This window comes from Dasypus novemcinctus, chromosome 10 (genome assembly GCF_030445035.2).
Source record: "Dasypus novemcinctus isolate mDasNov1 chromosome 10, mDasNov1.1.hap2, whole genome shotgun sequence".
In the NCBI taxonomy this organism is placed as follows: domain Eukaryota; kingdom Metazoa; phylum Chordata; class Mammalia; order Cingulata; family Dasypodidae; genus Dasypus; species Dasypus novemcinctus.
In genome coordinates, this window is record NC_080682.1 from 22,715,286 (window position 1) to 22,787,374 (window position 72,089).

The window sequence follows — 72,089 nt, forward strand, 5'->3', positions numbered from 1 at the left end:
TCCCTCAATAAAGTTGGACTTGCGTGTTTACCTCGTCTCCGTGGTAGTTCTTCTGCCATGCGCCCTCCAGTCCTGAGAGCCCCTGACAAGGGCCTGGCCTCCCTTGTCCCCAGTTCATCGCCGGCTTCGCCGGGCGACCCCCTCGTTGCCGGCTTCGCCGGGGGACCCCGTCAGACGAACCGCGCAACCCCTGTGAGACCGACCCCTCATCTGCTGCTGGACCAACCCCTCGTCCCAAGCGGGACCGACCCCTCGTCCCAAGCGGGACCGACCCCTCGTCCCAAGTGGGACTGACCCCTCATCCGCAGCCAGACCCCACCTCTACCGACCAAGCAAGCCGCCGCAATTTTCAGTTTCGGTTTCTGCTAGGTTGGTATTTCTTATATTTATCCTTTTCTATTTTCAGTGCTATTGGCCTATCTCTCTGAATAAGTCTGTTCTTCATGTAATATGTTCTCCATCATGTTTAATTTGTATGTCTTTTGAAGTTATAACTCTAATATTATTGTGTGAATATATCATAGCTGTGCCTTCTTTGAGACTTTCAGCTCCATGAAGTCAAGGTCCATGTTTCAGCCAGCATTTTAAAGCCAGCAATTATCACAAAATTTAGAATGTAGGTGGTTCTAAAGAAGTATTTAAGATAATAAAGTATCATTATACACTTTGCTATATGGTTGAGTGCAAACTCTATGATTCATCACTTTTCAACAACACCTTCACAACCTCACAATCTAAAACTGAATTGTGAGACTTAAAATATCCTTGGATCATACCTCCCAAAGAGACACCAATTCTTTAAGGGTTTCAATCATCTTTTCACTACCTCTTTTTTTTCATGTATCTTTTATTTATTTTTAAAAGATACATAGATCACATAAAATGTTACAGTAAAAAAATATAGGACATTTCCATATGCCCCACTCCCCACAACCCCCACTTTTCCCATAACAACAAGTTTTTCATTAGTGTGGTACATTTATTGCATTTGATGAATAATTTGGAGCACTGCTACACAGCATGGATTATAGTTTGCACTGTACTTTACACTCTTTCCCAGTCCATTCAGTGTGTTTTATGGCAGGATATATAATGTCCTGCATCTGTGCCTGCAATACCATTCAGTGCGGCGGCTTGCTCGGTCGGTAGAGGTGGGGTCTGGCTGCGGACGAGGGGTCGGTCCAGCTCTGGACGAGGGGTCGGTCCCGCTTGGGACGAGGGGTCGGTCCCATTTGGGACGAGGGGTCGGTCCGGCAGCAGACGAGGGATCGGTCTCACAAGGGGTTGCGCGGTTCGGCTGACGGGGTCGCCCGGCGAAGCCGGCGACGAAGGGGTCGCCCGGACAAGCAAGCGACGAACTGGGGACAAGGGAGGCCAGGCCCTTGTCGGGGGCTCTCAGGACTGGAGGGCGCACGGCAGAAGAACTACCGCGGAGACAAGGTAAACACGCAAGTCCACTTTATTGAGGGAGAGGCAACAGTTTTATAGGGGCTGGGGAAGGCTGATTGGTCGAAGCCACGCCCTGTTCTGATTGGTTGCCGGCGAAAGGTCAGTGGGCGGTACTGGACGGGGGAGGGGTGGTGGTTAGGGATTGGCTGTCACTGTTGCTGGGGAAGGGGCAGGGTTTAGGGATTGGTGGCTGCTGTTGCTGGGGTGGAGGGCAGACTTGAGTTTCCCGCCCACGCCTGGCTGTTGCTGCTGTTGGGGGAGGGGAAAAGGGCGGGCTGGATTTTTCCGCCCAGGCCTGGCTGTTGCTGCTGTCGGGGGAGGGGAAAAGGGCGGGCTGGATTTTTCCGCCCACACCTGGCTGTTGCTGCTGTTGGGGGAGGGGAAAAGGGCGGGCTGGATTTTTCCGCCCACACCTGGCTGTTGCTGCTGTCGGGGGAGGGGAAAAGGGCAGACTGGAATTTTCCGCCCTGCGCCTGCGCAGGGAGAAAGAAGAAGAAGGGTGCTGCCCCACAGGCATCGGGTGGCGCCATCCGGGAGGAGGGGCGGCCGTGGAAGCATGGCTGCCGAGAAGGGGAGACCCGAGGGCACTCTGCGCCCATGCCGAGCTCCCTTCAGGGGTGGCAGTGAGTCCGACCAGCCACCCTATTATGGGGGCAGCGGCTTGGCCTACCGCAGCTGCTCCCCCGCCAGGCCAGCAAACCACACTTCAGCCCGACTGGTGACCGCAATTCAGGACAACTCAAGTCCAAAAAATGCCCCCATATCACACCTCCTTTTCCTTCTTCCTGGCTTCAGCAAACTCCCATGACCTCTGTCTCCACATAAAGATATAATTTCTTCCATTGCTAGAGTCACAATAATTCTATAGTAGAATACCAGTAAATCCACTCTAATCCATATTTTATTCCTCCATCCTCAGGACCCAGGGATGGCGATACCCATTTCACCTCTCAATTGAGAGGGGACTTTGATCCCACATAAATGATGGATGGGACTCTCCTACCCACACCTATAGACTCTCTCAGTTCCTTACTGTGGTGATAGTCCATCCTCACCTCCCTGCAAGCTGATCTGGGTAAGTCCAAAGAATACATCCTCTTATGTTCACTACATGACAGCAGAGTGATATAAAGAAGGTGTTTCTTGAACATTTGTTAAATATGCAAATATAAGAATATGAATATAAATGGGTAGATGAATGACTCTATACTCAGAGAATATTAAATGTGTGAATTGTCACATTTCTTTGCTAAACTATCAACAACTTGATATCAAGATCTATTCTCGGCAAAATATCTCAGCCTACATATAATATCAGGTGTTAAAAACTGCTTTTTGACTTTGGATAAAAAGGGGGAAATGGAAAGGACAAGTGAGTTTATATGGCTAAGAGTCTCCAAAAAAGAGATGGGAGGTCATCAGGGGATGATGCTTATGCATGCCTCAGCAGGGTACCAGAGACAGCCAAGGTAGATGGAAACCCAGGTGCTGGTTCTCCTGAGGGCTGCAGAGACCCACAGGTTCTATGGTCAAGGCAGATGGCTCTGGAATTCAGGGTCATGTCAGTTGGCCCTACTTTGGAGTTTGTGTTCCTGAGTGTGATGGAGTTGGACTCAGATATAACCTTTCTACACATGCCTCTTCTGTTACTTTTACCGGACCTGTGGTTGGCACTGGGGTTGTTGTATACTCAGGAGACCTGAATCTCTGGACTGTCCATGTGACAGCCAGGCACTGGGCCTCAGCGCACTTGCAGCTCCTACCCTCTGGTTTCTTGGACTTACACTGGCCAGCTGACAGGGAGGTGAAGAGGGCCAACCACCACACCAGGGAGCCAAGAGTGCCTACAGCTGCAATCAGGAGAATTGCATCCATTATCCATGTGGAATCTAAACCCCTCTTGATGTAGAGGGGGACTGGACATAGCCATCCCAGGTCCACAAGATGGAGGAATAGAGTATGGATTAGAGTGGACTTACTGGTGTTCTGCTGGGGAACTGTTGTGATTAGTAAGGGAAAAAATTGTAGTAGTGATGTGGAGAGGGTGGCCATTGTGGCTGATGGTAGGGAGAGGGAAGAAGAGATATGGTGTGGGGGCATTTTCAGGATTTGGAGTTGTCCTAGGTGGTGCTGCAGGGATGGATGCTGGACGTTGTGTGTCCTGTCATGGCCCACTGGCTGGGCTGGGGGAGAGTGTGGACTACAATGTGGACCACTGTCCACGTGCTGCAGTGGTTCTCCAGAACGTATTCGCCGGGTGCAGTGGATGTGCCACAATGATGGAAGAGTTTGTTGATGTGGGATGGGTGGTGTGGGTGGGGTGAGGGTTACATGGGGACCTCATATTTTTTTAATGTAACATTTAAAAGAAAATAAAGAAGAAAAAAAATTTATGTTTCGGGCAGTTTGAATCCCAGCCTGACAGCTCACTAGCTATATATGCCAAGACAAGTTATTTAACCTCTTTTTACCTAAATATCTCACCTGTAAAATGGAAATAATGATATTATCCCCCTCATGTAGATCTTTGAGGATTAATTGAATTGATGCTTGTAAAGTATTAAGGCCAAAATCTGGCTCATAGTAAGAATTGAATGCCTGTAACCTATAGTTAATTACTATAATTCTGTTCTCTCCTGTGGTTTGTTAAGCACATTAATCATTCCATATCATCTTCTTAATAAATTTCATTTTCTGGAGGTAAGGAACTGGGATCAATACAATGCAGAGATACCTGAGAGAGAAAATCAGGATGTGTTATATATTTCTGAATTAAATGAACAGTATACAGGCCTTGATTTATTTTCAATTGCTTGTTAGTCAACTATTATGTAGGAGTATCTGTGCTAGACACAGAGACCAAAGGCCTTGCCCATATGGAATTTGTAGTCTAACAGTGGGAAAAGACATATATACTTATAATTACCACAGTGTGCTCCCTACTGCTACAGTGGTAAGGGCAGAGAGCTATGGAAGACAGGTATAAGAATGTAGGTTAAATTGACTTCCTTGGAGGCAGAGAAGTATTTGTTTTATATGACTTCAACCTGAAACTTTATTGCTATTGAGAGCATCATAGTTCTTGTGAGAATAGAACAAGGACCAAATGGAGGGAAGCTGAGGAAGGAAATATTAAAAGAAAGGTGGAAAGAAGGAAAAATGCACTCTAATTGTGACACAGGATGAAGACTGCTAGCTGCCTACAATTAAGAAAACATTTAACTCAATATATGAAAACAGAGATTCAAATACAACCCTGCTACTTACTAGGTATGTGACTCTGGGTATATCAGTTGGTCTCTATTCTTTTGATTAAACATCTGTTTCAATAGCTGAAAATGAGGATGAAGTACCTACTTCACAGGATTATTTTGAAGAATCAACTAACCTACCTATGTAAAGTGCTTGACATATGGGAATTTCACTCCAAAGGTTTCCCTGAATTACTCTGTTCCACAATCCTACTAATGGCTGATCCAGCTGAAAGCACCTATTTCAAAGAGGACCTTGCTAAGTGCTCTGAATTTTATAAGAATAGATAGTTTTAGTGTAAGAGAAAAAGAAAGCACAAAAAGCAGACCACGGTAAAAATTACAGGATGATACTTCTTTGTGTGCTTTCCATAGAACTTTAGAATAAACACTGGTAAATTTGAAATTACAGTAACACACTGAGGCATATAATTAATTTCCTGATACCAGAGTGTTCCAATGAAACCAAAGAGGGTTGATTCACAATGTGACACTCCTCTCTTCTCCTCCTCAGTCTTTTTGAGATTTGCTTTAAGGAGTGAGTCTCCATCTTCTTGTCCTACTATAAATTCAACTACATTTTAGGGCTTATAGAGGCAACAGAATTCATTCCTTAAACAATGTTGAAAAAATAGTTGCAATCAGATTGGAAGTGAGTCTTTTTGTTCTCACCATTTTTATTGTTAATGAAGAGGACATTCTATTAAAGTCTTACACTGAGGTTTACAGACCATATGGATTTTCCATCTTTGTAAATGGGTTTTTTCTAACTTCGAAAACCAATGGAAAACAGGTATGTTGAGTTTTGACTCTGATTCATAACTCCTTTTCTGATAAAGGCTGTGGGCAAAGAAGAAGAGATCAGAGGTCAACTATGAAAAGTATTACCTTTTTTTGAAAATGCTCATTATGTTCATATGTAATCCAAATAGGTTAAATACCTTGCCACTGTAAGAAGTTTGTTACTGGTGATACCACAATCAGTATCACTAACTGACATTGGTTTCAAGAAATTCTGACTTTTTAAATATTGAATTATTGACTCATCAGACTTTCAAGAAATTAGACCAGTTCCAGCATAATCTAACCTGTTTTATTTATTAGTTAAGATTTGCAACTAAGCTCAATGTTACCTTATTTTACTCAGAGATTTAGTTGGTGACAGATGTGAGTGTAGACTCCTCCTGCCATTCAGAATAGTTGTTTGCTTGAGGAAATTCTTTGATCACAGAGAGAAAGCCTGGGGCAAGATGGCACTCCATGACAAGCAAAAACATCTGCAGGCATTTTTGCTTCAGGAAGCTACTGGCCATGTGCAACTGAACATAATGGTTGTCTACAATGCTGTGCTGAGCATTACATAGTTCACAGCTCTAATGAGGGTTGACATATCACAGGGCCACACATGTGAAAATTCACTCAAGGCTTCTGCTGACTCTGAGAATCATCTCTCAGCTTGAAACTCTCTGTGTATTTTCTTTCCTTCTGGAGAATCTGGGGAATTTATATTATAGCCTTTGCTATTTGCCTCTAAGCACCTTATCTCTTGAGTTTAATCATTTCTTCTCCATCATCTATATGAACATTTCTAAATTTCCATTAGAAGAAGAAGAAAGAGAGGTCAATGAGAAGAATAATATCACCTCCTCTCTTCTCTTTCACCTAAGAGAAAATCATTTTAATTACAGATTAGAAGAGGAATCAACTTTTGGTTATCTGTAAGTTGCTATGGCATAGAGCTTTATGTATTCTGAGGCTTATATCTATTTTATTCTATTTCTTCTTGACTGCTCCTCCACATTTCTAGGAAATGAGATAGCTCTATTTACAGAATTTTAAGTGATCTTAAGTTTGTTTCTTATAAAGTGGTAGATTATTATGACTTCACCGTTCATTTCATATATGCTTATATCCACCTATGCAAGTATAAATTGACAAAGTGATGTTGTCCCCCTGCAGGACTCTTGGACAAATATACTTTGAATGTCCCATACTTCCCCATCAAATGTACATGCAGCCCTTTCTATTTTAAATAGCAGAGTTGAGCCTCAACTAATTTCCCTGAAAACAGGCTTTTCAAATTTGTTTTCATCCTTCTGGACAGTATTCTACAAAGCTGTCAATTGGTGCAGACACCAAGGAAAGGAAACACTTCTCTCACCACATGCATAAGTGCATTTTCACAAGTGGGTGGAGAAGGAGTTGTTCTAGTTGGTTCAGGCAATCTGGAGTCACTTACATTCTTGTGCACTTGTGTGTGTATGCATGTGCATTTATCTTGATTGAGAATCCATAGTGTGTTGGAGTTTTCAAAGAGTTCATGGAGAAAACAAAACAAAAGAAGCTTAAGAACCATTCTTAGAATGAGTTGCTGTTAAAATGTTTTCTTAATTCTGTATTTTCCAAAAATAGTATTTTCTCATTAGCATGTAATTGAATGTAATTGAAGGGCCTATAAAATTTATCTAGACTGCTACTCCTTTGTGATGGCATCTTTATTTGGCTGAAACACTTCCTTTTTGTTTTTTTTCTCCTCTTCTTTGTGTGTGTGTGTGTGGGGGGGGGAAGTGCTCTACTTCTATTTCTGCTTTTCAGTGTCTAAGCCCAAACAAAGCCTTCTTGACGGGCATGAGACCTTTGCAGTTGGAGAGGGCCCTCTGCTTAGAAAGTGGGTCTTCTTAAGAAATTATTAAATAAAGAAAGTATTAAATAATTTATTATCAAATTCATATTATGTTTTGGGCAAGGGTCCCCATATTTTTGTTTTTCCCTGTGCCATATGGATTATGTAGCTGGTGTCAGTTCCAGATTACTCACGGCCTTCTCTTGCACATCTGGTTCTTCCTCAGTCTGCTCCATTGGGTAGAGACTCCCTGTGATAGTGACAGTAAAACTGGAAGTTTCTTATTCAGAAGCCATTCACCTTTTAATCGTAAGGCACCCCACCTTATCTTTCTCAGTAAACATATCCTACTTGTAGCAACTGCTTTACCCCTTTCCAATTTTCAGTGCTTCTGCTTTACTTAAATTGAATATATGGCATGCAGCTTGTGAGTCAAAACCAATACTGAACCTAAAGGCAGTCTTTACATGACATGCAATGATTGAGTCCTCTGTTAATGAATCCTTAAAATCCCATATTTTATCATGTCTTTTTCCATCTGAATATTCCATGTCTTGAGTTTTTGCCTCTCATTTGTCTCTATTTTGGCAACTATCTGTTTTTTTATCTGGAGTCTTCTGAGTGCAGAGGAGTAAGAAAATATCTCTTAACAGCATCTTGCTGCTGTCACAGAAATAAATGTGCTGTTTTCTGGTATTTGTGGCTAGAAAATTCTTCAAGAGAAGGTGCTACTTACTTCTTACCTCTGTTTCCCAGTGAAGACCATTGAAATTCTTGATAAGAAAGTCATAAGAAAACCTGCATCTGTCTTCCAATGAAGTAAAACATTTTTTCTTAGGGAAATTCTCAGAATTTTCTGCATTTCTCAGCATGAATTTTGCATGTACATATAAACACTCATCCCACTAACAGTTTAAAAGAATATTTCACTTGTGAAAACTTATCTTCTGTTTATTCTTCCTAGAAGACCTATTCCAAGATATTCTTTCTCCTTCATTCCGTTGCTTAGAAAATGTCACCTTTTTCACCAAGGTATACTTGATCTTCCTATTTAAAATTTCATCAGCACCCTTTCCCAAAAACTCCATTACTTTTGGTTTTCTCCAAAACACTTAATGCCATTTGAAACATCATTTATTTATGTTCTTACTTGCAACACTGTCTCTGCACACTAGAATGTGAGCTCTAGAGGGGAGGCATTTTTGAAGGTTTTCTTCATTTATATATCAACACTGCCTAAGGCACAAAATCTTGAATATTAATAAGTTTTTGCTTTATGAATATTTAATTTGATGTCCACAACAACTTGAAAGGAATGCAGGACAACTTATTATTGCCACTTACGAAAGGAAAAATGGAGTGACATGCACATCATTACTAATTAGTTAAACTGCAGAAACAGTATTGTAATCCATGGCTTTCTACTGACTCATAATGCAAATTTTGCTATTGCTTCTAAGTATGGTATTGTATTTCCTAATGTTAGAGTACAATTGATCACGTATTATGGGCCAGCCTACAAAGTAGGCGTCTGTTAGCATATCGATAAGCAGCATGGTTAGGGAAAGATAAGTGACTCAACATTTTGTGTGTGTGTGTGTGTGTGTGTGTTGCACACAAGGATTCCATTGTCCCCTTGTCCTAGCTCTTCCTTATCATTTTTTCCCCAATGCCTTCTGTGTCTATATAGGTATTTCCTGGCAAGTTGAAGATTAGGGGGACAATATATTGTAGCCCCACCTAAAAAAGGAGATTCTGAAATAAGATGAGTTTGACCTGGTATGGCCAATCTTATATCCACTAACAGTATGACTTATGCTCAATTACTTCATCTTTCTGTACTTGATTTTATTCATCCGTAAAATGGGTGTAATAATATTATATACCATGTGGTATTTTTGTAACTTTAATCTGTCATGCAATGCACATAGAAACTACAACCTGTTACATAATTAATTCTCAATATGTGTTAAAAATAACCATTATGTATTTTTTCAATAAATAATTGATACTTACTGTCCTGGGTACAGCAGGTTTAGATGTGAATAGTGAATTCTATACTGGGCTTCTAAAACTTATAGTAAAGTAAATTTTTGTAATTCATGTTTAAGGAGATAAGAATTAAGAAGGCTGAAACTCATGTTTAAATATGAGGTAAAGGGAAAAAGTAAAAGAACCTTGTAGGAAAGAAAGGTTTTAGCATTAGTTTGTGATGTGAAGACAGCTAAAATACAGAGGAAATAGTAATATCTTTTGAAAGATACAGGCATTGGTTAACAGCTAAAATACTCAATATGCAAAAATTAATTTATTTTCTTTATTACCACATCAAGCCATTTATATTGATCATCATCAAAACTCTATGTGAGAATTCATTTCATTTGAAAGTGCTTTGTTCTTTTATTTGATATTTGTAATTTAAGCAAGATGATTATGTGTCTGCCTGGAACACACCTACATTAGAATTCTCTGGATTTTTAGTTTAACATGAAGGTCTCAGAATCCTAGATAAGACTTTATGAAACAAACTGTCTGTGAATTTCCTTAATTAACAAGCTTCCCAAGGAACTGCTTTGTACACAACATTTCACAAAACTCTTTATTCTCCTAAATTTACAAACTCACACAAGGTTCAACAGGAGTAGAGAGATGAGTAAAACAATGTAAGTCAGTCATTGTTTCAGTCACACACTACTTTCTCTTTTTTTATTTTTTATCCAGTACATAAACATTTACTGAGCTGTCATGGTACAACAATGGCATTGTTCTTGGCTTTGAAGAATTGATATATAGAGAGGAGAAAGAAGGAACTTTAGGTAGATAGATGATAGATAGATAGATAGATAGATAGATAGATAGATAGATAGATAGATAGATAGATAGAAAGAAAGAAAGATAGATATCAGATAAAGCGAACTAAAAACATGGAGCAAAAAAAAATGTATTATCTCATGTATGAGGGAAGAAATGAGAAATGCTTCACAAAGGAGGGGACTGTGAATTGGGTCTTTTCCAATAATAGACTTTGAGAGCAAGGACAATTCCTAAGACACAGTGGACACACAGGTCTCTTGCATACATAGATTGCATAGATGTAGACAGAGGTATAAGCATAGGTATAAGTATGATTATCAGTACATCTAACCTGTAGGTATAGGAAGACACAAAGAAATTTACAAGGAATTTAATACAAAGGAAAATGAAATAATGACTTAATAGAGTTATGAATGTTTCAGTATTATCCTTAAGAGAAAATTTTAGAAGACAGGTACAGGCTTACAGAAAATGATTTCAATTATCTTGAACATGAATTGTACTTCTTTGTTTCCATCTGTTTCAAGATCAAGCCGAATCTCTCAGGAAACATGCATCAAAAATGGTAGAACAATAATTGAATTCATTCTCTTGGGGTTAGCAAATCACCCAGAACTCCAGCCTCTCCTCTTTGTGTTGTTTCTAGTTGCTTACCTTGTCACTTTCTTAGGAAACCTGGGCATGATGGTGTTAATCAGATTGGACTCATGCCTTCACACCGCCATGTATTTCTTCCTCACTAACTTAGCCTTTGTGAATTTGTGATACACCTCAAATGCAACTCCATATATGCTGTCTACTTTGTTATCGGAGAGGAAGACCATTTCATATATTGGATGCTTTACAGAGTATCATATTTTCATTGCACTCTTCCTTACTGGGTACTACATGCTGGCAGTAATGGCCCATGACCACTATGTGTCCACATGCAATCCACTGCATTACAGTATGAAAATGTCCAGCAGAGTCTGCATCTGCTTGGCCACATTTCCTTACATCTATGGTTTCTCAGATGGTCTATTCCAGGGCATCCTAACCTTCCACTTGACCTTCTGCAGATCCAATGTCATCAATCACTTCTATTGTGCTGTGCTGACCCACCAGTCATTAAACTTTCTTGCTCTGATACTTATGTCAACGAACATGCCAATGCTTTAACCTCTACAATTCCTTCTGCACCATCCTAGTGTCATATGCCTTTGTTATAGCTGCCATCCTCCAGATCAAATCAACTGAAAGATGGCACAAGGCATTCCCCACATATGGTTCTCACATGATTCGTGTCACCCTATTTTATGGGACACTCTTCTTCATGTATGTAAGACTTCCAACAGATAACACTGTTGAGCAATCTAAAATAATAGCTGACTTCTACATGGTTGTAAGGCCAGCGCTTAATTCTTTGATCTACAGTCTGGCAAACAAAGATGTAAAGTGTGCCTTGAAAAATATTCTCAGATGAAACATGGTCACTAAGATGGCAATGCACCCATTTTTTGAATAAATCATAATACTAAACCTTTAGCTCAAGTGCCTTTGCATTTTGGTGATGGGATTTGATGGTTCTATGAATATCTCTTGTGACTCATATAAAGGCTAAGATCATGGGAATAAGGAGCTGCTTTTTTAAAAATCTAGGCTGCTCCCATGTGGTCCATCTACTCAAACACTGGCATTTCCTTGGAGTTTGTTAGAAATGCACAATCACTGACTGCAGAACTTTTTTTATACAAATCTGGATTTTAACCAAATCCCTAAGTTTGTGTGTTATTTATAGGGCAGTATGGAGAATGTGTGCCAAATGTACTTTATGGATATGGTAACAATCAGATGATATTATTTCATCTGTAACTAGTGTGTTGATAGATTGATGTTTTTTGGGAATTCTGCACATGTGCATGATTGTTTCATAAGTTTACAATTTCTGTCATAAAAATATATTTAAAAAATAATAATAGGTTGGGTTGGTGAAAAATATACAAAATGTAAGATAAAGACTATAATTAGTAGCAAGATTTTGATAATATTCTTCCATGATCTATAACAAATGAGTCATGACAATGTAAGGTGTTGGTGGAGGGTTGATGTATGGGATCCCTGTATAATTTTATGTATGTTTGGTTTGTAAGTCCACAAATTTTACTGTACATTTACTGTTTATGTATGTTCATATATAAATGATATAAAGATAATAATAATAGGATGGATGGGGGAAATACTTTGGTTGTTAGTAATATTTTGACAATGCTTTTTAATCATTAGTTAAAATGTTAAACAATGGAGGTGGGGCAAGATGGTGTCCAAGTGAGTACACCCTTTTCATCTCTTCTGCAAAAAACAGCTGACATTAGACCTCTTGCTTTCTATCAGGTCTCATATTTTCTTTCCTGTTGTTCTTGCCCACCTTGATTATGCTCTCAGGATATTTTATGTCCTACGGTCATTTTTAATTCTGTGCATTCTTCACTAGTTTGTTAGTTTTGTGGGGAAAGAAGAAATCAAGAACTTATCCTGGGATTAGATAAGCTCCTCATTATTTTTAAAAGGGAAATTGAATGTTTTAACAAGTTAAAATATGGGAGGGTTTGTTCTAGTGGATTAATATGTCGCACTTTCAGTGAGTGTGATTTTAGCTATTATAATTAGCCAAAGTTTTCTACTAGCTTAAAGTTCTTTTAACTCTGCATGTCTATTGGTATGTTAATTAAGGCTGGTCTGGCTGGAACTGTTAAAAACAGTATTTTCCTTTCCAAGATTTGTGATAAGACCTAAGATAGAGCCAGAAGGAGAAATGGAAATTTTTGCAGCCTACTTAGGGAAGGAACTATTCTTCTCCAGTGTGAGTTATGAAAAAGAGGACGGGGTATGCTCCACCAGCCATCGCTTCCTCCTTCAGTCCTACTCATACCACATTGATCTCCTCGCTGTTTCTTGAACATGCTCTATACATTCTGTCTCAAGGCAATTATACTATATTCTGTCTGCCTAGTCTGGGCTTTCCCCAAAGCATTGCATAACATCCTTCATAAATTGGTTTACATCTTTTTTCCAATACTACCTCCTCTGAAAATTATTACCTGACCACCTGTGTAAATTAGCTCCATTTCAAATTTTTCACTAATCATGAACCATGATTTATTTTATCTCATCTAGCTTATCACACCCTGCAATTATTATCTAGTTATGTGTTGTCTATCCTCTCCCATTGCAACTTTAGCTACATGAGTGCAGGGAATTTATTTGTGCCTTATCACCAGAACTTGGATGAGTACCTGAGTAACATTAGATACTAAACAAGTATCAGCTCAAAGGATGGATAAATCATGAGGTAATTTTGACAAATCACTCTATTTGCTTTTTCATGGTATGTAGATTTTACAGCTTTCTCTTATCACCAGTGCCTTCACGGTCACCTAGTGTTCCAACCCAACTCCTGAAGGGTGCAAGTTGGTGCTGCCAGGGGACGAAGCAACACACTTGAGGCTGAGCCAGCATAAACTTCTTTGGGAATTATGGGGAGGTGAGGCTCTCTTTTGGCAGGGGTTTAGAAAATGAAGATAGTCCTCTGCAAAGAGATGGAAAAATGAGGGATGATAAATAGGCTTTCAGAACAAGGATATTCCATGGGGTTTGATAACAGAGTTTGTGCTAGGGTCCCATGAAACCTACACATGGGTGTGGGTGATCTTTTCACCCATAGGAAGGACATTTACTGCTTGTTTATGATAACCTCTCTATATTCTCTCCTCTCTGAGGAGGGCTGTTAAGCTTTTACCTATATCTTTCAATTTAGGGAGGAGCCTGGGTGCCCACACACACTTACTTGTGAAAGTGTAGTACTTTCTTAGCCTTCCTAAAATTCTCAAACATGGGAAGATTTATACCCAAATGGCTAAGCTTGAGACCCTCATCCTTTAAGCATTCAAGAAATCAGCCATGAGTCATCGTTGTCCTCCCTTTGGTGGCATTTACAATTTCCCATTCAAATGGGTAAAATTCTAGTTTATGAGACAATCATTAGATGTGCATTGTATCACTTGGAAAATGCAAAACCACACAATGGCAGTTTTTATTCTGGGATCAATTCAGGGCGGTTATGAAGGTATTCCTATCCTCATAATCACAAAGTATTTTCCATAACAGTGGTTATCATGCCCTCAGCTGGAATAGTTCTCCCTCCACATGATAGTTTTCTTTGCCTCCCTATAGCCTTTGCCTCCTTCAAATTATTTTCTATTTCTTCTATTATACTACACATTTCTGAAGACAGAATTATCTGGTTTCATTTGATATTTCCTGTAGAGATCTGCACAAAATTTTAGGTGCTGAATCAATGTTTAATGAAGATAATGAATTAATAATTAAACAATGATTGTAAGGAGAGGGTTGTAAATTTAATGTCCTTTCGCATAAACATCTTGTTGTCTCATAATAATCTAAGGTCATTTCTTCTTATCTCTTAAATGCAAGATACAGGAAATCCATTTTTAGACTCTGGGATCTACTCTCAAAATTGTGTAAATTAAATCAGTTCAAAAGCTTGGATCTAGGGAGGTTCAAGGCATATTAGAAAGGATAGTAGAAAAGGTTTAAATGACATCAGAGGTAAAAGTTTTCCAGAACATTTCAAATTCTTCCCCTTACAACACCCCCCCCCCCCCCCCGCCATCCCCATCATTGTGTTGGGTGAATGGAGATTGGTGAGATCGTGAAAAGGGTCATTGTGATTGCACACATAAAACCAAAATGCCCCTTCTCCTCTATATGACTTGAGAATGGGTACTTGGGAAGAACAGAGCAGGAGTTTATCCAGTTGTTCTGCTCTCAGTGATTTCAAGTCAAAAGAAAGGAGAACAAGAGACTAGTCTAAGACAAAGTCTCAAATACAAGTTTATGTGCAATCCTCTTAGAAATTTTAATATCTGAATCCTATGTTCATTCTGCAATTAATTCAGGATCCCATAGGATGGTCATTCCATGGATCCTTTAAATTCCTACAATGGTGAGTTCAGAAATATCCTAAACCTTTGTATTTCTGATATAACTTTTATGCAATCTAAACCTTCTTTAAAAATAAAAATTCAAACATACTAAAACAATATTTGTCATCACAGTAATATTATTATTGCTACTAATAATGCACATTTCTTGATGATCTACCATGTGCCACTTCATCCTATGCAGAGACATGGTTACAAACAAAATTCTGCTCAGATGGTTTAGCTGAAAACAGTTTAATAAATAGACAGAGAATAGGACAAAGTTAAGGAAATCAGGCAATGAACTTGTAGCACCTGGAGGTTAATTGCAAAAAGCAATTTATACCTCTTGGTCTGAAGTGGCAAAGGCAATGGATACTACACTAGAGTCCAGTGAGAGCTGGGATGGGAAATGGTTCCTTGCCACCCGTTCATTCCCAATATTCAACTTGGCACGAGTTATCCTTGGAGAGATGCAGTTATTCTAGTACCTTCACAATTAAGCAGGAATAAAATGTGAAAAAAATTGAGCAACTCCTTTCTCCTTCCCACCCCTGAAATCCTGTTGGCATCTCCCATTGCTAAATTCATCTGAAAACTAGGCACCCAAAAGAGCCCTTTTGGTATGGCCCAGGGATTAAACTCCAGGTACAGCAGCAAGGAGAAGAATAGTCACTATATCTGTAATGGAATTAGGAGGGACAAGGGGAGAATCACTAAATCACCTGTATTATCAAAAAATACACCTGTGGATAATTATTCCTATTAAAAAGTTAAGGAACAAAGCACAGAATCACTAAATAGCTACTGACAAGCTAGTCCAGGTTCACCAAAAATTAATTGATCTATCGATTGTTTTTCAGAGTCCAAAATTTTCTCCTTATACTATACATTATCTGTTATAACAAATGATAAACCAAAGTACTTAATATTTCCCAAGTCAATAAATATCAAGACATTTAAGTCTAAATTCAAATAAATAATGAGTCCCTTTACCACACCATTCTTAGGAGATTTAATTCCCTGGTGATATTGGATTGTGGGTAAAAAACATGCCCTCTGTGAATTTAGTATTATCAGAAGAGTAAAAGATAGAGGTGTTTATAGGAGAAAAACTTCCTTGTAGAAATAATTGAACCATAGTGATTTAGTCCTTATTTGATAACTTAGTTATGAAAACTTCAGGTTCACAATTTCCATGATGAGTTTGGGGAAGTCACTCTCTTCTCAGGGAGGATTAGACATATTTTAGATTTTGGAACCTAGAAATAAATCTTTAACCAATAAAAATGAAACAGAAGATTGAAATTCATATTTTGATGAATTATTGTTACTATTAAAATGAGTAGCTTATCATACTTTATTCTCAGAATATAGTTTTTATAAATGTAGAATGGAGTGATATTTACTTAATGGAAAGGGATTTAGACCTAAGAGAAAACCCATTCAAACTACAATTATTTACACCCTTCAACTGGGAAAGCACTGTTCTAGGTGATGCTGAGGCTACAACTATTGACTGAACAGAATTCTTAACTCCAAGCACTTCATACTTTTGTTGTTGAATGTTGTTGTGGGCTAGATCTCCCTCTGTCACCCTATACTAATAATAACTTCAACTTATTGAGTGCTTACAACAAGGTGCATATATTTATCAAATTTTGCTACATTAAAGAAAGTTTAGTCCATTTTTATTCTTACAACATTTGTGAGACATTAGGAGTAAGCTGAAGAGCATTAAAAAATATCAAGGCATTTTGAAACATTTTTATCTCCAGTAATCCCACAACTACTTCCAGGAACTCACAGAAAATTAAAACTCATGTCAAGAATTTCTGAATTAGAGGGTTCACTGCAAACTCTGTAGAAAAAGATTTATTGCAAAGAGGCTGGGATTGTCTTTGCCGGAAGAGAAGGGGATGAAAACCTGTAATTGATAGCACCAGATTCAATAATAACACTGTGGAGGCAATGTGAGTTCTAGAAAAGACAATTTTCAGCAACAGTGATTATGTTTTCACTTTAGGAGATATAAAACTGTATTTTCTGAGACATAATATTTTCTAGAGTATCACTGGAGCTCTGAGAATTAGAATGTCAAGTGCTCTGTGTATTAATTCTCTCATATTTTAATAGAGGGTGTCATTCAAAATGATCTCAAATGTTAAGAGAATATGAATTTATGAGTACAAATTCAGATTAACATTGGGACTTTGGGAAAGTTGTTTTAACTTTTTATTTTAGTAACATTATGCAACTTAGAATTTCCCTAAATAATGTAAAATTCAGTAGTATTAATTGCATTCACAATACTTTGCAACTTTTCCATGACTTCAAATAGAAGTTATAACTTCCCAGCTTCTGATAGTCTGTAATATACTTTCTGTCTCTACAAATTTACTTATTCAAGGTATTTCATATAGCAAGCTAAGTTTTGTACTTCACATTTCCTCTCAGCCTAAAAAGGATAATAACACTGCCTATCTCATGGGATTTAAATAAATAATGCAAGCAAAATAATCATCAGAGTGCCTGGGGAACAAAAGAAATACTCCACACATTTTAGTGTTTTTCAGTGTTTCTTGTTACTCATTGCTACCTTTCCTTTTATGTCTAGCTCATGTCTGAGGGATTCTGTTCTTTTTACTATTTCTTATTGTATAATACTCTCAGGAAAACTTTCTCGCTGGGGATGAGAGAAAAAGTACTATTACTTCTTTTTCATTTCTTCTGGCAATGCTATTCTTTGAAGTTTGAGCATCAAACTAAAGTAAAGGAGGTAGACTGTATATCTGGGCCAATGAACTACAAGAAGTGTGTTTTAGGTTCCTATGTGGCCCCAGCAAATAACATGAAATGGGTTGGCTTTAAAAAAGGGAATTTATTAGCTTGCAATTTTGACACTGGGAAAATGTCTAAATCAAGACACCATCAAGATCATGGTTTCTTCCTGAAGCCTGGCTGCCTGAAATTCCCTGGCAAGGAACATGGAGACATCTGTTGCTCTTTCCTTTAACCTCCTTTTTCCCTTGACTTTAGCTTCTTACTTCCTGTGGCCTTCTCTCTATGTTTCTGAATTTCATTCACTTATGAAATACTCCAATAACAGGATTTAGACCTATCCTGATTGAGGTGAAACACAAGTTATCTGATCAAAAGTTCCTAATTACAAAGAGTCCACACCCACAGGAATGGATTAAATTTAAGAACATGGTTTCCTTGCAGACATATAGCCTCAAATCATCACAGAGACATTGTGGTGTTGAAGAAGGGCAAATAATTTGGCATCATCACACTTGTGTTTGGTAATGTAAAATGGTGCAGCCACTGTGGAAAGCAGATGGTGATCCTTGAATAGTAAATATACAATTACCATATGTTCCATCAATTTTGCTCCTAGGTATATACCAAAAGACATTGAAAGCAGGGACTCAAGCATGTACATCAATGTGTATTGCATGAGAAGGATTGACATTTTGATGCATGCTATAACACGGATGAACAGTGAAAACATGATGCTAAGTCTGAGCAAGTCACAGGAGGACAACACTCTAAGATTCCACATATATAAAATATTTAAAAATAGCAATTTCATAGAGACACAACATAGATTTGAGGTTACCAGCGATGAGTAAGAGGAAAAAGGTAATTGTAGCTTGATGAAGCAAGGTGTTAATAAATTTTGGAAATCCACATGATTTCACTTTTTCACATTTTTTTCCTATAGATTTTGATTATGGGAAGGTGGGATGGGCTTAAAATCATGGTTCCACCTTCCTTGGCCTTCAGTTTTTACAGAATTTTTTTATCACCTAGGCTTTCAGTTCTTTCCATTGTTTGACACTATTCATTTTGCTAAATTTTAATTTTTTATTAATTCTCTAAGTACTGCAGAGAAATATTCAGTGACCTGAATTCACTCCAGCATTTTTCTCCAGAACTTGCATTTATGATTAATTAACACTAAGTCACTTGCTCAAGAAAATTAGTTAATATGCAGATATAGGGTTTGCCACTTAACATAAAATTTTAACTTTATGCTGTAGGATATTTATGACTATGTATCAGTGTAAATTGGCTTATAGAACTATCATGTATTTGCTGACCAAATGCCATGTTCTATCTTTCCTCTTACCCTAGCTCAAATGATCAGATATATGAAAGAGACTCAAGGCAAGAAACAAACCGAAGTGGAAAAATTTATCCTTTTAACTCTCAGAGAACCCAGGTTTAGAAGTTATCCTCTTTGGATTGTGTCTGTCAATCTATATGGCAACCATGGTGGGTAATTTGGAAATGATCATTTTGATTATGATCGATTCCTGTCTCCAAACCCCCATGTACAACTTTCTCAGCAGCCTTTCCTTTGTTGATCCTTCTTACTCCTATTCTGTGACTCCTAAGATGCTGGTGAATCTAGTGGCTGAAGATAAGCCCATTTCTTTCAGTGGATATCCTGGCTATTTCTACTTTTTCACTTCTTTCTGGGCACTGAATGCTTCCTGTTGGCCATGATGGTATATGATCACTATGCAGTCATTTGGAACCTGCTGCTCTACCCAGTTCTCATGTCTGGGAGAATTTATTTCTTGCTAGTGGCTACCTCCTTCCTGGCAGACCTTGGAAATACAGCCATCCACACAGGGATGACTTTCAGTTTGTCCTTTTGTGGCTCTAATAGGATCAACCATTTCTACTGTGACACTCCACCCTCTGCTCAAACTTTCTTACTCTGATACCCACATCAGTGGCATTGTCATCATGGTTTTCTCCAGTTTTAATGTCATCAGCTGTGTTACAATTGTCCTCACTTCCTTCTTATGAATCTTCATTGCCATCTTGAGGATGCCCACATTAGAGGGGAGGCACACAGTCCTCTCCACCTATGCCTCTACCATCTAGCTCTCGCTATAGTCTTTGAGACAATCTTTTTCATGTACTTATGCCCTACATCTAGCTACTCAATGGAGCAGGACAAGTTTGTCTCTGTCTTTTATACAGTGGTCATTCCTATGTTAAATCCTCTCATCTATATAGTTTGAAAAATGAGGATGTGAAAGAAGCCCTCAAGAAAATCTTACAGAAACACATACCTTAAGGCCATGCTACTTGTCATCCTCTTATGTAGAAGAAATGACAATTTCTTATTAATTTTATCCTTACTGCTTAGTCTCCAGGTATCTTAAACATGTATACATGGGCCTATCTTATGAATCAACACAGTAGGTGGAATAGGGTCTGATAAGTTATTAAAACATTTGGAATTTGACTGAACTGGGTTTAAAACATAACTTCAATATTTAGCTCTATCAGAGTCAGTTTTATTATATATAAATTGGTGTCTTTTATTGGCCTCCAGGCAAACAGACTCTGAGACAGATATTTGAATGCAGGAAGTTTAGTGGAGAGCACACAGAGGAACAATACCTGTAAAAGAGTGAGGGAAGCAGCAATGGGGAAAGAAGTTCAATTGTGATGAATTTGCAACAGAGGATTCAGGTCAGCCCATATGGGGCTGTGGAGCTGATGCAGTACTTCAAGAGTCTCAAATTGTGAATAAAGGATCAGTTATTTGTACCTCCACAATGACCAAGTTTGAATGTGTGCTCTTGCCTTTGAGGGGGGCATGATTTTTGGCAAGGCAATTCCTGTCAGCAGCAATTCCCAAAGAGAAATTTAGCTGTGGACCAGTAGCTATCTATCAATATACCTGGCAGCTATGGAAATAACTAATTCAATACTGCAATCTTGAAAGCAAATCTGGTCAGTGTCCACAATATTTAATACCAACAAAAATTCTTACCCCCATATGGATGCATCAAAAATGAATAAAAAAAGATACATGAAAGCATCTTGTCAAACAGTATAATATAATCATATGAAAACTATGGCAATATTGGAGGGATAACTCACTGGCTTTGTGAATTGCACTTAAAGTTTTAATCTTTCCTCCTCACATGGTTGAAAAAAGTTTTCAATAACCTTTTGTCAAATTAAATGTATTATCTATTATTCATTGTAGTGGGTTGGTGGGTTGTCAATATTGGAGCAAATAGATAACAGCTTTCTTGGATGAGCTGGCATGGAGGAGGAGACCTAAGCGATGATTTGACATCAAGTAAATGTGTATTTGCTATTTCTTCCATTCCACATGCATGAGGAAAAACAGCAGTGCTTTGCATGCTCCAAGTGAGACTACTACCACTCTGATCCTTTGCCCTGGAAAAACTGTGTGAAAGACCACAGAGGAGTTAGCTCATCCTATTCTTCCTGTTTTACTGTAAGCAGTAAGAGCTGACTTCCTGTCTCTCCCTAATTCCCACATTTTCCTATTCACCAAGGTTTTTCTCAAAGATCTGAAACTGTCCCATGTCTCACATCTGCGTTCATTACCCTTTCTTTTCTAACGCCTCTACAATAATATCCATCCTTTAAATGCTTTTTATCATGAAACTATGGAAAGTGGTACTTTATTGTTATTAATTATTATTCTAATGTCCACAATTTATTCATAGCACAGCTGAGATTCTTGTATTAGCTATCTCTCCACAACTCCAGACTGCAAGCTAAGAATGAATGGACAAGATTGATTTCGTTGGCTACTCTACTACGAAGAACATGTCTCCTCCATTAAAAAAAATCAATCAATATTTGTTGAATGAATGAACTGAGACATAAATTGTATTTGAGATGACAAGGATCATATTTTAAGGGAACTCTGAACTTTGGAGGCAGAATTTGGTCAATTCTGAACCATTTGGTTAACTTCTATGCTCAGTAGTTGCAGGGCAATGAAATACTTTTGTACTTCTCTGGATACCTGTTATCCTTCAAAGAATAAATGTCTCACTGGGGAAAGTATAGTTCAATGACCTCACTGGAAATCAAAGACACATTTTGATTGTGGATTCTCAGCATATTTCAGAAACTACATTTTTTAGTGTTTCGCAGACACTAAATATCAAGAGAAAGAATGCAGCCTAATAAAATTGACTACATCTCTTAGATTCAGAAGCTATACTTTCCACTCTTTGTGAAATTAATTTACTGTGTCTTAATTTTGCTGATTTCCCAATAATACTTCCATGATCAATAAATCTATAAATCTCACTGTTGAAAAGCAGAAAACTTTTATTCCTCTAGAAACTATTAAATAAAAGACAACTAAACTAATAAAGAAATATTTCTATTTCCAAAGAATATTTCTTAAGGAATAAAGACAGGATGTTTTCATTTATCTTAAAGTGTTCAGACATATATAGAGTTTCTGAGAGGATTCAAAAAACATTTAAGCAATTGATACTGCACATCTTAAATTGAGTATGTCTGAAACACTGCTTTTAATGTTACTGAATAAATTGTTAACACAGATTTTTTAAAAATGGAAGGTGTGGCAGTTTCAGATTATTTATGAATCCCAAAAACAGAGAGATTATGCCTGAAAACTAATCTATTCCTCTGGGTGTGATACCCTTTGAAAACATTATTTTCCCCTGAAGTGTCTTGACTAAATTACCTGTCAAGTTTAGGGCTTTGATTCGACTACATCAGCAGGGCATAAGTCAGGTTGAGTCCCCACTTCCTTTGTGGGCTGATTTGAACTAATACCCACTCAAGAAGAGAGGGAGATTTCTGTCATATTTGATCCTGGGGTTCTGGGGAGAGAGGAGCCATTTGCCTGATAGTTTGCAGTGCAAGAGAACAGAGCAGCTAAGCAGCTGAGAAGGCCCAGATAGAAATGAGCCCTATACCAGAGACTAATAAAAGAAGCCCTGAGAAACCAGGTAGAGACTGCCTGCCATCTTGCTTCAAAACAGAGCAGCTGACTTTGGTGAGAAAGTACCTTTTATGTTATGTTGAGCTGGACTCTCCATGGCCTTTGGGTCTGTAAACCCTTACCCTTTATAAAAGCCAACAGATTTCTGGTAATCTGTATCAGTATTCCTTTGCCAGACTAAAACAAAAGGGATTTAAATTCATAAGAAACAGAAAAAGAATTTTATAGAATATATAACATATGCATGTTTATACATATGTGATTATATGAATATATATTTATTTGTGAATATATGTATATGCATATGAATAGGTGATTGTGAAAAACAAGTACTTTGAATTAATATTGTATATTGTGTCAAAACACCTGGGGAAATTTAATGTCTAATGAAAGTATTAGACAAACTAATTATAAGATAAAACATGCATAAATTTACAAAATGATCTACATTTTCAGTCTTCATCTTGTGCTTTAGTTGTGGCAGTTTTTTGACATTGGAATAGTTATTTAACATTTCCGAGGACAAATTTTCATTTATGCAACATGGGGGATTCTATCCATTCTGGTATGTTGAATAATTCATAAAGGATGATAAATAAAATGTCTACTTGCAATGCCAGGCATTTGAGGCTACTCTAAATATTCTCTGAATCTGAATCTAAATTATAGACACTTGGTGAGAAATAAGTGCTAAAAAACAAAATGAAGCGGCCCTCCTTAAAACACACACAGACATGTGCATAAACACTTATATCATATATAGGATCGTTTATATCATGTAAATAGTATTCAAATTATGCAAAATTATATTGATATGCATATAAAATAGTAATATATTTGAGCATATATATATATGCATAAAGTGGAGCATTGAAAGAATGCCTATAAAATTTTAAATATGGTTATTTTAGAGGGTGGAATTTTAGGAATTTTAGTTGATTTTCAAGGTAGAAAGATGAGTTAAATAACTATTTATTATTAGTAATAGTACTGGAATTTTGAAAATGCTCTAAATATGATTAAATAATAAATGCAAAACTTTGTGATTATACCAAATACTATTGTTTATATAGTGTGGATGGATTTTTACTTTATTATATGTATCCATAAAATTTATTTGTTAAAAAAGATTATTACTTGCTGATGGCTCAGGTTATAGTTAGTAATTTTTAGCAATAAAATATTTTTAACTAAAAATATTTATATTGGGGAAAATATACCTAATGTAAATAATGGACAATAGATATAACTATTTCAATAATCACCAATTTTAACAAAAGTAAATACAAGTAAAAATAGTACAATATTTTTTTAAATGCTATCATCAGTAGTAGCAAATATTACACGTCAATGCAAATGTTGGTACAGTGGTGTACAGAAATCCTATATTTTATGTGTGACCAGTTTGTTAAGTCATAGTTTCTCTGAAAAAGCAGGGGAGGAACTTTAGGTCGTATGCATTACTAGACTAAAAAGTAAAAGATAAAATATAAGACTGTATAACACAGTATCCCTACTGTAGATGATGGACTAATTAATAACACAAATATAAGAATGCTGGTTCATGAATGATAACCAATGTTTTGCACTAACACAAGGTGTTAAAAATAGAGTGGTATATGGAAAAAAATGCACCTAATGTGAACTATGGATGATAATTAATTGTATTATTGTAATAATCTTTCATCAATTGTAACAAAAGGTAATTTCTGCTAAAAAAAAAGTACAATTATAAAAAAGTGTGGTCAACTGTTTTCACCAATGCAAGGTGTTGTTGGTGGGGTGGGGTATGGGAATCCTGTACGTTTATGAATGGGTGTTCTGTAAACCCACAGCTTCTCCAATTAAAAAATAAAAACACTATTACATTAATCTAAGTGAAAGATGTTGGCATGAGTCTCAGTGGAGGGTATAAGGAATTATCTAATGGGCTGGATATGGAATATGTGAGAAGGTGAAGACATAAAAGTTTCTCCATTATCTGTTTGTTTTGTTGTTTGTTTTCATCTCTGCAAAAGGAAATGTGAATTTGTCAATGACTTGAAGTGGGCCATGTTATAGGTATAGCAAAAGTTGGGGATCATGAGGAGATAGTTTTTATCATGCTGAATTTCTATTTGATATCCATGTAGAGTTGTGAGTAACCAAGAAGTATATGAGTCTGGAGTTTGGCAAAGCAGTCATTACTGGAGATATAAATTCAGGAGTTTTAAATAAATAGGTGGTATTTAAAGCCAGAGACTAGTAAGATCATCAACGGAAAGACTGGGAATGGGAAAAAGAACAGGATGAAAGAATGTGCTTTGAGCTACTCCAACATAAAAAGTGATACAGAAAATAAAGAATAAACATACAAGACTTGTAGAGAAAAGCTCAAAGAGTACAATGTCCTGGGAGAAAAGAGAAAAATGCCTTTTAAGGAGAAGTAAACAATCAAGCTGTCAAATACCATTGATAGGTCAAGAAAGATGAGAACAGACTGCTGGATTAAACTGTAGAAATCATTGGTAACTTTGACAAGTGCAACTTGAATGGTGTGATTGGGTTAAAAACCTTACTGGCATGGGATTAAGAGATATTAAGGAAAGCAGAATTGGATAAAGCAAATATGTTCAACTGTTTATACTTTGTGCCAAAAGGAGAACAAAGAATGGAATGCTAGGAGGCAAGGGCAACAGGATCAAGGTATTTTTTTTTCCTAAAATGGGTAAAAACAGCATGTTGGTATGCCAATTGGAATGATCCAATGATCCAATCAGAGTAATATAAAGTTGTTCAGAATAGTTGGAGAGAAAGAGAGAAGGGGAGGGGGAGAGAAGGGGAAGGGTGAGGAGGGGAGGGGAAGAGGAGAGAAAAGTTGAGAAGTAGGGTAATATATGGATAAATTAGAGTCAGATCATCAAAGGCCTTTTAAGGAGTTTGGCTACTTTTTATTGGCAATGAAGAATTTTAAACAGCACGATGAAAGGATCAGAGTTACAATTTATAAAGCAAATTAAATTATTTAAACTCAGATGATGAGGGAAAGGCAGCATGCCCCTGATGTATGAAAACACACACAGCAAATGTGCATTCAAATTCCTTTTTTAAGTAAAATAGGTTACTGAGTTTATTTAAGGAAACTTTTCTTCTTACTTCAGAAAAAAGAGGTTCAATACACATGTACTCATTTAAAGCAAGGAATGAATTATTTGATATTCCTGGTGTTTTGGGTATAGTTTTTCCTTGGTTTCTTTGCTATTCTAGCAAATGCATCCTCCGTTCTGAAGCAAAGGTGTGAGCAACCATGCAACAATGACTGAATTTATTTTCTTGGGATCAGGGATCATCCATAGCTACAGTGTCCCCTTTTAATGGTGTTTCTAGCCATCTATATGATCAGTGTGCTTGGAAATCTCAGCCTGATCCCATTAATCCAAACTGATTCATGTCTCCAAATTCCCATCTGCCTTTTCTGGGCAACCTGGCCCTAGTTGACTTCTGTTTCTCTCCTATAAATGTCCCTAATTTGCTGGCAAATTTCTGGGTCATTTCACTTAATGAATGGGCCACTAATGCTGCTTGTTTGTTTCCTTTGCTGGCATTGTGGGCTTCCTTTTGACTGTGGTGGCCTGTGAACTTTTCATGGCCATCGACAACGTGCTCTTTTACACAATCGTGATGTCTCTTGATGTCAGTGTGCTCCTTGTGTTGGTTACATATCTTGCAGATTTTATGAATGCTAACATTCACACTGGCTTCACCTTCCTGCTGTCTTTCTTCTGCTCTAAAGTCATCAGCCACTTTTTTTTTTCTGTGATACTTTGCCCCTCCTGAAACTCTCTTGTTCTGACACACATGATAATGAGGTTGTCATTATTAAGAGTTTTAAAAAACTTAACTGCCTCCTGACTATTCTCATTTTTTAATCTCTACATTCTTATTGTCATTTTGAGGATCCATTCTTCTAAGGGAAGTCACAAAGCTTTCTCCATCTGTTTGCCATTTCATGGCAGTCATCATTTTTTTAGTGACAATCGTATTCATGTATCTGCACCCCAACTCCACCGGCTTGAAAGACCAAGACAAAGTGGCATTTATATTTTATACTGTGATAATCCCCAAGTTACATCCTTTCAGCTATACTTTGCACACCAAGGAGGGTATACTTCCAAATGTAAAATTCTTAAAACGACCTGTTTTTATTCTTGTACTTAGAGTCATCAAAATATGAAATTTTAGGACTCAGATTAAGATGAGGGCAAACTTTCTTCAATTTAACCCATCTCCAACCTTCATTCTTTCACATTTTTTTTTTTTCTGGTAGTGGAGGTCTAGCAAATGTCCTTGAAATATAGGGGAATATAGTTGCTTTGTATAAATCCTTTTATCCCACAGAACCTAAATGCCAGAAAATGATCAAAAGTCACATTTCAACACTTTGTTCATAGGGGTATAAAGCCCTGTATAAGATTAGCTGGGAGAGAGGAAAACAAAGAAACCAGTGGACTCTCTCCAGTAAAGAGCTTAGAGATCGTTCCTTGCCCCAGGGAACCAGAAGCATATATCAAAATTTAATTTTGATGGTTGTGCTCTTGTCAAGTGCTTCTAACCTGGGCAAGTAATCTAGGTTGCTTAGGGAATAATGGGAATAATGGGAACAAACTACTTGGTAAATCTAGAGGATCATAGAGAAAGAAATTCAAGGGTTGTGTAGAGGAAGTTTCAGGAGTTTAGAAAAGAGGCATTCTTCATAATTCATGAAGATAAAAAGTGTCTAGTTGTCTGACCTTTGCATGTTAAGCAATATAAGCAGGAATATTAGAAGATCTAGAGCAAGATCAATATATTTTTCCTAATGCCTTGGTAAATAAACCTTGCATATCTGTTTTATTCCTACTACAATTTCATTGGTACATGTTTAAGGTTTTCATTTTATTGGATTGATATTTTCATGGCTGGCCTATCACAACAAAGCACCTAGAAGTTTTTCCAGAGACTGACCACTGACATGGAAACATAATTTTTTTCCCAACTGATTGGAGGTGGATAAAATATAGTAGTCATGATAACTAGTACATTCCTTTAAAATGGAAAAAAAAAAAATTATCCAAACAGAAAACATTCACTTGAAATTACTTGAGGAATAATCTTGCTTTTGGTTACAGTTTATGGTTTTCTTATGAGAAATGAAGCTCAAATCTATAATTTTATCCTCCTCTATTTTGCATTTTACATCATATAATTTTCTTGCATTCTTTTATTGCCTCTCTACTGGTTGTTCTTTATTCTTTTTTCTTGGAAAAACTTCTCATTCTTCAAAACACAGCACAAATATTATCTCCCCTATGATTGTCCAACTTTGGAAGTTCAAGGGAGCATCAAGGAAATCCCACTACTTGATTCTATAGGTATGGTAAACCTAAGGAATTTCTAAGTCATGGAAAAAAATCATAACAATACTGTGTAATGTTTCCTTACATGGCAAAGACCTCCTTGGAAAGATCAACCTTTTTCTATCTACTTTTACATGCCCATGCTTTATATTAGATAATCAACAAAAATTTTAAATTTAAGAAAGAATAATTCTTATCTATGGCATGGGGAGTTGGTAGATGGAACAAAGTGTTCAACAAGCACAATTTCAAAAAGTCAATGTTAGAAATGAATTGTTCTCTTATATAGGGTTGTGTGAACTGTTGGATGTTTTAACTTTAAAGCTAGTTGTCTTATGTTTTTTTTTAAACTAAATGCTTTAATATACACAATATTTCAATATCCTATATCTTTCATTTTACATAATGTAAATATAATTTCAGCAATTTTCAATAGATCATTTTCAGTGAATGGGCAAAAAGTTAATTCAAACTAATATAGGTATGGAATTAGGACTCAGTGCCAGACACCAGCTCTGTCTCTCTCTCCGTCTTAGTGTCTCTATTTCTTTCTCATTTTCTCTTTTTTATTTTTGAGAGAGTCAAAAAAAGCTCTACAAAAGCCACAGTCTTCCCAGTAAACCCAAGGCTCTGCCATCTGAGGAGAAATCTCACAGGTTTAAGAATATGTAGGGAAAATAAACTTCACTGAAATAATCTATCCAGAAATCAACCAAACATAAGCTCCAGAATGGGAGGTGAAGCAGTATCTAGAGATGCAACAATATGCTATGTAAAATGTCCAGATCCATCAAAAAGTTATGAGACATGCAAAAAAACGGGAAAGTATGACACATTCACTGGGGGAAAAGGGAGGGGACAAACAGAAACTGCCTGAGAGATTGACAATACTTCAGAATTAAAAGAAAAACTTTAGAGTAGCTCTTTCAACTAAGTTCAAAGAACAAAAGAAACCATAATGTAATAAATAATGTTCCCATCAAACCTAGAATATTGTTAAAGACATAAAAATAATAAAATAAAAAGAACAAAATAGAAATTCTGAAGTCAAAAAAGTGCAATTACTGAAGTAAAAGAATTTACTGATAGGCTCAGAATAGATTTAAATTGGGAGAATAAAGAATTATTGACCTATACGGAGTATGCAAACTAAAAACAATGAGAAAAACAAATGAAGTAAAATAAACAGATCCTCAGAGAAATATTAGACATGAGTAAGAAACCAACATATGCAGAATGGGAGTACAAGAAGAGAGATTGAGAAGGCAGCAGAAATAAGAAATAATTAGGAGGAGAACAGATGTGGCTCTGGGAGTAGAGTGCTTGCTTCCTACCTGGGAGGTCCTGAGCTTGGTCCCTGAGTGCCTCCTAAAAACAAAAACAAACAAACAACAAGCAAACAAATGAAAAAACCTACTCAGGTAGCTGATGCAACTCAGTGGTTGAGTGCCAGCTTCCCACATACAAGGTCCTGGTTCAGTCCCTGATCCCAGTACCTCAAAAAAAAAAAAAAAAAAAGGAAAAATCTGCTTTTCTCCAAAATAGTTGTAGGTTTCACTTCTAAATTTAGGTTTACGATATACTTCATATTACTATTGGCATATTGAAGCATGGTGTAATACAGGCATTAATGTTGATTTTTTTCTTTATGGATACACAATTTTTCTTGCAGCACTACTCATTAAAATATTTCTGTGCCTCTGTTCAATTGACAATTGATTACATATAAACAGGTCTGTTTCTGAATTCTCTATCCTGAACCATTAATCAATTCATCCTTCCTTAGGCCTATAGATTGTTTTGATTCTATATTTCCATAGTAATTCTTGAAATTAGGTAGTGTATGTTCTCCAACTTTATTCTCCTTTTTCATAATGACCTTGGCTACTTTAGGTCTTTTCTATATATATTCAGACATTTTAAAATCAGGTTGTCAACTTTTTAAAAACATGCCTGTTGAAATTTTGATTGTGATGGCTTGAAACTATAGATAACTTTAGAAAGAAGTAAAATCTTAATAATATTGAATATTTCAATCCACAAGTGTTGAATATATCCCCATTATTTATATATTCTTTAAATTTACTTCTAGAGGTGTTTGGTTTTCAGTATTTAGCTCTTGCAAATTTTATTATATTTATTTCTAAGTAGTTTATGCTTTTGATGTTATTTTAAATGGTATTTAAAATTTTTGCTATTAGTTGATATTTGCTTTTTATAGTTATATGTGATTTACATATTAGCTTTGTAATAATCTGACTTTACTAAGTACACAATTTATATTTTGGAGATTTTTTTATTGGATATTCTAGGTAAACTATCTTGGGAACTGTGAATAACAATATTTTATTTCTTCCTTTCCAAGATGTATACTTTTATTTTTTCTTGCTTTATAACACAAACTAGGACATCTGGTTCAATGCTGACCTTGCAATTACTTTTAAATGAAGCCAGTTAAATAACCCTAAAAGTAGGTAAAGACGACAAAGGCTAGAAGGGTATAGCTAAATATGTGGCAATGTGTCCTTTCCATAACTAAAGCCAGTAGGTGTCCTTCTAGCAACAGACATTAGTCATTGCAAATGAAGTAAATTGGTATTAACTAAGGAATGCAATGTTTTCATTCATAAACTCACAAGAGCCCTCTGAAAGCTTTAACAACAATAAAATGAGAATATATAAAATTATTTTTTGAGTTAGGTTCATATACATATGTAAACTTGACATTCTAATGTTATTCATTGGCATATAAATAAATTATATCACTTTCTTACATATGGACTTCAAATCATCTGATTAAAACAAAAAATCTAGATTCACTGCTCCTCTGTGCACTAGTTTTTGCCTACTTATTCAGTTACTATTAATCCTAATTTTCTTGTTGGAAAAGTAAGTGTATAAATTGATATTATATTGTTTTGTGTTTATGTATTAAGGTACACCAGAAAATCATTAAATTTAAAAAATTAATATTTGGGATAAGTTTTCTTTCAAACCAGAAGCTATCATCTTATTTAATGGAGAGTTAAATCTTCACTTATTTGCCTATAACGAAAAACATGGGACCTCCACATTAAGAGGGCAAGCAATAAAGGCCACCAACACTAAAATCCTACAAGGAATTTCCATTCTGCTGAAATATTTCAAGCAGTAAGATTTTATTTTTCTTCATTTTTATTGCTTTATTTGTGTAAGATACCAAGAGAAAACAGAGACACTGAGACAGAGCAATCTTTCCAACTCAGTTTGAGAAAAATACTGTGGTTACACTGAAATCTCCAATTTCATGAGTTGGTAAAAAGTAATTTTGTTTTTAAAGTATTGGGGTCAGGGATTGAACCCCAGATCCCATATGTGGAAAGCTGGTACTCAATCGCTGAGGCACATGGGCTCCCTTGACTTGTTTTTTTTTCATTTGTTTGCTTGCTGTTGTTGTGTTTTGTTTTGTTTTTTAATTTGTTTTTAGGAGGCACCCAGGGACAGAACCTGGGAAACCCCCTGTGGAAAGCAGGCACTCAACCACTTGAACCACATCCACTCCCAACCGGTACATTTCGATATTGACGTATTACTTCATCTCTGACTGATTCACAACTTAACCCATCAGTTGGAAGCCTGCCAAACTGAGGGATGGCTCCCTGTCTTGGTCAGACAACACTTTGATTCCTTAATTTCATAGACCGAGAATAGATTTAGTTCTGTCAGTGCCTTTGAAGACACCACAAGCAATAGTGTCCTTTGGTCCTTTACTCTCTAATAAATGCAAAGCCAACTATTATTCAGTTATTCCTTATTGTCCTTCTAGCCTTCCTCCTAAGTCATCAATTTGATGAGTGAACTTGGCACTAGGATCTGGATTTGATTGAAAGCATGCTGGTAAATTTAACTCTGTGGGCAGTCTAATTCAGTATAAATCCATGATGTCTATCCTGAAAAGGACTTTCAGATCTGAAAGGTACTTATCCCTCTCTCCACTGGTTGTGTTACTCTCCTGCTGTCAACACTATTTCAGACCTTTCCTTTCCTCATATCTCTCACCAACCCCACTGCCGTACCTCTCTCACTCCTTAAATGACCTCATCTCAATGTTGACAGAGAAAAAACTGAAGCCTTCTAGTGGGAATTCTCTCATCTTTACTAGAATAAATATATAAGACATAACTACACATATTTTCCTCCTTCCATCCTATTGAAAGTACTGTCTGCTTTCTGTTTCTTTTCACTGTGAATTATTCTGTGTCAGTATTTTATTTATTTATTTATTCCTCCCCCGCTTTGCAGCTTGCTTGCTGTCTGCTCTCTGTGTCCATTCCCTGCATTCTCTTCAGCGTTTTTTTTGCTTGTCTCTCTTTTTCTTGCATTACCTTGCTCTTGTGGGCCAGGAGGCACTCTGCAGTGCTTACAGGCCAGCAGCTCTCCAAATGTGCAGATGAGCCTGCCTTCACAAGGAGGCTCCGAGACATGAACCCAGGGTCTCCCGTATGGTAGATGGAGCCCAACTGATTGAGCCACAGCCGCTTCCCAATGCAATGATTTTTTGATGAAATTAAGTCAGGGAACAATGGCTTTCAAGTAAAAAGGTAATACTGAACATTTATCTATTATATTAATTTGCATAGTTCTCAGTCACCATAGAATGGTGTAAAGGGAAGCAACCTGCATTTAATAACTGGTAAGACAAAGCTTCTGCTGGATAGAATAGAAGGTGGCTGTAAGTGACTAATAACAGATGTTTGTGATCATAAAGTAGTGGTTGAACATTGCATGCTGAATATTTGGATTAAAATGTTAGTGATTAAAATGATGCGTGTTTTCTTTTTCCTCACTTATTATTTATTTATTTTTTCTTCTTTATTTAAAAAAAAATGTTACATTAAAAAAACTATGGAGTTCCCATATACCACCCATCCCCCTTACCCCACTCCTCCCACGTCAACAACCCCTTTCATCATCATGGCACATTCATTGCATTTGGTGAATACAATTTGGAGCACTGCTGCACAGGATGGATAGTGGTTTACATTGTAGTTTACATTCTCCTCCAGTCCACCCAGTCGCCCATGGCAGGACATACAATGTCCAGCATCTGTCCCTGCAGTACCACGCATGACAACTCCAAGTCCTGAAAATGCCCCTATATTATATCTCTTCTTACCTCTCCCTAGCCTCAGCAGCTACTGTGGTCACATTCTCCACATCAATGCTACAATTTCTTCCATTACTAATCACAATAATTCCATCGTAGAATTTCAGCAAGTCCACTCTACTCCATATTCTATTCCTTCATCCTGTGGACCCTAGAATGGTCCACTCTCCCTCTAGATCAAGAGGGAGCTTACATTCCACATGGATGCTGGATGCAATTCTCCTGCTTGCAGCTGTAGGCATTCCTGGCTCCCTAGAGTGGTGGTTGACCTTCTTCACCTCCCTGTTAGCTGGCCAGGGTAAATCCAATACACCAGAGGGTAGGAGTTGCAAGTCTGTTGAGGCTCAGGGTCTGGCTGTCACATGAACAATCCAGAGATTCAGGTCTCCTGAATATACACCTATCCAAAGCCAGCCACAGAAGTTCCCAGCCAAAAAATGAAAAATAATTTTACACATTGTTTTATGAAACTAGCATGTTACAAAAATAAATACATATTATGATCAACTCTGTAAGATAAAAAGATTAATGAGAATATACATTATCCATGGCTGAAAAGATCAGTGATACAATAATAAAATGGGTGAAATAAATGGAAAAAGAAGAATTGGGTATAAAGCTCACATTTCCTGCTATTTTTAGTTTTCAAAGGATGAGAAAATGTCCGACCCAAATCACTCTACAGTTATTAAATTCACTCTGTTGGGATTCACAGACTGCCCAGAGCTGGAAAAGATTCTATTTGGGGTGTTTCTGGTCATCTACCTAATCACACTGGCAGGGAATCTGTGCATGATTTTGCTGATCAGGACCAGTTCCTACCTCCACACTCCCATGTATTTCTTCCTGGGCCATCTCTCCTTTGTAGAACTCCACTATTACTACAAATATGCTGTACAATTTCCTCTCAGACCAAGAGACCATCTCCTATGCTGGATGCTTCACACAGTGTCTTTTTTTTTCAATTATTTATTTATTTTTGTCTTTATTTTTTTAATGTTACATTCAAAAAATATGAGGTCCCCATATAGTCCCCATACCCCTCACCCCACTGCTCCCCCCATAACAACAACCTCCTCCATCACCATGAGACATTTATTGCACTTGGTGAATACATCTCTGAGCACCGCTGCACCTTGTTTTCATTGGTGATCACTGAGTTCTACATCCTTGCTTCAATGGCACTGGATTGCTATGCAGCCATTTGCAGCCCTCTCCATTACAACCCCAGAATGTCCAAGAACATTTGCTTATCTTTAGTCATGGTCCCTTACACTTATGATTTCCTAAAAGGACTCTCTCAGACATTGTTGACTTTTCACTTACCCTTCTGTGGTTCCCTTGAAATCAAGTCAATCATTTCTATTGTGCTGATCTTCCTCTTGTAATGTAATGTTGGCCTGCTCTGACACCTCTGTCAAAAAGATAACAATGTTTGTAGTTGCTGGCCTTACCCTCTCTTCATCATTCTCCTGTCCTACCTTTTCATTTTTGCGTTTTTCTTGAGGATGCATTCTGCTGAAGGCAGGCACTAAGCCTTCTCTATTTGTGGTTCCCATCTGGCAACGGTCACTATATTTTAGGGGACACTCTTCTGCATGTACTTAAGGCTCCTAAATGAGAGTCTGTAGAGCAGTCCAAAATAATTGCAGTCTGTTATATTTTTTTGAGCCCAATGCTGAACCCATTGATCTATAGCCTAAGGAACAAGGATGTGATCCATGCCCTCAGCAAGTATTCAAGATAAATCTCTTCCACAAAGTGGCAGATTAGATATCTGTTTCACTGAGGTCTTGTGATAGCATAGTTACTCCCTTCAAAAGACAAATTTATGGGAAACAGACTTTGGCCCAGTGGTTAGGGCGTCCGTCTACCATATGGGAGGTCCGCGGTTCAAACCCCGGGCCTCCTCAACCTGTGTGGAGCTGGCCATGTGCAAGGAGTGCCGTGCCACGCAAGGGTGTCCCCCGCGTGGGGGAGCCCCACGCGCAAGGAGTGCGCCCGTGAGGAAAGCCTCCCAGCGTGAAAAGAAAGAGCAGCCTGCCCAGGAATGGCGCCGCCCACACTTCCCGTGCTGCTGACGACAACAGAAGCGGACAAAGAAACAAAAAAGCAGACAAAGAAACAAGACGCAACAAATAGACACCAAGAACAGACAACCAGGGGAGGGGGGGAAATTAAATAAATAAATAAATCTTTAAAAAAAAAAAAAAGACAAACTTATTACTCTGGAGTTATGATTTATTGTTATGAACTCTGAATGACCAATCTAGTTAATTTCTCCTCAAATTAACATTATGAAGACAGATTTTTTTTTAATCAAAACTTTAATATTTAAATTAAAATGTTTTATTTTGCAGGGATCCTCAAATGTATATTGATTGACAACCCATGAATTCATGTAATAATTTGTTGGGGATAAATTTTTCACTATATTCTCTTGATGACTACCATGAAAATATAACTTGTCTGAATTTTATGGCTCACAGATCCTTAGTGAGATTCAGGATAAAGTGTTAGTTCTGGACTTTTTATTTTAATGATAAAATATTTTCTACTCTAATATATGTACAGAACAATATTTTAAAAATTGCTTTGGCAAATTTTTAAATATTTGAGTCAATAAATAGGTTTAGATTTTCTCTAGGTTCCCCCCAAATACATGTTACAGAAATCTTTTTACCTTCTATCAATATGATGGTCCTCAGTTTTGAAAATAAACTGACAACATCTACTTGTGAGTTTCCAAATGTAATGATCCATTTCAATCACTAATATAGTATTATGGCACTCCAGGCCTTTAGATAAATGAAGGTGTAGTAGCTCTGATATAGGGCTAATTTACTATGAGTCAATAGGGTTTATTAATTGGCTCTGCAGATCCAATACCCTGAAATAACGTACAAAGTAGTATGCGTGTTGGAGAACCTGATGTATATTTTTGTTCATAAAGGGGCCTGTTACTCCAAAATTTTAAGGATCATTAACTTAATCCACCTGGACCAATAATTATCAAAACTTCCTTTGAGAAAAAATAATAGTAAGGAAGGATATATGAAAAGATAAATAATTCATACACATTTATTCATGCATTGTTGTCACCAGATGATTACATATTGGATCATATATATTTAAGCTTTATTAAATTGTTTTAAATGTTTTGCATTTTATCACTGTGCACTCTTAGAACAACTATAAGAAAAGCTCATGCAAAAACCACTAGCATTTACTGTAAAATGTTCAAATTTATTTTCCAGGAAATCTTATAGATAAAATCTAATTTTTATAAAATTGGTGCCCATAGTTAAATCTTAGCTGATGGTACATGGCTGGACCTATCAAAGTCTTTCAGAAACAGTTTTGAAGCTAAAAAACAGAGAGAGTGCTTTCTGAATAACTAGAATACAATGTTAAATTTCAGAACTGCTTGCTTATACATTTCTTTGGTGTTCTCTATGAGAGTTAGGCAACAGGAACAGCTGCTTACAGAGAGATGACAGAAGAGTTTATAAATGAGTTTCAGAGGGTATTGATGGTGGTGAATTCCTGCCTCCATCTCCTTTTGGAGACCACCATCATTTAATCCATGGAAAAATTCCCTTCCCTTTTTGTTAAGAAACCGGTTGTGTTTCCATCCCTAGCAACTAGGATGGTCTATTTGTTAAATTTATAATCCATTTGGAAAATGTATTTTAGAATTAGTGTGAAATATACTCTATGTTTTACCTGTCTAACTTTATTCTTCCTTTTATTTTCTAGTGTTGAGAAAAACTGAAGCTTTCAGGAGATAAATTTAAACTTAGATTTGACAACTTTCTTAACTCAAATGGTTGAAGTACTTACAAGTTTTTCATTTTTAAATTCTATATGTTTATTTTTATTTATGCTTTAATTTTCCCATTGTGGTCTTTGGGTGAAAGCCACTTCACAAACTCTGTTGAGATAGGATCGAGGATAAACTAACAAAAAAAAAATCACTATAGATAAATTTAATTATTGTTTAGCACATCCTTTTATAAAAGTATTTATTATTTTTTAAAGATTTATTTTTTATTTATTTCTCTCCCCTTCCCCCCCCCCCCAGTTGTCTGCTCTCTGTGTCCATTTACTGTGTATTCTCCTGTGTCTGCTTGTATTCTTGTCAGTGGCACCCAGAATCTGTGTCTCGTTTTGTTGCGTCATCTTGCTGCATCAGCTCTCCGTGTGTGTGGTGCCATTCCTGGGCAGGCTGCACTTTCTTTGTGTTGTGTGGCTCTCCTTATGGGGCGCACTCCTTGTATGTCGGGCTCCCCTATGTGGGGGACACCCCTGCGTGGCATGGCACTCCTTGTGCGCATCAGCACTGTGCATGGGCCAGCTCACCACGTGGGTCAGGAGGCCCTGGGTTTGAACCTTGGACCTCCCATGTGGTAGGTGGATGCCCCATCCGTTAGGCCAAATCCACTTCCCTACTTATTTTTAAAGGAGCTTTAGAGTACATATATGTTACATCAAAATTATGGGGTTTCCCATATACCCCACATTCTTCCCCTATACTTTCCCCCATTAACATCTCTCACCAGTGTGGTGCATTTGTTAAAATTGATGAAAACACATTGAAGCATTGCTCCTAAGCATGGTACAAAGTTTACATTATGTTTTATACTTTGCACCATACAATTTTATAGGTTTTGACAAACTGTATAATGGCTTATATCCATCATTTCAGTAACATTCACAATGATTCCATTGTGATTTTATTCCATTAAAATGCCCAAGTTTCACCTATTCTTCTCTCTCCTACCCCTCACCTCTGGTGACCTCTGTTTTTATATCAATGCTATAAGTTATCAATAGACTTAGGTCATATCAAGTTCTTCCATTACTAGAATAATATTAAGTCTACTTTAGTCCATAGCTGCATTCTCCCTTACATTTGTTTGTTCCTCTATCTTGAGGATTTGGGGATGGTGATGTCCACTCTGCTTTCTATTGAGAGGGGCTTAGATCTCATGGGACAAATGGACCCCACCACCATCACCCCCCTCTACTGCTAAACCATTGCCTTTCACTTTTATCTTGGGTTTTGCCCATATTGAGCATCAGCTTACCCCAGGCTTCCTTCCTGTTACCTGATAACCTATCTTCCACACTCAAAGGCTTCCTTCACTCTACATAAATTCTTCAAGTTACATCCCTGTTGCCATGTGTGTCAATACTTCATTCTTTCTTACAGCTGAGTCATATTACATTGTATGTATGTACCATATTTTTATTATTAATTCATCAGTATAACTATTTATTTTAATCCTCTCAAATGAACCTGTTAAGAATTATTGGTCCCTTTTGTAACATTCAATAAATGACAGGTGACAATATTTTAGATTAGAATGCTATATATTCATTAAAATATTTTGCTGTGAAATTCCCTGTCAAAGAAATGACAAATAATTTTATATAATGTTTTTTGAAATAGGTTACTACATATATATTTATATAATAATCAACTTTGTAGAACAGTAAGATTAAGGAAAACATGAGTTTTATATCTATTTAAAATTTTTCCATACTAAGCAATTATTGTTTTTTAGCAACAACAACAACAAAAATGTCTATTACCAATATAGTCTAGATTTTAGAATATGAAAATGGATCTTTACTAATATTGGCACTTGAATATGAAAGTAGGAATCAACAGAGAGAAAAAAAATCTGCTCTATAACAGACATTGAAATCTGCCCCTGAATAGTTTGAAATTATTCATATGAAATAAACATATGATTATTTGCCCGTTAAGGGTGAGAGTTGAGTCATCATCAATACCTCAATCTAAACTCTCTTTTTCTTGAACATGAAATTTCACTTTCTTTCATAAATACACTTACTTCTCTCCAAAGAAAGTTCCTGGAAATTAAAGTCCCTCTTCCCCTCAAGTTTAAACATTATCATCGCAGTAGAATACAATAGCATTAGGTAGAAAAGAAACCTATGAAAGCTGAGTAACCATAAATGGTATAGGATGCATAAAGGTATTCTGTGTTGATTTTTTTATCTACTAAATTATCACATTTACAAAATGAAAATAAAACTTCCAGTACTGTTGAGGATGCAGTGAAACAAGAGTACCCATTTGGTGATTGGGTTTCACATATTCCCTGCCAAAAAAGCAATGCAAAAAGATGTAAAAGAAGAAATTGTGGAGTACTATTTTAGTATAATAACTGATAAGAAGCAATAGCTTTTATTTATGAAGATTTCCATACCGAGAATGAAAAAAATGAAAACTTCCTCTCAATGATGTAATAGAATGTGGCAAATTATTAATACTAAATTATATTATGCACTTAAGAAAAATGTTAATTTCAAAGAGTATGTAGCAATCTGAAATGTGCTTATGTTACAGCTATTTGTAAAACACTAAAATAAAATTTTCATATTACAGAAACTGTCTTAAAAATAGTATGTGTTAGATGAGCATTGGAAGATAATAAATTCTATTATTAAAATTAAATTGTAAATAATTGTTAATATAATTTAATAGCACAATTATATAAACCCTTTCAGCCACAAGAAAAAATTTAAATTAGAATTGGCGTTTCCCAATAAGAAGGAAATCTCTTTGATTAAAGAAAATTAATGAAACACTAATGTCATAAAATCAAGGAATATATTAGGTTCTTTTATGAAATAATAAAACATATGGTTCTAAATTCACATGAAGTTCACAACAAAAATGCAATGAAAGTGTAATGAGAAAAAATCTACAATTAGAAATAGAAGTTTGTTATCAAAAGTTAATCCACTTTCATTAAAGGAAAAGGTATGAGATATTACATGAACGTAAATCATTTTTTTGTTTGGAAGAAATTTATAGGCCAATTCACTTTGCTGATAAGAGTAGGTCAGAGATGTTCAGTATGATGGACTAGGGAAAGAAACTAAGGACCTATTTGCTAAGTAAAAAGTTGGAAATGAAATCTTGAGTAAGACTAAAAACATAACCCTGATTTATCAAAAGCAGAAGACTTCTGCTGTTGTGTTTCCTGTCATCAGTTCACTTTCATTATTTCCATTTGACTCTCACTCATTCCCAAGTTATGCATATATTGCTATTTTGCGAACTACATTCAGGCAGAACCAAGGTATGTGTGTGTGTGGGGGGGGTGCAGATATTTTGTATTGGCTTTGATATTTATCTTTTTTTTATTTGGAAAATTCCAGATATTGAACTTTCCTCCTTTTTATGAAGACTTCTCAAGAACACTCTGTTCAAAGCCTGTTTCACCTCCTTATTTCTCAGAAAGTAAATCAATAGATTCAGCATGGGACTCACAAAAATATAAAACACTGCTACAATGTTCCCTTATTCCGCAGACCACTCATTCACTAGTCTCAGATAGGTGGAAAATAGAGACCCATAGAACATAGTGACAGCTGTCAGGTGGGAGCCACAGGTGGAGATGGCTTTGCACTGTCCCTCATTGGAACTGATCCTCATAATGGTAGTGAAAATGAAAATGTAGGAGATGAGGATGATGAGCAGGGAAGCTGTGAGTTTGATCCCTGCTGACACAAATAAGGTGGTTTGCTTTATGTAAGTGTCAGAGCATGTCAACATTAAGATGTTGTAGAATGTGAGAGAGGTTTAATTATTTGCGTATAGAGAGGCTAGGACTCAGGAATGATTTTGAGATGGAAAAATGGTTTATTGACGGTCAGCCGGACTCTGGAGCTTTCTGTTTTAATCACGAGCCCCGAACAAGATTTTTGAATTCCTTTTATATAGAGAGGAAAGGCCAAATGGTCCCTTTGTTTCAGTTCTTAATAGGCTTCAATTAGTATATATATCTTTCACATCTTAGGTAAGCTTTTAGCATGGACTTCATACATTCTAGATAAGCTTTTAGCATATTTGGTTTGCATTTCCTTGAAATACTTAAAGTTTATAGACATTGCATTTTTAAACTGTTTCCTGGGACTGGAGTCCTTGCCATTGTTACAAGGGCAGGACTGCAGCCTCTTACCATCACACCCACAAGTCAGAGAGCTTAGGTTATCTCTGAAGAGACAAAGAGCCTCTCACCCGTAGCCCACATCAAAGAGAAGTGGTTTGGCACAGTCAAAATGGTTGATGGTGTTGTATCCACAAAAGGACAGTTGATAGGTCTATATTACCTGCATTGTAACCACCATAGAACCCCACAGGTAGGGGAAAGTGACCAGGCCGATGCAAAGTGGCCTGGGCATTTGGCTGCTATACTGCAGGGGATTGAAGACAGCCAAGGACTGGTCATAGGCCATGGCACCAAGCATGTAATATTCTGTAAGGAGCAGGGTCACAAAAACAAAACACTGCGCCAGACACCCAGCATAGGAAATTGTTTTCTTCTCAGATAAGAAGTTAACTAGCATCTGAGGAGAGAAATGTTAGTGGAGTAAAAAATATCCATAAAAGCTAAATGGGTAAGGAAAAGGTACCTGGGGGTTTGCAACTGATGTGGGCTATGGGTGGCAGGCTCTTTGTCTCTTCAGAGATAACCTAAACTATCTGTGACTTGTGGGTGTGGGATGATGAAAGGTTGCAGTCCTGCCCTTGGTGAGCAGGAGACAGTTTAACAATGCAAGGTCTATAAACTTTAAGTATTCAGGGGAAATGCAAAGCAAATATGCTAAAAGCTTATCGAATGCCTGAGGTCCATGCTAAAAGCTTACTAAGATGTGGAAATATATGCTAATTCAAGCCTATTGAGAACTGAAACAAAAGGACCATTTGGCCTTTCCTCTCTGTATAAAAGGGACTAAAAAATCTTGTTTGGGGCTCGGGATTCAAACAGAAAGTTCCCAAGTCCAGCCAGCCATCAATAAACCATTTTCCCTTCTCAAAATCATTCCTGAGTCCTGGCCTCTCTATACTAAAGTAATTGAACTTCTCTCATATTCTACAATACAACTGGGGAGGGATTCTGATCAGTAAAGTCATCCCAAAGTTTCCTGTCAGAGTAATGAGGTAAATCAGGAAAAACACCAAAAAAAAAAAAAAAGATGGACTGCAGCTCTGGTCTGCTGGTCAAGCCCAGCAGAATAAACTCAGTTGTCTTGGTGTCATTGCATTTGGGAATTATTTTCATCTTCGTATCCGCTAATAAGAGAAAAATAATTTTCCAGATATAAAAAGAGAAATAAATTATATGCAGTCCAAGAATAGGTAAAATCACTGAGCATTTAAACACACAGGTTTTGAAATGAGAGGATTAAAAAGATTTCCCTTAGAGATAGGAGAGTTACAATAGATGCCATCGTGGTTTGAGGTGCTGATCAAGTTGGAAAATGCATTTGAAAATGAGATTCTGAGGTCCATGCATTCTGTACTGACTGTGTTGTAACTCCCATCTTAACTCTGCTAACACATATGGGATTTGACTTAAAACCATTAGTGTCCAAAATAATGTCATGAAATCTGGACTCTGGATGCTCAAACTTATCCCCACCCAAAGTCAGATTTTGACACAAATACTTGAGGGAATAGGTTCATTGGATGATTCTCGGACAACTAGACATCCCTGCCACCAAAGGCAAACTGCCCATAAATTGGGAAACATAATCTTCTTAAGGGCCATATGTCAGAAGAGGCATAGTCTCAGTCTTCCTTCTCTTTACATTCAAACTCATTCAGCTTCTTTCCCATTTTTCACTTACTCACTAGGAACAACTAATCTCTCCAGTCCCATAGTGTTTTGTCCTTCCCAGTTGCTTCATACCAGATTAACACTGATAATTTGAACTGGTTCTTTGCCTAATTTCTATCTCTTATGTTACAACTCTCTTCTCTCCCAATATACCTATTTGTTTCAATACCTTTAAATTACGCCTTGCATCCAAATCATCAGGAATTCCTGTCAGCTTTACCTTCAAAACATGATAAAATGAATGTGAAAACCTCTTGTCAACACTTCCTCTGCTAACAATGAAATCTAAGAGAAAACCATCTCTTGCTGGAGTTACTGCAATGTTCTCCCTTCTTCCACACTTGAAATCCTCTTTTGTCCAATACCAGACAGTGATCTCTTATAAACATAAAACTACAGGTCAGTAATTACTTAAAATGGTCCGAGTCTTTCCATCACTTTGTTTTTGGGATAAAATCTAAATTCCTTACCATCATCTGTAAGTGCCTGTATGATATTTTTCCAGCTATGTCTTCAAACACTTTTCCTACCACTTTTTCTCCTTTCATCCTTCTGCTCTTGTTACATTGATCTTCTAGCTATTCCTTGAACAGGCTCACCACATTTCCATCATAAAGCTTTTGAACTTGCTATTTCCTCTACCTAGAAATCTCTTTCCCCAGAACATTGAATGACTCACCTAACAAAGGGTTTTAAGATGTTCTACCAAAGTCCCTCCTGCCCCCAATTATAGAACTTGCCATCAGTGGCATATACAAAAGTTTTCACCTTCAGTTAGTTATGAATACAAATTTATTTGCAATCCTGTTAGCAACTTTAATATCTGACTCCTATATGAGGACCATAATTAATTCAGGATCCCAGAGGAGGCTTATTCAGTGGCTCCTTTAAACTCGATCAATAGTGAATCCAGAAATATCCCAAACCTTTAAAAAACGGTCATCACAATAATTATCAATCCTTCTAAACCAGCTGGTGCATTAATTGAGTATCTACCATGTGCTGTTTTGGCCTGGTCAGGGACACAGCATGAAACAAAATTCCATTCAGATGCCTTAGCTAAAAAGAATTAAATGAAAAGATAGAGAAAGGGGAAAGGTTATGGAAATAAGCCAATAAAGGAGAAGCACCTGGAGGTCAATTGCTCTTTGCAATTTCCACCCCAAGTCCTGAAGGGGCAAAGAGAGTGGACAGTTCTCTAGAGCCCAGGAAGTGTTGGTATGGGAAGAAGGTCCCTTGCCACCTTCAATACCAACATACAACTTGGGCACAGTTCTCCTTACAGTGATGCAGTTATTTCAGCATCTTCATAATGAAGCAGGAACAGAATGAGAAAGAAATTGAAAAAGGCTTCTCTCTTTCCCATGTGTAAAATCCTTTCGGCGTCTCCCAATTTCATAGTTACCTGGAATCTACATTAGGGGTTAAAATCCAGGTGCACAAAGCAAGGCAGAAAAGAATAGTTTAGGGCTGGAATTAGGAGGTGCAGGAGGAGAATCACCAAAGCACTTATAATATCCATAAACACACCTATGTACAGTTATTTCTATATAAAGGCTAAAGTTCAGAGCTCAGAATCTGTAAATACCTCGTTCAAGTTCACCAAATATTAATGAATCTTTCAACGGTTTTTGTCAAGCCCTCAATGTTAGTGTATGCAACTATGAATTTTATTCTTCAAAAATTGAAATTTAGTGGTTACCATAGCTTCCAAGGAGAGGGGGAAGGAAGAATAGATGGAACGTAGAGCATTTTTAGAGCTTTGGAATTGTTCTGATTTTCAATGATGGCTACAGACCATTATACATTATGTCAAAGCCTATAAAAGTTTATACTGTGAAAATTATACACCACGATGTAAACTATAGACCATAGTTTGTAGCAATGCTTCAATTTTAACAAATATATCATACTCATGTATCATCTATTCATAGGAGAAAATAAATGGGAGAAGGGGAAGGAGTAGCAGTTATGGGAATCCGCTATATTTTCAATGTGATGTTTTTGCAACCAAGAGCTTCTTCAGGGATAAAGTGATAAAGAAAATATGCTGGGGGAACATACAGAAGAATTTGTCAGTAAACATAAAAGATAATAGACCTTATGGTGATGGAAGTGATGGAAGATACAATGCAAAAAAGAATTTGGCTTTGTTTTGGGTGAGGTTTTGGGTTAGAGAAAAATTAGAGCTATGGCTACTATCACCCAAAGTATTAACCATAATGTAAACTATAGACCTTGGTTAGTAGCAACGTTTCAATATTTGTTTATTACTTATAACAAATGTACTACACTAATGAAAAATGCTGTTAATGGGTGAAAGTGTGGAAAGGGGAGGAGGTGGGTTGTATGGAAATCCCTTACATTTTTTATGTAACTTTTAGGTAATCTAAACATTCTTTAAAAATAAAAAAAATTACAAAAATTAATTAGTCTTTCAATTGTTTTTTAGAACACAAAACTTTCTCCTTATACCGTACACTATTCTTATGTCAAATAATATGGAGACTTCTAAGTGTAAATTAAAATAAACAATGAATCCATTACCTCACCACTCTTAGGAGATTTAATTTTCTGATGATTTTGGAGCTTGGATAAAAATCATGTCCTCAATGAGTTTGGGATTATCAAAAAATTAAAATGTAGTTGGTGTTCGTAGTGAGAATAATTTCCTGTCAGAAATAATTGAACCATAGGGATTTGGTCCCTATGTGATAATTTGGCTATAAACACTTCAGGTTGTCCGTGTCTATGACATCTCTGGGAAACCACACTCCTTTCTCAGGTAGGATTTAGACATTTTTTAGATTTGGAATCTAGAAATAAATTTTTAACTAGTAAAAATGAAACTTAAGATTGAAACTCATATTCTGAAGAATTAATAAATAACTCTGTTCAAATGAGTAGCTTATTAAGCTCTCTTTTAAGAGTTCAGTTATTTATAAATGTACAATGGAGTGATGTTTACTTAATGGAAAGGGAACTAGATATAACAGAAAATCCATTCTATCCACAATTATTTACTATCTACAATTGAGAAAGCACTGTTTCTAGGTTCTCCCGAGGCCACAACTACAGATGAGACAAAATCCTTGACACTAAGGATTCTACACTTTGATGATTAATCAGGTCCTGGACTAGACCTGAATTTGTTAACAAACAACAATAGTATCCACCTCTTATTAAGTACTTACTACATGGCATGCATATTTATAAAGTTTTACCTGAATTATCTCCCTTGCATGGAGGAAGTTGCTATTATTTACTACATAATTTGAATGAGAAAATGAGGAAAAGAGATTAGTGATTTTTCCAAAGCCACACAACTAGAAAGTAAAGGAGCTGAGATTTCTACCCAGGATTTCTACCTCCAGAATATTTCCCAGTAATTGTCACACTCTGCTTTCTCTCAGTAACTAAGCATTTTTATTGGCTGTTTATTCAGTAACTTTCTGAATTCTTTTGAATTAACAGTGCTACTTTTTATTTTAAGGATAATACTGCATAATGTGCTGTACCCATTTCAGGATGAATTGGCTTCTTTTGGGTTAATGATCTATCTCTTGATCTAGCTATGTAGCTATGTAGCTATCTATTTAATCTGGCTAAAGTTAATTAAATGTATCTTAGGAAGTTGCTTTCTCTAAATTTATTTTTTCTCTCCCACTCTGTCCATGACTACATGTAAAGGAGACCCCACCCATGCTGAAGTTGAAGACCTACGTTCTAGTGCCTTGGGGGACTGAGCAGTGGCAACAAGCATTCACATGAGAGAGCTTAAGGGTGAAGGAGAATGTTAGGAGCACATAGTCAAGGACAACTCAAAGTCACTTTTGTCAACCTACAAACATTTCCCTCTGAGGTGTCAATCAAACCATGTAGGATATTGTGTTCTGCTTCTTTAAATGAATGTTATTACCATGAAGTTTTCCGTTAAATCCTCTGGAAAGTTCTTTTGCTTGCATTTACCTCATTTCCTCACAATAAAGAGGGAATAAACGGTGATAATTATTTCAATTCTTGATCAGTATTTCAATAACAGAAAACATTAAAAATAGCATGGAAATCTCCTTGTCTCTGTGTTATAGTAGACTTATTGATGTGAGAAAGCTGTCATTATAAATAAATCATGAAGACAAGAAAAGGAATCATGAATTAAAGTCTAAAAATATTTGCTATGACTGCATTCTGGCACCAAATGAATATTTGTATATTTGGCAATTATTATGATAAAGTTCATTTGGATCTTATGAGCTTTAAGAAAGTAAAACTAAAAAATAATTATAAATTCATTGACATATTTGATCTGTCTTGCATCTTACTACTTTAGTCAATAGGTCCAAAATCCTCAAAAATATTTGACTGATGGATTCACAAATACTTTACAAAATGACCTGTTTCCAAGTTGCCAATGTATTAATTTAAGAAGGGGACATTATATTGCCATGCCTTGTTATGTGTTACTTAAGAAGGATGTATATTTTTCCATGACAGTCTCTATGTTTACTTTTATAATGATTAATTGTCAGGAAATGCACTTCAGGATATCTTTAGTACCATCTCAATTCATTGGTTAATATTATTATTTGACATTATTTCTGTATATGTTTTAAGTAAGGAGTTGAACTCATGTTTTAGTGTTTTTATTAACTTACAAGGAGGTAGTCTAAGGTAGAGTTACAAGATCATTATGGTCTGGGGCAGTATTTTCAAACATTTTTTTTCCATTTTAGTCCCAAAAGGGAGTCATTTTACACATTATTTTTCCCCAATCACCCCTCTTCCTCTCTTAAAAATTATATCTATCTATGGATATATAGAAATAGAGATAGCTAGATATAGATACACATACACATATATGCATTTATTTAGAGACTGTGAATATATCTGTACTTTAGGAATAAAAATAGTAAGATTTATGTTCACCCATGAGTACTAATTTTTGTATCTTCAAGAAAAAAATATGTAAAACTGAGGAGATCCTGAGATTTGTCTTAAAAGTTAAGTAAGATTTGGTGTTAAGTGGGCCAAGAGAGGTGGACTGGAGTGGAGAAAACAGACATGCATTGCAGAGTGAGGAAATGATTTGAAGATTATCTTGTGTTCAGAAAGGCAGGAAAGGAGATGCCAGTTCTATAAGGATATGCTCCATATTCAGTTCCATTTCTGCCCAAGTCCATCAGCCAGACAGGCATAGGTGCTGATATGGTCTGTGTGTGGGGAGGCTATATGTTCATAAACAATCTGGGCTGTGTGTGTAAGCTAAATATGTTAATTCAAGCTTACCTGGAATGTAAAAGATATGTGTGAGAGGTATATGTTAATTCACACTTACCTAGAGAGTATGTGTTAATTCAAGACCTATCTGATACTTACCTAAAGAGTATGTGCTAATTGAAGACCCATCTGATACTCAGATGAAACACTTGAAAGTCTAAGAAATTAACAAAAAGTCCTTTTGCATATAAATACCACCTTTGACTCCTGACTCCTATATCCTCTGTATAAAAGAAACCCAAACATCCTATTCCTGGCTCAGGTATTTGAACAGAAGAGTTCCTGAGCCCGGCCGGTCATTAATAAATTTTCCTTTCCAAAATTATTACTGAGTCCTGGCCTTCCATAAGCAATCATTGAATTTCTCTGCTTCCACAACAGTATGTTTCAAGAATAATTCCTTAGATACTTTTTCAAAATTTATCCTGTAAAACAAAGGATTACAAGTTCAAAGAAATACAATGTTTTCATCCATATGTCTAAGGTAATCAAAATGGACAAATACCAAGAAGATTTATAGAAAATATGCCATTTTTTAAAATGTTAAGACTGCCGTTATACATTAGGAGCTATTTATCAGTTTAGATGTTTAAAATATCACATGCTTACTCACTCAGAGTTTCTTTATGTCATGTTTAATTACGTGTTTGATATTAGAGGAAGAAATTTCAGAAGTTATGATGATTAGGTTAATGGATAAATGACAATACACAAATAAATTTCATGTCCTTTTCTTTAGATCATTTTTAGAATCCAAGAAAATACAATGTTCAAGAAAAACTACACACCTGTGACTGAGTTTATTCTCCTGGGACTGACAGATCAAGCTGAGCTGCAACCTGTCCTTTTTGTGGTATTCCTAGCTATTTATCTTATCACAATAATTGGCAATATGACCATGATTTTGTTAATCAGAATTGACTCAAAACTTCACACTCCAATGTATTTCTTCCTCAGTCACCTCTCCTTTGTAGATCTCTGTTACTCCACCACTGTCACTCCTCAGATGCTAGTTAACTTCTTATCCAAGAGAAAAACTATTTCCTTCACTGGGTGTTTAGTACAATTCAATTTTTTCATTGCCCTAATAATCACAGATTATTATATGCTTGCAGTGATGGCTTATGACCACTACATGGCCATCTGTAAGCCTTTGTTATATGGCAGCAAAATGTCCAAATGTACCTGCCGCTCCCTGGTTGCTGCTCCCTATATTTATGGCTTTGCAAATGGTCTGGCACAGACCATCCTGATGCTGCGTCTCTCCTTCTGTGGACCCAATGAGATCAACCACTTTTACTGTGCAGACCCACCTCTCATAGTCCTCGCCTGCTCAGATACCTATGCCAAAGAAACTGCCATGTTTGTGGTGGCTGGCTTCAACCTCACCTGTTCTCTCACCATCATCCTTATCTCTTACATTTTTATCTTCACAGCCATCCTAGGCATCCGCTCAGCGGAGGGGAGGCACAAAGCTTTCTCTACCTGTGGTTCCCACCTAATGGCTGTCACCATCTTTTTTGGAAGTCTTTTCTGCATGCATTTGAGGCCCCCTTCTGAGTCATCTGTAGAAGAGGGGAAAATTGTTGCTGTTTTTTATATCTTTCTGAGTCCTATGTTAAATCCTTTGATCTATAGCCTGAGGAACAAAGATGTTAAAAGAGCCTTAAGGGAAGTTAATCAGAAGAAATTGTTTGCTAAATAAGGCACAGTGTTTTTGGACTCAGGTAAGTAATATATCTTTATTATCTGACATGAGGAGCATCTTAAATGAGCAAACTGCTTTCTGAGATTAATTTTTTTCTTTCTTAATTCATATATGGAAATTGTAAGAATGTGTCAAATTATTTACTAGACTTTACAAAGTTATATTGATGTGGGCTATGGGTGGAAGGCTCTTTGTCTCTTCAGAGATAACTTAAGCTGTTTGACTTGTGGGTGTGAAACGGTAAGAGGCTGCAGTCCTGCTCTTAGGGACCAGCAGGCTCCAGTCCCAGGAAATGTTTAACAAAGCAAGGGCTATAAACTTTAAGTATTTAGGGGAAATGCAAAAACCAAGGCTTATCTAAAATGTCTGGAGTCCTTGCTAAAAGCTTACCTAAGATGTGGAAGAGATATATGCTAATTGAAGCCTATTGAGAACTGAAACAAAGGGACGATTTGGCCTTTCCTCTCTGTATAAAAGACGTTTGAAAATCTTGTTCCGGGCTCGGGATTCAAACAGAAAACTCCCGAGTCCGGCCGGCCGTCAATAAACCATTTTTCCTTCTCAAAATCATTCCTGAGTCCTGGCCTCTCTATTCTCAAATAATTGAACTTCTCTTAAATTCCACAACATTAATGGCAACCACGAAGGGATAATAAATGAAGGCCAGAGACGGTAGCATTTTGCTGCCCCTTCCAAATCCCCGAGGAAGCCGGGAGGACTCGGGTGAACCCCAAATCTGGGCGCCCCTGGATTAAATTTAATCCAGAAAAGATGTGGGCTCCACCAGAATCTTCCCGACAAAAATCGAGGGCAATGGAAGGTCTGAAGAGAAAGATTCTGGGAACGAAAAAGAACTCCGAACATGGAAGAAGGTAAGACTCCCCGGGTGAGCACAGTCTGGAAGGCCCTAGCTTTAATTGCTAGGAAGGGGAGGCTGATCACCTCCCGAGAGAACCCTAGTAGCCCCAGAAGGCTGGGGGGAAGCCGTTCTCTCTAGGCTTGGGAAAAGGAGGAAAACCGGGGAAAAGCCCTGGTGTTTTGGGTTTGTCTAACTGCATGTTAGAATCTGGTACTGGTCTTATATCCACTAAAGGAGTGGAGTCTCGATTTTAATAGGAAGGGTATTTATAGGTTCGAGTCCTAATGTCCTGGAAATTGGTCTAGATTAAGGAAAACAAAACTTGGTTACAGGAAAATGGATCGGCTTTTCTGGTGGAGCTTGGTCTGGGTGTAAAGTTTAAACAGTGGAAAAGTCTAGCTGAAATCTTTTGTTATGGTGCTAATTTGTGAATGAATTTGCTTTATACCAAATGTTAAGTGTTCTGAGGTTTGTGATGGCTGTGGGGGCAGCCGTGGTGAAAATAAATATATAAACTTGTGAGTCAGATTAGTGACCTTTGTGCTTCTGTCTGTGTCAGCTCAATGTTAGTGTTGGAGTTGTGTCCTTATGTAGAGTGGAATTATAGCTGAGCTGGAGCCCTCCCTTGCCATTGGCAAGGGGGTGAAATGATTCTGGGGCAAAAGCTGAGGAGTCTGGATGTTTGCGGAGTCTAGATGTTTGTGCATGCTCTGCTGTCTTGTCTCTGGTCTGGCCCTTTGCCGGGGCTTGGAGGCCATCTGTGTCCGCGCCAAGCACCCAAGTCTGTTGGGAATGTCCCAGTCAGGGCGGCTGGGTTCCTGGGAGAGTTGCCAAATTTGAGTAGGTTCTGTCTGCCCATTTTGGCTGAAAGCTGGAAAGGGGGGAGCGGCTTGCCCCTTTCCAGTGAGTCCACCCTTCTATTCATAAGCCGCATTCCTGTTTGTTGTGCACCCGACTGCCTGGAAGGGGGGGAAGTGAAGGAGGTGAAAAGCAGAATCAGAATAAATGCAGTAAAGTTCCCTCCTTAGGGTGTCAAAGCCAAAATACGTTTGCATTCTGCTCAGGTTCTTAGAAGGTATTGTAGTAACCTTAAGTAAGAGAATGTGTTCTGTGAAGGTAAACTTTGTATTAAGGGTATAAATAATTATAAAAGTTTTACAAAGCATTGTTTAAGGTATTTAAGTGGCTAATTGCAGAAAGTCATTATTTAACAAAACTGAATTGATAATAATAATAAAAGGCAATTTTATAACAAACTTATTCGGCAGCCAATCTCCCCTGCCAACTTGCTTCCAAAAAAACTGTTTCTGGTATTACATGCTACTAAGTATTTAAAGTGAAGAAAAGTTCATTATTTTAACAAACTTGTTTAGTATTAATGGCAATTATATGTTGTAAGAAGTTTGCCTGGTAACTCAGTATGTGGGATATATGGAATGTGTTTTTATTGTTAAGGAAACAGAAGATGATTTTGTCCTAAGATAAAATGATTGATTATTGGAAAGAGTAGAGTGTGGGACAGAACCTGAATGAATACTGAAAGTGTAGAAGGTTTGTGGAAGGGAAATTTTTATGATTAAATTGAGTAAGATCAATATATAAAGAAAATCATTTATCAATAGCTTCTTGTGCTTTAACCTCATCATATCCTCAAAGTTTGAAGAAGAGTCTTACCTCTTTTAAAAGAACATTTTATGTTCTAGAAATCAAATCCTGAAAAGTAGCCTTTTATTTCAAACTAACTGCAAGAGATTTATTCTTTCACTTTAAAGGAAAAATTAAAGTAATGGTTAAGTTCATTTAATATGTTATAAGTTGAATGAAAGGTATTTAAAGGTGTTATAAAATTACTAGGTTTTAAAAAATTAATAAAAACTGTAAGAGTTAAAATCATTTATAAATGCATTTATATTGTAAAACAGTGGAAAGACAATAACTGAGATTATAGCTGGGTGAATTTAGCCTGAAACTATTATTTAAGTGTAAATTCTACACTAACCTTTCCTTTGTTTATGGTTACTTCAAGCCTAACCTCACCCTTTGCCTTTGCCTATGGTTATTTCATAATTGAGAAGAGCTGGGACAGCACTGTCTCCTCTCCTGGTATTAGTAACCCTTTCTCTCATGAATTCAAGTGTAAACTAAATAAATTGCTGCCTGATAGAATAAGGTTAAATGACCACTGGAGTTTTATTATCTCCAAAACCAAAAGGGGGGTGGAGGGGGAGAAGTCTCCTGCCTTGACGGTCAGTGTTCCTAAGAGTGGCAATTCATGAGAGAAAGCAGTCTGTCTCCCTGAGGCTTCAAATAGCCTCAGTAAATATATATAAAACTAATCTTGTTGCTTATCCAAAATTCTGCTAATTTCAAGGTAAAATATAAAGTTCTAAAACAAAATGGTGCTAAGGCATTGAGAACATTTTGGTTATTACAATCCATTAAGTAAGAAAGAAAATTCTTGTGGTAAACTGCATGGTCATAGTGCAAATTAAGAAGAGTTTCAAAAGTCTTTGAAAAGTTTAAAGTAACTAAAGTCGTGTTGTTGTGTCAAACTATTCATGTCTGCCTATTTGCTCAAATTGTTAAAAATATGCAGTTATATTTATAAATATTCTTAAAGCCCAAATTGAACTAAGCAGGATGAAAAAGTCATAGAAATCTGATTATGGAAACAATTGGGAAAGGGCCTCCTCTTTGCAAGAGCTTTTAAGGCAAGACTAGGTGTGGCAGATTAAACCTATCTACTAGGCTAGGGAATTAAGAATCAGTTTGCCTGGTAATTTCCCAGTTTAAACCTTTGTCAGCCATAAATTGGAAAAAAAAAAAAAACAAAAAAAAAACAAAGATTAGGTTAATTTTCACAGAAGAAAAATGTTGATGTAACCCGGCGGCCTGCTGCCTCAGTCTCCCACTCCCGGGTTGGACAGCAGTGGAGGAGACCAGTTTAGGCCAGTCCTATGGGCAGTGGAAGGATGCCCAAGAAGGAGCTAACTAAGTCGGTGCCATTTCAGCACTAAATTCTATTCCTTATTTGACAAAGGGGGGAGCAGGTAAAAACTAAAATGGTTGGAATGTGATAGAAGAAGCAGTTAAATCAAACTTTTGCGTGGGAAAGTTAAATCTCAGATAAGCTGTAACTTCTGAAGTATCCAATCTATGGAAAAACAGGAAGAGCTTGCATGCTAGGCTTAGGGGTATAAATTGTGTCATTTTTCTTTGTTCGGGGCACCAGCCATATCTGGCTCTGCGCCCCTTCTTGCAAGATTGAGAATAAAGTATTTTCTTCTCCACAATCTGGTGAGCCTTATTTTCTTCCAGAAGATTTCTTTCCAACAAAATAAGGTAATTAGTGGCTCTATTAACAAATTTCAGTAAGTAAAGGAAAGTCCATAAAAACTATGGAGAGATCTTTCCTGGGTTATGATTTTAAAAAATTAAGTAATTGTGTAATGTGTTTTGAAACCTGGAAGTCAGTATGCATGTGTTTTAAAACCTGGTAGTCAGTTATGCTTTTAAATTAATAATTTTCATAACTTAAAGAAAAGAAGTTTTTTAGCTTCCTGTAAGGGAAAAAGAGAACATTCCTTGCATAAACTATTATGGTTTCAATTTTATTTAACTTGAGTGTAATCTCCCATAGTTAATTTATAAACTAAATTAACATTATGTACGAAATCTTTAGTGAGTGAAATTAGGCTGAAGGAAAAAGATTGTAGATATGCTCTCTTAAATAAAGAGTAAATTTCTTTCATTGGTAATTGTAATTTAGTAAGTTTATTTAAACATGAGGTGGCTAGTCAATGTGGTTATAGTCAATTATAAAGAGTTTGTAAAACATCTTCCAAACTGAAAATGTTTAAATAGTTCTAGTTGTAGAAGTCATTGTTAACTAAAGAAACTTAGATTGGTATTGGTAGCAGAAATAACTTCATGATAATAAACCTGTCTGAAGGCCACTGCAAAATACACATTTAAGTAAATGGTAATAAAAAGTTGTCTTGATTCTATTGGAAATATTCTGTTTTCATTCTAACAATGAAAAATAATATTTTTCCTCTATTACTAAAGTAAAGTACCTACTATTATCTTCATAGTAAAATTGTGTAAGTAAATAGTCATTTGATATATGTATTGCATTAAGTTGTTTAAAATATATATAAAGCAAGGAATAAACTTTAACATTGTCAAACTCTTGTGCATTCGAACCAGGCCTTGTATACATTACAGGTGGCCTCTCCATGTGAGTTATTGGCTAGGCTGGTCACTGACCCCTCAATTAAAAATATGTGCTATATCAGTCTCTGGTTCTGCTCCTGAAGTCGATGGAAACTATATCGCAGTTTCAAGCTCCTGCAAGCAATAATGACTCGGTACAGCCAAGTGTACAATGGATATCGCCTCCAGACTGGCACTGTTCCATGGTGCCAGAGAGCACTATGCACCAGGCTAGTAGAATACTGGAAAATCTCTGGAATACTGGAAGGATGCTGCAACTTGCTCACTGCGTTGAAGAACATGCTAAGTGGAGCCATGATACCAGGAGACTGTAAGTAAAACTTAAACACAATTGGCATTATGGCCTGCTCTCATGGAGAGATAACATGTAAAGTATTACAAACCTGAAACTCAAAACTAATAATGGCAACTCTGAATCCTTATGCATTAAGTAATACATTAGTTAATATTAAGTGCTGTACTTTTATCCTGTACTAAATATATGCCTAATAATTGTAATGTTATCTTTTCTATTTTGGATCAAGTGCAGAAGTATATTAGACATGTTAAATTCCTGGTAAAATCATTTTCTAAACAGTTAATAACATGTCTATAGAATAAGGTGGCAGTCTCAGCCAGTCTCAAGTTAGCAAAAGTGAGGCTTGCTTGCTGATGGTGAGTCACCTATTGAACAAGTCAAAATTGCTAGAAATTGTACAATGAAAACCAAGGTGTAAAAATCTTTATTCTGTAGTTCTGATCACTCCCACAGGTGAAAACTAAGAGTATTTCCAAATTAGTGTTCTAATCCTGAGTGAAGCCAGTTGCCCAAGGAGTACCAGTTCACCAGGAGCATCTGACAGAGCGAATGAGTGTCAATCATTGAACAGCTTGGAATGTGTCTTCAGACAAAGCTAAGTGTCTGTTGCAATTTCTCTCTAAAGATGGATAACTTAAAAAAGAATATATATGCTGTTCCCACCAGCTTTTAAGGAATGCCATCTTTATAGGTACCTAACCTTGTCTACCTCTGTAATCCAATGTGTCCTCTTTTAAAAACAGGTATTCCAAAATTTTAATTAAGTTTGTTTCTTTCAGAGTGAACATCTTATTAACCATATGAAAACTTCATCCAACTTCGTACAGAATGCCAGATCCATCTTCCTCCAGTTAGAATAAATTAAAGAGTTTTTACACCTTATTAGGCAATGACTACAGCCCATGGCCAGCAGGAAGCAGTTACAGAAAAGAGATCGTCTCCCTTCAGCACCCCTTTTAAATTAAAGGTGTAAACTCTTTAAGAGTAAAATAAAAGTAATAGATGGATCTGGAACCTGACTGGAAATCCACGTGAGTGCCAGTGGCAGCAGAATAACTGCGGGAGGCCCCTGCCCAAGATTCTGCTGTCCAGAATGAAAAGTTCTAAACTTCTAAAAACGGTCCTTGATGCTGTACTAAAGACTGATAAATAATCAGTCAAGACAACAAACAGTCATCCACCTCATAGCTACAACAATAATTATGCCAAAGCTTAGCAAGTAAACTTTGACAAAGGGGGGGAATGATGTGGGCTATGGGTGGAAGGCTCTTTGTCTCTTCAGAGATAACTTAAGCTGTTTGACTTGTGGGTGTGAAACGGTAAGAGGCTGCAGTCCTGCTCTTAGGGACCAGCAGGCTCCAGTCCCAGGAAATGTTTAACAAAGCAAGGGCTATAAACTTTAAGTATTTAGGGGAAATGCAAAAACCAAGGCTTATCTAAAATGTCTGGAGTCCTTGCTAAAAGCTTACCTAAGATGTGGAAGAGATATATGCTAATTGAAGCCTATTGAGAACTGAAACAAAGGGACGATTTGGCCTTTCCTCTCTGTATAAAAGACGTTTGAAAATCTTGTTCCGGGCTCGGGATTCAAACAGAAAACTCCCGAGTCCGGCCGGCCGTCAATAAACCATTTTTCCTTCTCAAAATCATTCCTGAGTCCTGGCCTCTCTATTCTCAAATAATTGAACTTCTCTTAAATTCCACAACAATATCAATGAAATGAGAAACACACACACACACACACAGTTGTAGAAATTCAAAGTAAAAGTCAGCAGGTACTGTTGTTCTAGAAAACCAAAAAAGAATAGGTGATTCCATCCTAAATACTCATGCTTGTCCAAAATTACAAAAGACAGATTTACCACATGCTGTGATAACATCTTACTTTTGATAGTGCTTAATAATTTCCAAACTGTTTTGCAGAAATCCATCAACAAAGGCAGATATGTTTTTATCCCTTTCTACTGTTTATAAACCAAGGAAGATCTTTGGGGTAGATCTCAGATGATCTCTTGTAAATGATTTCCAGTAAAACAGAATCCTCATAAGCCTTTTGAAGGAGATGCCAAAGCCATCAGATGATTTCCTTTTTAAGCTTCAAGTATCTTCACCAGTATGTGATGCCTCTTATTGTTGTAGCATTTGTGAGAGGTTCAATTATTTCCTTATAGAAAGGCCAGGACTCAGGAATGATTTTGAGAAGGAAAAATGGTTTATTGACAGCTGGCCAGACTCAGGAGCTTTCTGTTTCAAACCCGAGCATCGAACAAGATTTTCAAGTTCTTTTCAAACAGGGTAAGGGCTAAATCGTTCTTTGTTTCAGTGCTCAATAGGTTTGAATTAGCATATATCTTCCACATCCTAGGTAAACTTTTAGCATGGACTTCATACATTCTAGATAAGCTTTTAGCACATTTGGTTTGCATTTTCCCTGAATATTTAAAGTTTATAGACTTTGCATTGTTAAACTGTTTCCTGGGACTGGAGTCATTGCCATGGTCACCAAGGGCAGGACTGCAGCCTCTTACCGTCCCACACCCACAAGTCACAGACAGCTTAGGTTATATCTTATAGATATAAGTTATATATAGATATAGATTTATAGACAAAGAGCCTCCCACCCATAGCCCACATCTTTATCAATTCTTTCCTTAACACTTCTTTCCCTTAAAACATAGATCCCATTTTGATATTTGATCTCTCTCTATATATATACATATATGTGTTTATATATTTGACTATGTAACATTTCCATAGTTTAATACCAATATTAATTAATCTTGTGGAATTTCCTTTTCAGGTTATTTGCCTTACCTATTTTTAAATTTGGTGCTGATGTTTTTTTTCTGACTTATTTTAAGACCTATGCTTGAAGTTACATTCTCATTTCTTTTTATATATGTAATATATTCTCCATGTTTCCTCCATATAAATTTTCTTTTTATAGTTGTTTGTTTCCATTGCCTAAAATTATTTCCTATTATAAAAATACTCTATATTTTTCCAATACGTTTAATTTTTGCTTTTCTTGATTAAGTCTTTACTGTTTCTGGAATTGTAAACGGTGCAAAGCAAAGACTAATTCTTTTTTCTTGAGGAAAATAATTTTCCATTTATTGAATAATCCGTGCTCTTTTCATGACATTTTTAATGTGTACTCTGTCATGTATCAAAGTTGCATCAGTTTGTTTTTGGGCTCTTTATTCTGGGTCAATTTATCAGTCCTTGCATCATTACAGTCTGTTTTAGTATGATAGATTTATAATACATCTACCAGTCATTATCTGAAAGTTTGGAAGACTATTTTTTGAAAGATCCCTGAGATAAGCTGACTGTAAAGTGAATGGAAATGTTTATATTCTCTCCAGAGAATATGCCCATCATTTCTTCATAGGCCCGGGAAAACAGCTCTGTTGTCCCACTTGTTGTAATGGCTAAAAGAATGAAATGAAAACAATGTTATTTACAATCTACTTTTAATCCTAAAGTAACCCTCTTATTTTAATCACCATTACAAATATTCAGTACACATAGTTTAACATGCTTTTTGAGTTGCCATCAGTTCTGCATCTTTTCATCATCATTTTTCTTACCCAAACTGGGCCTTTCACAATCCTGAAACTTCTATCCTCTGATTTGGGAGTGCACAATGAAAACACAATTGACATGATGTATCAATGATTTTACCCTTTAGGCTTTTTAGGTAGTACATTTCTTACTGGTCAATTTTCACAGCCGCCCCCTTCATGATCACTCCCCTCTCCAATTTGGCATTTTTTCCTGAGACATACAAGTGGTGGAAGCCAGTGGCGCTGAAAAGCATTTTCAGAAGCAATGGGAACTGAGTCAAGCAGAGTTTTTGTAGCAGAACCCTGCTGATCTTTGTTTTTTCAGATCTTTAGTATCCTTACAAATATTTTATTATTTCCCTTGTAACTTTCTTTTTTCTTTAAACTTTATGGATGTACTTTTAGGTTCTTCAAAATAATTAAATAGTATTAATCTTTGTTATTGACTAAAATGTAAAAGCCTGTTTTTGTTGACATCAATATTTGAGGGCAGCATTTTTGTTGTTTTTGGATATTTGTTGCCTATTATGTATATTTCTAACCTTTTATTTTCATGTTCACTGAGTCTATTTAATTGCTGAGTTTAGGTTGCAATTCTTTAAAAATAAAAATTAACTTTTGGTTTTCTTTTATACTCTCCGCAGTGAAAGCAGTGACATAAAGAAGGCATTCCCTTAACTTTTGTTAAATATGCAAGAGAATGAATGTATACAAGAATGGATGGATGAATGCCTCTATACTCAGAAAACGTTATGTATTGTGTGAACTTGACACGTCTCTGCTTATCTATGATCAACTCAAAACCGAGGACGAATTCTTGGCCTGTTTGTATCTCAGCCTCACAACTAATTTGTTGTATATACCAGGGCAAGTTATTTAACCTCTCTTTACCTCAGTTTCTCATCTGTAAAATGGAGATAATAGTAGACATTGTGTGAGGATTAAGCAAGCTGATTCTTGTAAATTACTAAACCCAAATCTAATACATATTACATATTGAATGTCTACTACCAGTAATTATTACTACAATACTGTTTTCTGTCTGACTTCTGAAACACAGTAGTCACTTATTCTATATCATGTCCCTATAGAATTTCATTTTATAGAGGTAAGATTGTGTTTAATAAAATGGAAAGATACCTGAGAAAGAAAACCAAGATTTGTTATACATTTTCGAATTAAAGGAACATTACACACCCCTTCACTAATTTGTGTTTGTCAATCAACTATTACATAACAGAATCTGTGCTAGATGCAGAGAAGAAAGGCTTTTCCCGTGGTGGAATTTGCAGTCTAAGGGAGGCAATAGACACATACGATTATAATAACAACAGAGTTTCCCCCCTGCTTTGACAGGGGAAGAGCAGAGTGCTATGGAAGCCTGGGGTTGGGGATATAGGTCAAACTCAGTTCTGTGTAGGCTTCTTTTTAGAAGATTTCAACCTGAAACTTTCTTATTATCGAGAGAAACTTGGATCTTGTGAGAATAAGAACAAGGCTTGACTTGAGGGAAGCTGGGGAAGGAAATGTTAAAAGAAAGATTGAGGGAAGGAAGGATGCACTATAGTTCTGATGATGTGGGCTATGAGTGGAGGGCTCTTTGTCTCTTCAGAGATAACTAAGTTGTTTGACTTGTGGGTGTGGAACGGTGGGGGGCTGCAGTCCTGCCCTTGGGGACTGGCAGAAGCTCCAGTCCCAGGAAATGTTTAACAATGCGGGGGCTATAAACTTTAAGTATTTAGGGGAAATGCAAAAACCAAATGTGCTAAAGGCTTATCTAAAATGTCTGGAGTCCATGCTAAAAGCTTACCTAAGATGTGGAAGATATATGCTAATTGAAGCCTATTGAGAACTGAAACAAAGGGAACATTTGGCCTTTCCTCTCTGTATAAAAGACGTTTGAAAATCTTGTTCAGGGCTCGGGATTCAAACTGAAAGCTCCCGAGTCCGGCCGGCTGTCAATAAACCATTTTTCCTTCTCAAAATCATTGCTGAGTCCTGGCCTCTCTATACTCAAATAATTGAACTTCTCTTAAATTCCACAACACTGATACAGGATGAGGATTGGTAGCTGCCTACAATTGAGGAAGAATTCAACTCATAGTATGAAAACAGGGATTCAACTACAACCCTGACGCTTGATATGTATGTGGCTCTGGTGAAATAGTTGGTCACTATTGGTTGAACATCTGCATCTTTAACAGAAAGTTGAAGAAATACTATGTACCTTATAGTATTATTTGAGGAATCAACTGACCTACCTATGTGAAAGTGCTTGACATATGGAAAGTAACTGCCAAGTTTTTGCTGAGTTACACTGTTTCACAATACTGCTAATGGCTTGCCCAGTCCAAAGCATCTGTGCCAAACAGGGTATTATTAAGAGTTGTGAATTTTAGGAGAGGAGGAACTTTTAGTAAAAAGAAAACACAAACATAATAAGGCAGACCACTGTCAAAAATTCAAGATGAAATTTCTTTGTGTGCCTTCTATAGAACTTTATAATAAACACTGATTAATTTGAAATTACAATAACACACGGAGGCATATGATTAAGTTCCTGGTCCCAGAGTGTCCCAAGTAAACCCTCTATGGTATTCCTCAGTCCTTCTGAGATTTGCTTTAAGGAGTGAGTTGCCACGTCCTTTATCCTAGTATAAATTCAAGTACAATTCTACAGCAAATGGAGTCAACAGGAAAATTCCATTTTCAAAGGTTGAGAAACAAAGTGCAAATCAGATTTGAAGTAAGTCTTTTTGTTCTTATGATTTTTGTTGTTAGTGAAGTGCAAACTGTATTAAAGTGTTACCCAGAGGTTTATAGACCATATGTATTTTTCCTCTTAGAAACAGGGTTTTTCTAACTATTGAAAATCTGTGGAAAACAGGAATGTTGAGATTTGTCCCTGAAAGGGGACCTGCTCCTCTCTTAGTGGCTATGTGTAAAGAAGAAGAAAACAGAGGTTAGATACGAAAGTGTTAACTTTAAAATGCTCATTATAGCTGACTTTATCCCAGGCATTTTTCTATGAACTTTTCCTGAATTATTTTAGTCCCTATGAAAACCCTATTTCAGATTTTACAATTGGAAAAACAAGGACAAAACTGGTTAAATACTTTGCCACTATTGGTAGTTTTTTACCAGTATAGCTAGAATCCATGTCATTAATTGGCATTTGTTTCATGAAATTCTGAGATTTTAAATATTCAATTATCGATTTCTTAGGCTTTTAAGAAATTAGACAAGTCCAAGCATAATTGAATCTGGTTCATTTATTTTCTAAAGTTTGCAACTAAGTGAAATGTTATCCCTTTTACTCAGAGACTTTGTTGGTGACAGATGTGAATATAGGCTCCTAGTATCATTCAGAACATTTGTTCACTTGAGGGAACTCTCTGAGCACAGAGAGACAGGTCAGGACATTGGTGCATTGGCGAGTTGCTGGTCACGTGCATCTGATCGTATGTGTTATTGTAGTGGAGAAATTCGGATAGGCGCGGTTTCGAAGGACAGGACACGAGAATACCGAGAAGGAAGTTGGTTTATTTCGACCGGCCGGGCTCGGCGGACTCTTGTCCTAATAAAAACCGAGCCCCGAACAGACTTTTACAGACCCTTTTATACAGAGGATATAGGATTAGGAAGACTAACAGTGATGGTAAACAGACCTTTGGTTAGGTTCTTCAGATCTTAGTATCAGATAGGTTATTTCCTCCCGGTGAGTTACATATTCTCCACATCCAAGCCAGTTTGGATTAGCATATCTTCCACATCGTCTGGAGGCAGCCCTGAATACACACTCAGTCTCACATCCCTTCTGAACATTCAAAGACTGTAGGGCCTATATTACTTATTTGACCATCTTGGAGACTAGGTACTCTTGGAAATAATTTTGTTTTTAATGCACAGGCTATATCATTATCCCAAGGCTGTACGGGGCATTAGACAGTAAGCATGATAAGGCATGACACATCTCAGGGTTGCATGTGCCAAAATTCACTCAAGGTTTCTGCTGACTTTAAGCCTCACATTTGAGCCTGGAACACTACCTGCACATCCTTTCTTATCTTATGGAGACTCTGGGGGAATTGATATTATATCCTTACCTATTTTCTTCTAAGCACCTTATTCCCTGACTTTAATCATTTTTTCTCATTCATCATCTGTGTCAGCATTTCTAAATTACCATTAGTGGAAGAAAAAAGAGATGTTGATATCAAGGAAATGGGCATAGCCCCATCTATTCTCCTTTCCCTAAAGATAAAAACATTTTGAACACAGATGAGGAAAAGAATCAACTTTTGTTTATCTGTCTTCCCTATGGCATAGAGCTTTATATATCCCTGAGGACAAAATGGAAATCTTTTAAGCCTCTTTCTATTTTACTGCATTTTCCTATTTCCAGTCAATGAGACAACTGTACTTACAATGATTTTAAATTACTTAAATTTGCTTCTTAAAAGGTGAATAATTATTGTCTTCACTCTTCATTTCAGACATGTTACTTATTGACACCTACGCAAGTATAAATTGACAAAGTGATCCTTCCCCCTGCAGTCCTCTTAGAAAAATTTAATTTGGTGCACCCGATTTCCTCAAAATATGTTCAAGCAGTTCCTTTTGTTTTCAGTTGCGGAGTTGAGCCTCAACTAATTTCCCTGAAAATAGGCTTGTCAGAATTTGCTTTCATCTTTCTGGACAATCTTCTACAGAACTGTCCTTTAGTGCAAAGGAACCAAGAAAACCAAGCATTCTTCTCACCTCATGTAGAAGTGCATTTTCCAGAGTAAGCCTGGAGAAAGAGTTCTTACAGTCATTTCAGGTGATCTAGTGCCCCTTACATTCTTACAAGAATGTATGGATTTTCGAAGATTCTTGGTAATATCAAAACAAAAGAAGCTTAAGGATCATTCCTACAATAATTGATGTTAAAATATTTTCTTAATTCTGTTTTTTTCCCCCCTAAAATAGCGTTTCATCATTAGCATGTAATTGAATGGCCTATAAAATGTCTCTAGACTGTCTTTGAGATGGCATCCTCACTTAGACAGAAACCCTTTCTTTGCAACTTTTCTCCTCTTGTGTGTATGTGGGAGGTGCTCTCCTGCTGTTACTCTCTTCCCCTTTTCAGCCGCTTGGTCCAACACTGTCTTCTTCTGTGTAATACCTGTGCGGTTGGATAGGTCCCTGTGCTCAGAAGGTTGATTTAAAGCTCTCAAAATTCTTAATAAGTTTTGAAAAAGAGTTCCTGCATTTTTATTTTGCCCTGGGCTATATGGATTATGTAGCTGGTGTCAGTTCCAGATTCTACTACTCATAGCTTTCTCTGGTCCATCTGGTTCTTCCTCAGCCTGCACCACTGTGTGCAGGCTTCCCTGGATACAGACAGTAAAACTGGAAGTTCTTGTTCAAAAATGTTGCAAAGGTTGTTGTTAATATGTGAACATGTGGGAAGGGTGTGGAGTGGGGCATACGGGAATCCCTTAAATTTTTTATGTAACATTTATATAATCTAAGTATCTTTTGAAAAACACTTTCAAGTATATTAAAAAAAAAAAAAGAAGGTGTTCACCTTTTACTATGATCTGACCCAGGGAACTCACCTGCTATAATTATCTTTCTCAGTAAACATACTGAACATTCACAGCAACTTGTTTACAACTTTCCACTATCCAATGCTTCAATTAATAAATCTGAATCCTAACCAAGTCATTGATCTTATGAGTCAATCCCAGGCAGTCTTTATGTGACATTTGATGAATGAGTCCCCTGTCAATGAATACCACAAATCCCATTTCTTATCATCTCTTTTATTTTTATCTAAAAGTCCAATGTTCTGAGCCTTTTCTCTTACTTTTCTCTGTTTTGGCGACTACATTTTTTTTGTTTGTTTGGTTTTTCTGTTTCAATTTTCAAAGTTCGGCTATATTTTACAGTACAGAAATCATTTGGAGCCATTTTGAGAGAGACATCATTGAAGAAGAGGCTTTGTCAAATCAATTCTGGCATTGCAGGTTGGTCCATTTAACAGCCGCACCCTGGAGATAAGAACTTAGTTTATTTGCTTTATGATGTTTTTTTTTCTCCTTGTCTCTAATCACTTTTATTAGATTAAAATACCAACAGCGAAGAGGCATATGAAATACCTCCAAATGGCACCTCGTTGCTCACAGAAATAAACAGGCTATCTTTGCAGTATTTACTGTTACACTGTTATTCAAAAGATGATGCTACTAACTTCTTACTCCTGTTCCCCAGTAAAGATTTGATATTCTTGACAGGAAACTCATAGAATACATGAATCAGTCTTTCAAGGAAGGGAATCATTTTCATTTTAGGAAAACTCTTAGCAAGAATTTTCAACATTTCTCTCCATGAACACTGCACAAAAACATACACATGCGGGCATGCACACATACACATGCGCACCATCAGCCGTTTCCAGACCATGACCACAGGTGTGTCTTCCTACCTGGAGGTTAGTTTTCTTAGAAGACCTTTCCAACAAAATCCTTATTACTTTTTCTCTTCCTCCTTTATTTTAATGCTTACAAAATGTTACTTTTCCAGAGAGGTTTTCCTGATATGCATCTTTAAAACTTCAACACACTTTCCCAAAAACTCCAATACCTTCAGTTTTCACCATAATGCTTCATGCCATTTAACGTATAATTTATTTACTTACTTACTTGGAATATAGTCTATCTCTGCCCACTAGAATTTCTGGGCTTCCAAAGGGGGGAATTTTTGAAGTTTTCATTCACTTATATATCAACAATGCCTAGATGCATAATATGTTAAATATTAATTAATATTTACTTTGTGAATATTCAGTTTCACATTCCCATTGACTTGAAATTGATGCAGGACCCATTATTAAACCCATTTACAAATGGAGAAAAGATGTGACTTGTTTATAGTTACTAAGCAGTTAATCTGAAGAAACATCATTGTAATCCAGGGCCCACAATTTCATGAAACCTTTACTATTGCAACTAAATATGGTATATCCTGATGTGAGAGTACAGGTGATCACAATTTATGGTCAGTTACGTAGTAGGTGTATATGAGTATACCAGTAAGCCACATAGTAGGAAATGCCTATGAATGAATAATGGGAAGATGAGTGGCACAACTCTCTATCATTACATTACACTATGCAAGGATGCCATCATATCTTTGTCCTAACAGTTTCTTATTTTATTTCTCAAGGACTTCTGTGTCTATTTATGGTCTTTCTGGGAAAAGTTCAAGTTTAGAAAGGAAATATATTGCAGCTGCACTTAATAAAGGAGGTTCTCAGATATGATGACTGAGTTGGTATCTCATATCTTATGCTCATTAGAAGTGTGACTGTGGCCAAATTAACTAATTTTTGTGTACTTTATTTTCATTGTTTATAAAATGGGAGCAATGATAATATCTACCATCTATTATTTTTTGTGAATAAAATCTATTATTGCATGCAAGGAGCATAGAAACTACAACTTGCTATGTTATTAATTATCTATATATGTTAGCAGTAACTATTATGAATTTACTCAGCAACTGTTCTTAAATAATTACTGTCCTGGATACTACAGATATAAATTCAAATACTCACCTTCTTACTGACCTTCTAAAATGTGTTTGTGATTCATTATTAAAGGAGATAAAAATTGAGAAGGCTGGAAACAGACTTTAAGTATGAGAGAAAGAGCAAAAATAAAAGCATCTTGAGAGAAAGAAAGGAGACAATAAGCAAAAATTTGTGATGTGCACAGTGCTGAAAAGGTAGAGTGAAGAGTAATACCTCTGATAGATAAAAGCTGTGGTTAATAATAAAATATTCAATATGAAAAAACCTCAGTTTTTTTCTTTATTATCACATTAAGGCTTCACTCTTTACCATTCTCAAAACACTGGGTATTTACATCATTCAATTTGAAAATGCTTCGTTCTTTTGTTTGGCATATGACGTTTAAACCCTATGACTTCCTGAAACTAAATGCTTGTGAATTTGCTTTAAAACAGATTTCTCAAGAGATTGATTCATACACTAAGTTCACAAAGCCCTTGAGTCTCCTAATTACATAATTGTATGCAAGTTCAAGAGGGATTCAGAGTTGAACAAAACACTGTAACTCATTCATTGTTTCAGACATTTGCCACTTTTTCCTTTCTTATTTATTTATTTTTGTTTATTCTGCCCCCCTTCCACAGCTTGCTTGCTGTCTGTTCTTTGTGTCCATTCTCTGTGCACTCTTCTGTGTTTTTGCTTGTCTCCCTTTTTTTTTTGTTGTTGTTGTTGTTGTTGTGTCACCTTGCTGAGTCAGCCCTCTGCAGCCCTTGAGGGCCTGGCGGCACTACAAGACAGTCCAGCGGTTCTCCGTAGCATGTCAGCAAGACCACCTTCACAAGGACACCCTGGGATGTGAACCCAGGGCCTCCCAAATGGTAGATGGGAGCCCAACGATTGAGCCACAGACACTTCCTTCTTTCTTATTTTGTGCCAGGCAGCCATGTTACAATAATGAACTGACATAGTCCTTACATTTGAAGAATGGATTACTGATTTATGTAGAGTTGAAGTCGTATACGTGTAAATACATGTAGAATCTACAAGCATAGAACAAATATAAAATAATTGTCTCATGTATGAGAGAAGAAATGAGAAATGCCTCTCAAAGGAGAAGCCTGTGAACAAGGTCTTGAACATAAATAGATTTTGAGAGGCAAAGAAGATTCCAAGTTGACAGTGGCCATGTAGGTCACTTGTGTGGGTAAACAGTTTAGGTGTAGGTAGAGGTATCGAATATGTATTGATATAGGTATCAACACAGCTAACTTATAGGTAGAGGTATACACATAGAAATCTGCAAGGAATTTAATACAAAGGAAAATAAAATAATGATTTAGTAGGTATATGAAATCTGTTTATGTAGTATCCACAAATATATATCTTTTGGTGACATGTAGAGGTTTAGAGGATTTGATTTTGACTGTCAATAACATATATTATGTCTTCTTTTTTCTCTTTGTTTCAGTAGCACAGAATCTCAGGAAATGCTCATTAAAAATGGCAGTGCAATAACAGAATTCATACTCCTGGGGCTTACAGATCGCCCAGAACTCCAGCCTCTCCTCTTTGTGTTGTTTCTGGTTGTTTACCTTGTCACCCTCTTAGGAAACCTGGGCATAATAGTGTTAATCAAACTGGACTCGCGCCTTCACACCCCCATGTACTTCTTCCTCACTAACTTAGCTTTTGTGGATTTGTGCTACACCTCGAATGCAACGCCACATATGCTGTCTGCTTTCTTATCAGAGAGGAAGACCATTTCCTATGCTGGCTGCTTTACACAGTGTTATATTTTCATTGCACTCCTGCTTACTGAGTTCTACATGCTGGCAGCGATGGCCTATGATCGCTACATGGCCATATGCAACCCACTGCGCTACAGTGTGAAAATGTCCAGGAGAGTCTGCATCAGCTTGGCCACACTCCCTTATGTCTATGGCTTCTCAGAAGGTCTGTTCCAGGCCATCCTGACCTTCCGTTTGAACTTCTGCAGATCCAATGTCATCAACCACTTCTACTGTGCTGACCCACCGCTCATTAAACTTTCTTGCTCTGATCCTTATTTCAAAGAATATGCCATGCTCATCTCAGCAGGCTTCAACCTCTCTAATTCCCTCGCCATCATCCTGGTGTCCTATGCCTTTATAATAGCTGCCATCCTCCGGATCAAATCAACTGAAGGACGGCACAAGGTATTCTCCACCTGTGGGTCTCACATGATTGGTGTCACCCTATTTTATGTGACACTCTTCTGCATGTTTGTAAGACATCCAACAGATAAAACTGTTGAGCAATCCAAAATAATAGCTGTCTTCTACACATTTGTAAGCCCACTGCTTAACCCATTGATCTATAGTCTGCGAAACAAAGATGTAAAAAGGGCCTTGAAAAATATCCTCGGGCGAAACATAATCACTAAAATGGCAATGTTCCCATTTTCCAATAAATCATAATTCTAAACCTTTGGCTCAAGTGTCTTTGCATTTTGATGATGAGATTTGATAGTCTCTATGGATATGTCTCTTGTGATGCAGCTAAAGGCTAAGATTCTGGGAATAAGGACCTGCATTTTAAAATCTAGGCTCTCATTCCCGACATGTGGTCCGTCTGCTCACAACACTGGCATTTCCTTGGAGCTTGTTTGAAATACATAATCACAGTCTGGCCTCAGATCCTCTTTAGGCAAATCTGCATTTTAACCAAGTCCCTAGTTGAGTTTTAGGCTTATTAAAGTTCAAGAAGCACTGCTCTAGATAACAAATTCTCCACTGGTATACCCTGTTGTACTTACGTTTCTTACTAAAATAGACAGTATAACCATGCTTTCAGTTCAGGTCCTTGCATTTCCTTTTTTCTTAGTCCCATCTGTTTTGAGGGGTGTTTAAGGAACATCTCTTCTTATACTCTTTCCTGACTTCTGGGTATAAGCACAAACTATGATTCATGATAGTGGTTTCCTGTTTCTTAAGAAAGTGCTTGTGTGGTGTGGGGAGCAATGGAAAAACAGGGCATCAGGGTTGAGTTTTTAGATTTCAATCAATGAGCTAAAAGAGCTCACCTCTTCCCACTGACAGTCCAACCTAGAGAGAACAATTTCTCTCCCACTTTCAACTGAAAACTGAGATTAAGTTTGTGGGAGGAAGGACTAAATTTAAATGGGTGGAGATAGGGAATTTGAATAAGAAATGAGTACTAAAAATTAGAATACCTACTTTTATTTGAATATTGCTTTTATTCCTAATTATGCTTTTTTAAGCAGTATTAACTCTTTCCTTTCTCAGGATTGACCTAGAGCAATAGGGCTATTTAAATATGTTGTTAGAGGGAGGAAATTAGTCTGACCTAGGAATTGAAATTGCTCTGGTCTCTACCCAAGCTCCAAGTAAGAAAAATAATTTCACTTCAGGATTAGTGGTTAATTTTGATTAAAATAGCAAATAGAAAAATTTTCTACTCTCCAAAATATTCATCTCCTCGTACTTCCTTAAAATGCTATTTATGTCTTAATATCCATTCTTAGATAATATAGGGTGTCATTTCCTGATTAGAGCATGAAAGGAAGAACATACTATATATAATATAAAATAATGGTATTTAGGAAAATGAACAGAAAATAATTGTATTAGGAAGGTCTCAATTTTAAAGAGAAAAAATCCTCAAACTAGTTAAAGGAAAAAGGGGAATTAATTATGAATATACAGGGTATCTTGCAGCATCCAAAGGTTAGAGTTCAGCTGGATCTCAGGAATCAAGTGGAATGTGGGTGTCTAAGGTCATGAGAAACCTGACGTCTTATTTTCTAGTCCTATATAAGCATTGGCTATTTTCTTTTCTCCCCCTTTCCCCCTCTGCCCCCTCTCCCCCCTCTCCCTATTGCCATCTCCCTCATCTCCCCTTTCTCCCCCATCTGCCCCTCTTCTCCTCTCCCCCCCCCATCTTCCCATCCCCCTCCCCTCCTTTCTGTTTTCTTCCACGGTTATTTTGCTTTATACACTCTCCTGTTCAAGGAACACCCATTCTGATCCTCCAGGAAAGCAGCATTTACAGTTTACAAAGGGGTGGGGCGAATTCACAGGCCCCCACAGCTTAGTGCCCTGGCAGCCCTGAGGCTTGGCCTCCACTGCCCCAGCACACAGCAGATAACTTAGAGGGGGCTAAAGTTAAGTGGAGCCCAGGGTGAGGCACTGAGCAGTAGGTGCAAGGGGCTGAGCCTCAAGGTGCTGAGGACAGAGCCTGGAAACCTGGCAGGGGTGGTCCTGCACACCCGTTAGTGCTTCGGAGCTGCTGCAAGCAGCTCTGGATGTGGTCCAACCACTGCTGGGCCCAGGGCACATTCTTGGCATAGAAACTGTAAATACTGCGCCGCTTCTTTACAACAAAGGAAAGCCTTTTCACTCATGGTCCTGAGAAACTTCATGCCTCACCTTCTAGTTTGTATATAAATATTTCTAGTCTATATGTATAAAGGTTACTACTTTAATATATATAATAAGCAGTTAATTTGGCCCATCTGTCCTATAACCTTGAAAAATCTTTTTAATTTTAGTAGGATTTGTACTTGTTTCTTTTACATATTCCCTAATATTTACTCCATGCAATCTGGAAATTAAAACTTTTTTATTTCGGCTTTATTAGCTTATGAATTTCATTGCTTTTTATTTCCTTCAGGCACTGGCTTAGACTGATATTTGCAATTTTGAGTAGAAGCCATGAGAGCAGATATCCATTTCTTGCTCCCATCTTGGAGGATGGGCATATTTAATACCTCAAGAGGTAGTATGAATTTAGCTTTGATGAAATATGTTAAAACTGTCTTGCATTTCTGAGGTTAAATCATTTTATAATGGTGTGTTACCCTTTCTATTAATGGATTAAATTTATTGAAATATAATTAGGATTTTTTCATTTATGCTCAGTAGAAGGACACTATTTTTCTTTTCTTTTCTTTTGTAATGTCTTTATCAAGGTTTTATTAAGATTATGCAGGTTTCATAAAATGAATTGAGAAGTGTCTTAACTCCCTCCATTTTCTGAAAGAGATTTTTAAAGAAAGTGCTATTTTTTCTTTAAATACTTATTAGAATTTGCCAGTGAAACCATGAGTATTTGGAGTTTCCTTTATGGGAAAATTTCGTGTGTGCATTCATTTTTTTAATAGAGAGCTCTTCATATTTCTACTTGTTCAAAGACTGTTTAGTTAATTTTTGTGGTCTTTCAAGAAATTTGTCCCCTTAATTTTTGCGGAAAATGTGGTATTAAAAAGGTATTTACAATATGTCCAATATCCTTTTTAAGCCTGTACTATCATTTTTTTCAGATTTTTTATTATCTTTTTTTAAGACACATAGATCACAAAAAATATTACATTAAAAAATATAAGAGTTTCACATATACCCCACTCCCCACACTCCCCTCTCCTCCCATATCAACAATTTCTTTCATTAGTGTGGTACATTTATTATCTTTGATGAATACATTTTGGAGCACTGCTACACAAAATTG

At 36.8% G+C, this 72,089-nt stretch overlaps 2 protein-coding genes and 2 pseudogenes across 2 annotated transcripts; all 4 read left to right on the forward strand.

The window, feature by feature from the left end:
* Nucleotides 1-10,629: 10,629 nt before the first annotated feature.
* LOC139439906 (olfactory receptor 5M11-like) lies at nt 10,630-11,599 on the forward strand (annotated as a pseudogene).
* Nucleotides 11,600-34,074: 22,475 nt separating this feature from the next.
* On the forward strand, nt 34,075-35,161 carry LOC101443577 (olfactory receptor 5M10-like; annotated as a pseudogene).
* Nucleotides 35,162-49,122: 13,961 nt separating this feature from the next.
* On the forward strand, nt 49,123-50,061 carry LOC131272932 (olfactory receptor 5M5-like). Its single transcript, XM_058306383.1, has one exon. The coding sequence runs from the start codon at nt 49,123-49,125 to the stop codon at nt 50,059-50,061; it is 939 nt and encodes a 312-aa protein (XP_058162366.1).
* Nucleotides 50,062-68,071: 18,010 nt separating this feature from the next.
* Nucleotides 68,072-69,040, forward strand: LOC139439907 (olfactory receptor 5M11-like). The gene has a single exon (XM_071218326.1). The coding sequence runs from the start codon at nt 68,072-68,074 to the stop codon at nt 69,038-69,040; it is 969 nt and encodes a 322-aa protein (XP_071074427.1).
* The last annotated feature ends 3,049 nt before the right edge of the window (nt 69,041-72,089 follow it).

Coding starts and splice junctions, on each gene's coding strand:
- LOC131272932 (XM_058306383.1), top strand. CDS start 49,123: ATGTTCAAGAAAAACTACACACCTGTGACTGAGTTTATTCTCCTGGGA.
- LOC139439907 (XM_071218326.1), top strand. CDS start 68,072: ATGCTCATTAAAAATGGCAGTGCAATAACAGAATTCATACTCCTGGGG.